At 47.9% G+C, this 72,089-nt stretch overlaps 1 protein-coding gene across 1 annotated transcript; it reads right to left on the bottom strand.

The window, feature by feature from the left end:
- Positions 1–33,960: 33,960 nt before the first annotated feature.
- Positions 33,961–38,132, bottom strand: LOC103642486 (pentatricopeptide repeat-containing protein DOT4, chloroplastic). The gene has a single exon (XM_008665751.3). It carries the CDS (start codon positions 37,490–37,492, stop codon positions 34,217–34,219), a length of 3,276 nt encoding a protein of 1,091 aa, XP_008663973.1. The 5' UTR covers positions 37,493–38,132; the 3' UTR covers positions 33,961–34,216.
- Positions 38,133–72,089: the final 33,957 nt, after the last annotated feature.

The following is a 72,089-nucleotide window of genomic DNA, read 5'->3' as shown; positions in this document are numbered from 1 at the left end:
TCGGCTCGGCTCGTTCGAGCTCGAGCTGGCTCATTAAGCTAATGAGCTGGCTCGGCTCGGCTCGTTAAGGTAGCGAGCCACAGAGTCAGCTCGGTTCGGCTCGTTTACGAGCTCGAGCTGGCTCGTTTAGCTCGCGAGCCAGAGCAGAAAAAATAATATGTGTATAATAATCAATTTCTAGTTAATTTTAAACTAATTTAACAACAGAAAATAATAATTAGACTCATAGTTTCACAGACCGCATCAATATAACACCAAATTAACACCACTCATCACTCATCAATTCACTATTCACACACATGTTCAGCAGTTTAACCCACACTTATATTCGCATAGACCAATTTCATACATAGACATAATTCATCAATCATTAGTTTAACTTATAGGTTATAGACACCACACATACATATAACATATTCATCAATTGTTACGTGCATGATATGTATATAGTTTTGTTTTGCTGAAATGTGATAGCTCGTTTAGCTCGCGAGTTGGCTCGTTAACAAACCGAGCTGGCTCATTAAGGAACCGAGCTAGGATTCCAGCTCAGCTCATGAAAAAATTCAAACGAGCCGATCCGAGCCGAGCTGGCCACGAACCGAGCGAGCCGACGAGCCACGAGCATTTTGTCCAGCCCTACCCAGGAGGAAGCCTCGACTGGGACCTAGACCTGTACATAGCTTCAGTCAGGAAGCGTTAGTAGCACACCCATAAGACCCATCATTTGATATTAGCCATCCTTTGATACATGCACAGGACCTACAGGACTTAGCCTGGGAAGCCAAGTTATGTGTCCGAACCCCCTGGACCATGGAGCCAGATACTAGGACACCCGTAGCAGAGTGGTGGAGCGTGCAGGCTTACGGTACGGGACCAGGCTAAGCGGCTACACGGCTCTGGACCACCCCAGGAGACAAGTGTCCTTTCTCTAGAACCGGACGCCAGATTATCGGACCCACAGGACCATAGTTCCAAATACTAGGGTACTCGTCACAGAGTGGTGGAGTGTGCAGGCTTAGGGTATGGAACCGGGCTAAGCGGCTACACAACCCTGGGCCACCCCATGGAACGAGCTCCCGTTCTTTAGAACCGGCCCCCAGACTGCCAGACCCCCTTGCCTTCGTAGAGGGGTCCTAAACTACAAGCCTGGCTACTCAATTCGGATGTCGTCATATCAGTAGGGATGGGAACTGTATGGGTGGGTTAGATAAAAAATAATATCCGAAAACTGCATGATAAAACCATGGAGCAGGAGGATAAGACTATCCTAAAAGCACATCTAAGGGGGTAATTCTTTCCTTTATAAACTTACATGCATGGGTGCAGACCAACAGGCCGGGTTTACGAGGGCGGACCTCACTGGGCTGGCGTACACATATGCATAACCTAATTACAAAAGAAGAAAAACTTAACCCCTCAGACTTGCTCCTATTGGGCAGAACTTACGGAGATGCTCCATGTTCCAGGGGCCGGGATGAGGTTCTCCTTCTGTTGCGGCAAGATGGATACACCCGGGTCGGCATACTTTCCTCACCTTAAAGGGTCCTTGAGACCACCTAGAGGGGGGTGAATAGGTGATCCTGTAAAAACTTAAAAACTCAAAGCCACAAACTTGATTAAGTGTTAGGACAATAAAGCCAAGTGGCTAGAGAAGAGTTCTTGCTAAACACGATAACCACAAGGAAATCAACACAGAGAGGCACAGTGGTTTATCCCGTGGTTCGGCCAAGTCCAACACTTGCCTACTCCACGTTGTGGCGTCCCAACGGATGAGGGTTGCACTCAACCCCTTTCAAGCGGTCCAAAGACCCACTTGAATACCACGGTGTTTTTCTTCCTTTCACTATATCCCGTTTGCGAGGAATCTCCACAACTTGGAGCCTCTCGCCCTTACAATTTGATTATCACAAATAAGCACGGAAGTAAGGATGGGATGAGCAACACACACAAGACACAAAATCAGAGCAACAACACGCACACAAGTCACAACTTGAGCTTGCAACACAACTCAAAGAGTTCTCTACTCAAATGGAGCTCTAGTTGCTATCACAAAGAATCAAAAGCGCGGAAATGGAGTCTTGGTGCTTAGGAATGCTCAAAGAATGCTTGGTGTACTCCTCCATGCGCCTAGGGGTCCCTTTTATAGCCCCAAGGCAGCTAGGAGCCGTTGGAAGCAATCCAAGAAGGCAAATCTTGCCTTCTGTCGGGTGGCGCACCGGACAGTCCGGTGCACCACCGGACACTGTCCGGTGCAGATTGCTTTCCTTATTTGGCGCAGCCGACCGTTGAAGATTTGGAGCTGTTGGCGCACCGGACACTGTCCGGTGCCCCCATCCGACCGTTGGCTCTGCCACGCGTCACGCGCAGATTGCGCGGCCAACCGTTGGCGCGCCCGACCGTTGGCTCACCGGACAGTCCGGTGCCTCACCGGACAGTCCGGTGAATTATAGCCGTACGCCGCCGTCGAGACCCGAGAGCAGCAACTTCACCACAGACGACTCACCGGACAGTCCGGTGCACCACCGGAAAGTCGGTGATTTATAGTCGTACGCCACCGTCGAGACCCGAGAGCAGACAGTTCACCAGGACTGGTCCTGGCACACCGAACACTGTCCGGTGCACCACCGGACACTGTCTGGTGCACTCAGACCGAACAACCCTTTGGCTGAACATAGCCAACTAATCTCCAAAGTGATTTCTCCTGTTTCTAGCACTTAGACACAACACATTAGTCTTCAAAACAATGGACTAAGACTAGAAACATACCTTTAATCTTGATTTGCACTTCTTGAATCTTTGGCACAAATATAACTCAAAGCATTTTTGTGTGAAGCCCTAAATCACCAAAATCTTATAGAAATGGCCCAAGGGCACATTTCCCTTTCAATCTCCCCCTTTTTGGTGATTTATGCCAACACAACAAAAAACAACTAAAGAAGCGCAACACCAATGCAAATGAGAACAAAAATTTGTATTTGATTCAAATTTGACATATTTTGATCATTATTTGCCACCACTTGGTTTGTTTTTGCAAATCAAACTCAATTTCCTATCTCTAAGTCAAAGTCACTTGTTGAGACATAGAGAGAGGTATTCCAAGAGAAATTGATCAAAGATTCAAAAACTCCCCCTTTTTCCCATAATCAAACATTCTCCCCACAAGAGACAAACTTTTGACAATAAGAGACAATAAGAGTATTTTGACAAAACAAAAGCTCTACTCTACTATTTTCAAAATTCTCAAGTGGTAGCTGATCCATTTCTTGCTTTAGCCTTAATTTCTCCCCCTTTGGCATCAAGCACCAAAATGGGATCATTTTTGGCCCTTAAACCTCATTGCCTCACCAAAATCTTCAATTAAGAGTAAAGATGCAATAAGAACACGAAGATGAACTTGGAGTAAGTTACCCTCTCATCGGAGTGCAGTGGAAGTCTTCATGGTCCAAGTTCACCTTTTCCCTTTCAATCCTCCTTTGAGACTAATTTAAGAAAACTCAAGCACACGGTTAGTCTCAAAGGGTCAAGTTGTAGCATTTCTCCCCCTAAATATGTGCTTCATTCACACATGGACTTGTGAGGTCCGGGGGATCCCTTGCACAACTTGATCACCGTAAATAACCAATAAAATGCATAAAGGAACATGATCAAAGGCATAAAACACATGTATGCTCTATATCAATCCAAGTTACGCGAATCTAAGACATTTAGCTCACTACACAGTCTGCAAAAGGTCTTCTCATCTAAAGGCTTAGTAAAGATATCGCTAGCTGGTTTTCGATGCTAACATAAAACACTTCGATATCTCCCTTTTGCTGGTGGTCTCTCAAAAAGTGATGTCAGATGTCTATGTGCTTTGTGCGGCTGTGTTCAACAGGATTGTCCGCCATGCGGATTGCACTCTCATTGTCACATAGGAGTGGGACTTTGCTCAGATTGTAGCCAAAGTCCCTGAGGGTTTGCCTCATCCAAAGTAGTTGCGCGCAACACTGTCCTGCGACAACATACTCAGCCTCAGCGGTGGATAGGGCAACAGAAGTTTGTTTCTTAGAACTCCACGACACCAGGGACCTTCCTAGAAATTGGCACATCCCTGATGTACTCTTCCTATCGACCTTACATCCAGCATAGTCGGAGTCTAAATAACCAATCAAGTCAAAGGTAGACCCCTTTGGATACCAGATCCCGAAGCAAGGCGTAGCAACTAAATATCTAAGAATTCGCTTAACGGCCACAAGGTGACACTCCCTTGGGTCGGATTGAAAACTAGCACAGATGCATACGCTAAGCATAATATCTGGTCTACTAGCACATAAATAAAATAAAGACCCTATCATAGACCGGTATGCCTTTTGATCAACGGACTTACCTCCTTTGTTGAGGTCGACATGCCCGTCGGTTCCCATTGGAGTCTTTGCGGGCTTGGCGTCCTTCATCCCAAACCACTTGAGCAAGTCTTGCGTGTACTTCGTTTGAGAGATGAAGGTGTCGTCCTTGAGTTGCTTCACTTGGAACGCAAGGAAGTAGTTCAACTCGCCCATCATCGACATCTCGAATTTTTGAGTCATCACCCTGCTAAACTCTTCACAAGACTTTTTGTTAGTAGAACCAAATATTATGTCATCGACATAAATTTGGCACACAAATAGATCACCGTCACAAGTCTTAGTGAAAAGAGTTGGATCGGCTTTCCCAACCTTGAAAGCATTAGCAATTAAAAAGTCTCTAAGGCATTCATACCATGCTCTTGGGGCTTGCTTAAGTCCATAGAGCGCCTTAGAGAGCTTACACACATGGTCGGGGTATCGTTCATCCTCAAAGCCAGGGGGTTGCTCCACGTACACCTCCTCCTTGATTGGCCCGTTGAGGAAAGCGCTCTTCACATCCATTTGGAACAACCTGAAAGAATGGTGAGCGGCATAGGCTAACAAAATACGAATCGACTCTAGCCTAGCTACAAGAGCGAAAGTCTTCTCAAAGTCCAAACCTGCGACTTGGGCATAACCTTTTGCCACAAGTCGAGCCTTGTTCCTTGTTACCACCCCGTGCTCATCCTGTTTGTTGCGGAACACCCACTTGGTTCCCACAACATTTTGCTTGGGACGCGGCACCAGTGTCCAAACTTCATTTCGCTTGAAGTTGTTGAGCTCTTCCTGCATGGCCAACATCCAGTCCGGATCTAGCAAGGCCTCTTCTACCCTGAAAGGCTCAATAGAAGAGACAAAAGAGTAATGCTCACAAAAATTAGCTAATCTAGAGCGAGTAGTTACTCCCTTGCTAATATCACCCAAAATCCGGTCGACGGGATGATTCCTTTGAATCATCGCTCGAACTTGAGTTGGAGGGGCCTGTGGTGCTTCTTCCTCTTCAACTTGGACATCTTGTGCTCCCCCTTGATCACACGCCTCTTCTTGAGGGACCTGTTCGTCATCTTGAGTTGGGGGATGCACCGTTGTTGAGGAAGAAGGTTGATCTTGCTCCTTGTGTTCCTATGGTCGCACGTCTCCAATCGCCATGGTACGAATCGCGTCCGTTGGAACATCATCCTCATCTACATCATCAAGCTCAACTTGCTCTCTTGGAGAGCCATTAGTCTCATCAAATACAACGTCGCTAGAGACTTCAACCAAACCCGATGATTTGTTGAAGACTCTATACGCCTTTGTATTTGACTCATAACCTAACAAAAACCCTTCTACAGCTTTGGGAGCAAATTTTGAATTTCTACCTTTCTTCACCAGAATGTAGCATTTACTCCCAAAAACTCGAAAATACGAAATGTTGGGTTTGTTACCGGTTAGTAGCTCGTATGACGTCTTCTTGAGGAGGCGATGAAGGTAGACCCGGTTTATGGCGTGGCAAGCCGTGTTCACAGCTTCCGACCAAAACCGCTCGGGCGTCTTGAATTCTCCAAGCATCACCCTCACCATGTCTATAAGTGTCATGTTCTTCCTCTCTACCACACCGTTTTGCTGTGGTGTGTAGGGAGCGGAGAACTCGTTCTTGATTCCTTCCTCCTCAAGAAACTCCTCCACTTGCAGGTTCTTGAACTCGGACCCGTTGTCGCTCCTTATCTTCTTCACCTTGAGCTCAAATTCATTTTGAGCTCTCCTTAGGAAGCGCTTGAGGGTCCCTTGGGTTTCAGTTTTATCCTGCAAAAAGAATACCCAAGTGAAGCGGGAAAAATCATCAACAATAACAAGACCATACTTACTTCCCCCGATGCTGAGGTAGGCGACGGGTCCGAAGAGGTCCATATGCAATAGCTCCGGAGGTCTTGATGTAGTCATCACGTTCTTGATGTGATGAGCACTTCCCACTTGTTTACCTGCTTGACAAGCTGCACAAGGTCTATCTTTTTTGAAAGTTACATTTGTTAGACCTAACACATGTTCTCTCTTTAGAAGCTTGTGAAGGTTCTTCATCCCCACATGTGCTAGACGGCGATGCCACAGCCAGCCCATGCTAGTCTTAGCAATTAAGCATGCATCTAGACCGGCCTCCTCCTTCGAAAAATCAACTAAATAGAGTTTGTCGTCTAGTACACCCTTAAAGGCTAATGAACCATCACTCCTTCTAAAGACAGACACATCTACGTTTGTAAATAAGCAATTGTAACCCATGTTACATAATTGACTAACGGACAACAAGTTATATCCGAGCGATTCTACTAAAAACACATTAGAAATGGAATGCTCGGAAGAAATAGCTATTTTTCCTAGTCCTTTAACCTTGCCTTGATTCCCGTCACCGAATATGATTGAGTCTTGGGAATCTTTGTTCTTGACGTAGGAGGTGAACATCTTCTTCTCCCCCGTCATGTGGTTTGTGCATCCGCTGTCGATAATCCAGCTTGAGCCCCCGGATGCATAAACCTGCAAGGCAAATTAGGCTTGGGTTTTAGGTACCCAACTCTTGTTGGGTCCTACAAGGTTAGTAACAATAGCCTTAGGGACCCAAATGCAAGTCCTGTCTCCTTTGCATTTGGCTCCCACCTTTTTAGCAATCACCATTTTATTTTTACATGAAAGAATGAATTTAGCATTGCAAGCATGAAAGATAGTGGTAGATCCATTAAACACTTTCCTAGGAGCATGAGACACAAAATTCCTCCTAGGTCTACCATTAATGCTAGAACTTGAAGCAATCATGGCATGAGAGTCAAATGCATTATAACTCCTATCATAATGATCATTTCTAGAATATTTCCTATCATGATACAAGAAAGCATGATTTTTATGAACACTATTTGCCATAAGGGCCTTCCCTTTCTCCATGGCGGAGATGGGAGCCTTATGACTTGTTAAGTTCTTAACTTTCCTTCGAAAGTCAAGCCCATCCTTAATAGAGGGGTGTCTACCACTAGTGTAGGCATCCCTTGCAAATTTTAGTTTATCAAAATCATTTTTGCTAGTCTTAAGTTGGGCAATAAGACTAGCTACTTCATCATTTAATTTAGAAATGGAAATCAAATGTTCATTGCAAGCATCAACATTAAAATCCTTACACCTATTACAAATTACTACATGTTCAATACAAGAACTAGATTTATTTGCAATTTCTAGCTTAGCATTTAAATCATCATTCAAAATCTTCAAGCTAGAAATAGATTCATTGCAAATAGACAATTCAGAAGATAGTAATTCATTTCTTTTAATCTCTAAGGCAAGAGACTTTTGAACATTAATAAATTTATCATATTCCTCATACAAGATGTCCTCTTGCCTCTCTAGAAGTCTATCTTTTTCATTTAATGCATCAATCAGCTCATTAATCTTTTCTATCTTAGCTCTATCTAATCCCTTGAACAAGCTAGTGTAATCAACTTCATCATCATCACTAGATTCCTCATCACTAGAAGTAGAGTACTTAGGAGTTTCTCTAGTGATTACCTTCTTTTCCTTTGCCATTAGGCAAGTGTGGTGCTCGTTGGGGAAGAGCGACGATTTGTCGAAGGCGGTGGCGGCGAGCCCCTCGTCGTCGGAATCGGACGAAGAACAATCCGAGTCCCACTCTTTGCCAAGGTGTGCCTCGGCCTTAGCCTTCTTGTACGCCTTCTTCTTTTCCTTCTTCCCGCTTTTCTCTTGTCCCTGGTCACTATCATTATCGGGACAGTTAGCAATAAAGTGACCAGTCTTACCACACTTGAAGCAGGAGCGCTTTCCCTTTGTCTTGTTCTTTTTGGGATGCTCCTTGCGACCCTTTAGCGCCGTCTTGAAGCGCTTGATGATGAGGGCCATTTCTTCCTCGTTGAGCCCCGCCGCCTCAACTTGCGCCACCTTGCTAGGTAGCGCCTCCCTGCTACTTGTTGTTTTGAGAGCAACGGTTTGAGGCTCGTGGATTGGGCCATTTAACGCCTCATCAACGTATCTCACTTCCTTGATCATCATTCGCCCGCTTACAAACTTCCTAAGTATTTCCTCGAGCGTCATCTTGGTATACCTAGGATTTTCACGAATAGAGTTAACAAGATGAGGATCAAGGACAGTGAAGGACCTTAGCATTAGGCGGACGACGTCGTGGTCCGTCCATCTCGTGCTTCCATAGCTCCTTATTTTGTTGACCAGGGTCTTGAGCCTGTTGTATGTTTGGGTTGGCTCCTCCCCCCTGATCATTGCGAACCTTCCCAGTTCGCCCTCCACCAACTCCATCTTGGTGAGCATGGTGACATCATTTCCCTCATGCGAGATCCTGAGGGTGTCCCAAATCTGCTTGGCGTTATCCAAGCCGCTCGCCTTATGGTACTCTTCCCTGCACAAGGATGCTAAAAGAACAGTGGTAGCTTGTGCATTTTTGTGAATTTGTTCATTAATAAACATGGGATTATCAGAACTATCAAAATGCATTTCATTCTCTACTATCTCCCATATACTTGGATGAAGAGAGAACAAGTGACTACGCATTTTGTGACTCCAAGATCCGTAGTCCTCTCCATCAAAGTGTGGAGGTTTACCAAGAGGAATGGAAAGCAAATGTGCATTTGAATTATGTGGTGGAATACGAGAGTAATCAAAAGAAAAGTTCAAGTTAACCGTCTTCTTTTTCTCGTAGTCGTCGTCGTCGTTGTCCTTTTGGGAAGAAGACTCGTCGCTGTCGTCGTAGTAGACGATCTTCTTGATACGCCTCTTCTTCTTCCCGTCCTTCTTCTTATGACTTGAGCCCGAGTCAGTGGGCTTGTCGTCTTTCGGCTCATTGATGAAGGACTCATTCTCTTTGTCGTTGAGCATTATCCCCTTTCCCTTAGGATCCATTCCTTCGGGCGATTAGTCCCTTTCTTGAAGAGAACGGCTCTGATACCAATTGAGAGCACCTAGAGGGGGGGGTGAATAGGTGATCCTGTAAAAACTTAAAAACTCAAAGCCACAAACTTGATTAAGTGTTAGGACAATAAAGCCAAGTGGCTAGAGAAGAGTTCTTGCTAAACACGATAACCACAAGGAAATCAACACAGAGAGGCACATTGGTTTATCCCGTGGTTCGGCCAAGTCCAACACTTGCCTACTCCACGTTGTGGCGTCCCAACGGACGAGGGTTGCACTCAACCCCTTTCAAGCGGTCCAAAGAGCCACTTGAATACCACGGTGTTTTTCTTCCTTTCACTATATCCCGTTTGCGAGGAATCTCCACAACTTGGAGCCTCTCGCCCTTACAATTTGATTATCACAAATAAGCACAGAAGTAAGGATGGGATGAGCAACACACACAAGACACAAAATCAGAGCAACAACACGCACACTAGTCACAACTTGAGCTCGCAACACAACTCAAAGAGTTCTCTACTCAAATGGAGCTCTAGTTGCTATCACAAAGAATCAAAAGCGCGGAAATGGAGTCTTGGTGCTTAGGAATGCTCAAAGAATGCTTGGTGTACTCCTCCATGCGCCTAGGGGTCCCTTTTATAGCCCCAAGGCAGCTAGGAGCCGTTGGAAGCAATCCAGGAAGGCAAATCTTGCCTTCTGTCGGGTGGCGCACCGGACAGTCCGGTGCACCACCGGACACTGTCCGGTGCAGATTACTTTCCTTATTTGGTGTAGCCGACCGTTGAAGATTTGGAGCCGTTGGCACACCGGACACTGTCCGGTGCCCCCATCCGACCGTTGCCTCTGCCACGCGTCACGCGCGGATTGCGCGCCCGACCATTGGCTCACCGGACAGTCCGGTGCCTCACCGGACAGTCCGGTGAATTATAGCCGTACGCTGTTGACTTGGTTCCCGAGAGCAGCGACTTCGCCGCAGACGACTCACCGGACAGTCCGGTGCACCACCGGACAGTCCGGTGATTTATAGTCGTACGCCGCCGTCGAGAACCGAGAGCAGGCAGTTCACCGGGACTGGTCCTGGCACACCAGACACTGTGAAAGGGAAATGTGCCCTTGGGCCATTTCTAAGTATTTTGGTGATTTAGTGCCAACACAAGTGCTTAAATGTGAATTTATGCTCATGGATGGACAAAGTGCAAATCAAGAGTAAAGGTATGTTTCTAAGCCTTAGTACATTGGTTTTGTGTACTAATATACTTGTCTAAGTGTTAGAAACAGAAAGAAGAAGAAAAGAAAAGAGGTGAAAAAGGCTTGGCTGTGTACAGCCAAGACTCAGCTCAGTCTGGCACACCGGACTGTCCGGTGGTGCACCGGACAGTGTCCGGTGCGCTAGGCTGACTCGGCGTGAAGTGGCCGCTCTCGGGAATTCGCCGATGGCGTACGGCTAAAATTCACCGGACTGTCCGGTGTGCACCGGACTGTCCGGTCAGCCAACGGTCGGCTGGGCCAACGGTCGGCCGCGGAATCTGCGCGCGACACGTGGCCGGGCCAACGGTCGGAAGGGGGCACCGGACTGTCCGGTGTGCACCGGACATGTCCGGTGTGCACCGGACATGTCCGGTGCGCCAACGGCTCTCTGGCCGCCAACGGTCGGCTTCGCCATTTAAGGAAGGAAATCGGGCACCGGACACTGTCCGGTGTGCACCGGTCTGTCCGGTGCGCCCGATGACAGAAGGCAAAGAATGGCCTTCCAGATTTGCCCTCAACGGCTCCTAGCTGCCTTGGGGCTATAAAAGGGACCCCTAGGCGCATGGAGGAGACAACCAAGCAACCTTAGAGCATTCTTGATCATCCACACTCAGTCTTTGCGCATTTGTTTGTCATTCTCAGTGATTCGAGCTCCGTTCTAGTGAGAACTTTGAGATAGTCTTTTGAGCTCGATTCTTGGCCGTGTGTGTGCGCATTTTGCTGTGGATTTGTGTGTGTTGCTTCTCTCCCTTACTCTGTGCTTCTTTGTGAACTTCAAGTGTAAGGGCGAGAGACTCCATGTTGTGGAGATTCCTCGCGAACGCGATAAGAAAAGAAAAGCATAACACTGTGGTATTCAAGTTGATCATTGGATCACTTGAGAGGAGTTGAGTGCAACTCTCGTCCGTTGGGACGCCACAACGTGGAGTAGGCAAGTTTTGTACTTGGCCGAACCACGAGATAAACCACTGTGTCTTCTCTGTGTTGAACTTCTTGTGGTTATCGTATTGTGCAAGATCTTCTCTCTAGCCACTTGGCATTAACTGTGCTAACGCTTAATCAAAGTTTTGTGGCTTAAGTTTTTAAGTTTTACAGGATCACCTATTCACCCCCCCTCTAGGTGCTCTCAATTGGTATCGGAGCCGTTCTCTTCAAGAAGAGGGACTAACCGCCCGAAGAGATGGATCCTAAGGGCAAGGGGATAGTGATCAACGATAAGGAGAAGGAGTCCTTCGTCAACGAGCCCAAAGATGACAAGCCTACCGACTCCGGCTCTGGTCATAGACGAAAGGAAGGGAAGAAGAAGAAGACAAGGCGCATCAAGGAGATCGTCTACTACGACGACAACGATGAGTCTACTTCTTCCCAAAAGGACGACGACCACAACGACTACGAGAGAAGGAAACTGGTTAATTCGAACTTTTCCTTTGACTACTCTCGTATTCCGCAAAGTTCAAATTCACATTTGCTCTCCATTCCACTCGGCAAGCCCCCACACTTTGATGGGGAGGACTACAGATTTTGGAGCCACAAAATGCGTAGTCACCTATTCTCTCTCCATCCTAGTATATGGGAGATGGTAGATAGTGGAATGCACTTTGATAGTTCGGATAGTCCTATATTCATTAATGAGCAAATCCATAAGAATGCACAAGCTACTACTGTTCTTCTAGCTTCATTGTGCAGGGATGAATATAACAAAGTGAGCGGCTTGGAAAACGCCAAGCAGATCTGGGACACCCTCAAGATTTCTCATGAGGGAAATGACGTTACCTTGCTCACCAAAATGGAGTTGGTGGAGGGCGAGCTTGGACGGTTCGCGATGATAAGGGGCGAGGAGCCAACTCAAACATACAACCGGCTCAAGACCCTTATCAACAAAATAAGGAGCTACGGAAGCACGCGATGGACGGACCACGACGTCGTCCGACTAATGCTAAGGTCCTTTACCGTTCTTGATCCTCATTTGGTGAATAATATTCGAGTGAATCCCAGGTACACCAAAATGTCGCCCGAAGAAGTCCTAGGAAAATTCGTCAGCGGGCGAATGATGATCAAGGAGGCGAGGTACGTGGACGACGCCTTGAATGGTCCGATCAACGAGCCGCAACCCCTTGCTCTCAAGGCAACAAGAAGCAAGGAGGCGCTACCTAGTAAGGTGGCACAAATTGAGGCGGCCGGACTTAATGATGAAGAGATGGCCCTCATCATCAAAAGATTCAAGACGGCGCTTAAAGGTCGCAAGGGACAGCCAAGCAAGACCAAAGCCAAGGGAAAACACTCATGCTTCAAATGCGGTAAGCTTGGTCATTTTATTGCTAACTGTCCCGACAATGATAGTGATCAGGACCAAGGGAATAAGAGGGAGAAGAAGAAGAATTATAAGAAGGCAAAGGGCGAGGCTCATCTTGGCAAGGAGTGGGATTCGGACTGCTCCTCATCCGACTCCGACAATGAAGGACTCGCTGCCACCGCCTTCAACAAGTCATCCCTCTTCCCCAACGAGCGTCACACATGCCTTATGGCTAAGGAGAAGAAGGTATGTACTCAAGACTCTACTTATGCTTCTTCAAGTGAAGACGAATCTAGTGATGAGGAAATAGATTACTCTAGCTTGTTCAAGGGATTGGACAGAAATAAAATTGATAAAATCAATGAATTGATTGATGCCTTGAATGAAAAGGATAGGCTTTTAGAAAAGCAAGAGGATTTGTTGTATGATGAACATGACAAATTTGTAGAGGCACAAAAATCCTATGCTTTAGAAGTTAAAAGAAATGAAATGCTTTCTTGTGAACTATCTACGTGTCATGAAACCATTTCTACTTTACAAAGTGTTAACAATGATTTAAATGCTAAATTAGAAGTAGCAAATAAATCTAATTCTTGTGTAGAACATGTTATGATTTGCACTAGGTGTAAGGATTTTGATATTGATGCCTGTAATGGACACCTAGTTTCAATTTCGAGATTAAATGATGAAGTAGCTAGTCTTAATGCCCAAGTTAAGACTAGCAAAAGTGATTTCGATAAGCTAAAATTTGCAAGGGATGCCTACACAATTGGTAGACACCCCTCAATTAAGGATGGTCTTGGCTTCAAGAGGGAAGTCAAGAACTTAACAAGCCATAAGGCTTCCATCTCCACAAAGGAGAAAAGGAAGGCCCCTATGGCAAGTAATGCTAAAAAGAACCATGCCTTCATGTACCATGATAGAAAATTTTCTAGAAATGTTCATGATGATAGGAGTTGTAATGCTTATAATGCTTTTGACTCTCATGCCATGTTTGCTTCTAGTTCTTCCTATATGCATGGTAGAAATGTGTTTAGAAGAAATGTTGTTCATCATATGCCTAGGAGAAATGTTGTTAATGTTCCTAGGAAAGTTAATGAACCTTCTACAATATATTTAAATGCTTCGTTTGCTATTTGTAGAAAGGATAGGAAGATAGTTGCTAGAAAATTAGGGGCAAGATGCAAGGGAGACAAAACTTGCATTTGGGTCCCTAAGGATATTTGTGCTAACCTTGCAGGACCCAACATGAGTTGGGTACCTAAGACCCAAGCCTAAATTTGCCTTGCAGGTTTATGCATCCGGGGGTTCAAGCTGGATTATCGACAGCGGATGCACAAACCATATGACGGGGGAGAAGAAGATGTTCACCTCCTACGTCAAGAATAAAGATTCCCAAGATTCAATAATATTCGGTGATGGGAATCAGGGCAAGGTAAAAGGGTTAGGTAAAATTGCAATCTCAAATGAGCACTCTATCTCTAATGTGTTTTTAGTAGAGTCTCTTGGATATAATTTGCTATCTGTTAGTCAATTATGCAATATGGGATATAACTGTCTATTTACAAATGTAGATGTGTCTGTCTTTAGAAGATGTGATGGTTCACTAGCTTTTAAGGGTGTACTAGACGGCAAACTTTACTTAGTTGATTTTGCAAAAGAAGAGGCCGGTCTAGATGCATGCTTAATGGCTAAGACTTGCATGGGCTGGTTGTGGCATCGCCGCCTAGCACATGTGGGGATGAAGAACCTCCACAAACTTCTAAAGGGAGAACACGTGATAGGTCTAACCAATGTTCATTTCGAAAAAGATAGACCTTGTGCAGCTTGTCAAGCAGGTAAACAAGTGGGAGGAGCACATCACAGCAAGAATGTGATGACCACGTCAAGACCTCTGGAGCTGATGCATATGGACCTCTTCGGACCCGTCGCCTATCTGAGCATAGGAGGAAGTAAGTATGGTTTAGTTATTGTTGATGACTTTTCCCGCTTCACTTGGGTGTTCTTTTTGCAGGATAAGTCTGAAACCCAAGGGACCCTCAAGCGCTTCCTCAGGAGAGCTCAAAATGAGTTTGAGCTCAAGGTGAAGAAGATAAGGAGCGACAACGGGTCCGAGTTCAAGAACCTTCAAGTGGAGGAGTTCCTTGAGGAGGAAGGAATCAAGCACGAGTTCTCCGCTCCCTACACACCACAGCAAAATGGTGTGGTAGAGAGGAAGAACAGGACGCTAATCGATATGGCGAGGACGATGCTTGGAGAATTCAAGACCCCCGAGTGCTTTTGGTCGGAAGCCGTGAACACGGCTTGCCATGCCATCAACAGGGTCTACCTTCACCGCCTCCTCAAGAAGACACCGTATGAGCTGCTAACCGGTAACAAACCTAATGTATCGTATTTTCGTGTGTTTGGTAGTAAATGCTACATTCTTGTGAAGAAGGGTAGAAATTCTAAGTTTGCTCCCAAAGCCGTAGAAGGTTTTTTATTAGGTTATGATTCAAATACAAAGGCGTATAGGGTCTTCAACAAATCATCGGGTTTGGTTGAAGTCTCGAGCGACGTTGTATTTGATGAGACTAATGGCTCTCCAAAAGAGCAAGTTGTTGATCTTGATGATGTAGATGAAGAAGACGTTCCAACGGCCGCGATACGCACCATGGCGATTGGAGATGTACGGCCTCAGGAACATTTGGAGCAAGATCAATTGTCTCCCTCAACTATGGTGCATCCCCCAACCCATGATGACGAACAGGTACCTCAAGTGGAGGAGCATGATCAAGGGGGAGCACAGGATGTTCAAATTGAAGAGGAAGAAGCACCTCAGGCACCTCCAACCCAAGTTCGAGCGACGATTCAAAGGGATCATCCCGTCGACCAGATATTGGGTGATATTAGCAAGGGAGTAACTACTCGTTCAAGATTAGTTAATTTTTGTGAGCATTACTCTTTTGTCTCTTCTATTGAGCCTTTCAGGGTAGAAGAGGCCTTGCTAGATCCGGACTGGGTGTTGGCCATGCAGGAGGAACTCAACAACATCAAGCGCAATGAAGTTTGGACGCTGGTGCCTCGTCCCAAGCAAAATGTTGTGGGAAATAAGTGGGTGTTCCGCAACAAACAGGACGAGCACGGGGTGGTGACGAGGAACAAGGCTCGACTTGTGGCAAAAGGTTATGCCCAAGTCGCAGGTTTGGACTTTGAGGAGACTTTTGCTCCTGTGGCTAGGCTAGAATCAATTCGTATCTTGCTAGCATATGCCGCTCACCATTCTTTCAGGTTGTACCAAATGGATGTGAAGAGCGTGTTCCTCAACGGGCCGATCAAGGAGGAGGTGTACGTAGAGCAACCCCCTGGCTTCGAGGATGAACGGTACCCCGACCATGTGTGTAAGCTATCTAAGGCGCTCTATGGACTTAAGCAAGCCCCAAGAGCATGGTATGAATGCCTTAGAGACTTTTTAATTGCTAATGCTTTCAAGGTTGGGAAAGCCGATCCAACTCTTTTTACTAAGACTTGCAATGGTGATCTTTTTGTGTGCCAAATTTATGTCGATGACATAATATTTGGTTCTACTAATCAAAAGTCTTGTGAAGAGTTTAGCAGGGTGATGACGCAGAAATTCGAGATGTCGATGATGGGCGAGTTGAACTACTTCCTTGGGTTCCAAGTGAAGCAACTCAAGGACGGCACCTTCATCTCCCAAACAAAGTACACGCAAGACTTGCTGAAGCGGTTTGGGATGAAGGACGCCAAGCCCGCAAAGACTCCGATGGGAACCGACGGACACACCGACCTCAACAAAGGAGGTAAGTCCGTTGATCAAAAAGCATACCGGTCAATGATAGGGTCTTTACTTTATTTATGTGCTAGTAGACCGGATATTATGCTTAGCGTATGCATGTGTGCTAGATTTCAATCCGATCCTAAGGAGTGTCACTTAGTGGCGGTGAAGCGAATTCTTAGATATTTGGTTGCTACGCCTTGCTTCGGGCTCTGGTATCCAAAGGGGTCTACCTTTGACTTGGTTGGATACTCAGATTCCGACTATGCTGGATGTAAGGTCGATAGGAAGAGTACATCAGGGACGTGCCAATTCTTAGGAAGGTCCCTGGTGTCGTGGAACTCTAAGAAACAAACCTCCGTTGCCCTATCCACCGCTGAGGCCGAGTATGTTGCTGCAGGGCAGTGTTGCGCACAACTACTTTGGATGAGGCAAACCCTTCGGGACTTTGGCTACAATCTGAGCAAAGTCCCACTCCTATGTGACAATGAGAGTGCTATCCGCATGGCGGAAAATCCTGTTGAGCACAGCCGCACAAAGCACATAGACATCCGGCATCACTTTTTGAGAGACCACCAGCAAAAGGGGGATATCGAAGTGTTTCATGTTAGCATCGAGAACCAGCTAGCCGATATCTTTACCAAGCCTCTAGATGAGAAGACCTTTTGCAGGTTGCGTAGTGAGCTAAATGTCTTAGATTCGCGGAACTTGGATTGATTTATAGCATACACGTGTTTATGCCTTTGATCATGTTCCTTATGCATTTTGCTGCTTAGTTATGGTGCTCAAGTTGTACAAACACTCCCTGGACCTCACAAGTCCGTTGCAAAGTGATGCACATTTTTAGGGGGAGTTGTGTTACAACTTGACCCTTTGAGACTAACCATGTGCTTGAGTTTGCTTATTTTAGTCTCGAAGGAGAATTGAAAGGGAAAAGGTGGACTTGGACCATGAAAGACTTCCACTGCACTCCGATGAGAGGGTAACTTATTCCAAGTTCATCTCATGAACTCTGATTGCCATTTGCTCTTAATTGAAGATTTTGGTGAGGCAATGGGGTTATAGGGCCAAGATTGATCCCGTTTTGGTGCTTGATGCCAAAGGGGGAGAAAATAAAGGCCAAAGCAATAAATGGATCAGCTACCACTTGAGAAATTTTGAAAATAGTAAAATAGAGCTTTTTGTTTTGTCAAAACTCTTGCATTGTCTCTTTTGTCAAAAGTTGGCCTCTTGTGGGGAGAAGTATTGATTATGAAAAAAAGGGGGAGTTTTTGAAATCTTTGATCAATCTCTTGTGGAATGACTCTCTTTATGCTTCAACATGTGTGTTTGACTTAGAGATAGAGATTTGAGTTTGATTTGCAAAAACAAACCAAGTGGTGGCAAAGGATGATCCATATATGCCAAAATTGAATCAAAATAAATTTGAGTTTTATTTGAAGTGATATTGCACTTGTTCTAGTTGCTTTATGTTGTGTTGGCATAAATCACCAAAAAGGGGGAGATTGAAAGGGAAATGTGCCCTTGGGCCATTTCTAAGTATTTTGGTGATTTAGTGCCAACACAAGTGCTTAAATGTGAATTTATGCTCATGGATGGACACAGTGCAAATCAAGAGTAAAGGTATGTTTCTAAGCCTTAGTACATTGGTTTTGTGTACTAATATACTTGTCTAAGTGTTAGAAACAGAAAGAAGAAGAAAAGAAAAGAGGTGAAAAAGGCTTGGCTGTGTACAGCCAAGACTCAGCTCAGTCTGGCACACCGGACTGTCCGGTGGTGCACCGGACAGTGTCCGGTGCGCCAGGCTGACTCGGCGTGAAGTGGCCGCTCTCGGGAATTCGCCGACGGCGTACGGCTAAAATTCACCGGACTGTCCGGTGTGCACCGGACTGTCCGGTGAGCCAACGGTCGGCTGGGCCAACGGTCGGCCGCGGAATCTGCGCGCGACACGTGGCCGGGCCAACGGTCGGAAGGGGGCACCGGACTGTCCGGTGTGCACCGGACATGTCCGGTGCGCCAACGGCTCTCTGGCCGCCAACGGTCGGCTTCGCCATTTAAGGAAGGAAATCGGGCACCGGACACTGTCCGGTGTGCACCGGACTGTCCGGTGCGCCCGATGACAGAAGGCAAAGAATGGCCTTCCAGATTTGCTCTCAACGGCTCCTAGCTGCCTTGGGGCTATAAAAGGGACCCCTAGGCGCATGGAGGAGACAACCAAGCAACCTTAGAGCATTCTTGATCATCCACACTCAGTCTTTGCGCATTTGTTTGTCATTCTCAGTGATTCGAGCTCCGTTCTAGTGAGAACTTTGAGATAGTCTTTTGAGCTCGATTCTTGGCCATGTGTGTGCGCATTTTGCTGTGGATTTGTGTGTGTTGCTTCTCTCCCTTACTCTGTGCTTCTTTGTGAACTTCAAGTGTAAGGGCGAGAGACTCCAAGTTGTGGAGATTCCTCGCGAACGCGATAAAAAAAGAAAAGCATAACACTGTGGTATTCAAGTTGATCATTGGATCACTTGAGAGGAGTTGAGTGCAACTCTCGTCCGTTGGGACGCCACAACGTGGAGTAGGCAAGTTTTGTACTTGGCCGAACCACGGGATAAACCACTGTGTCTTCTCTGTGTTGAACTTCTTGTGGTTATCGTATTGTGCAAGATCTTCTCTCTAGCCACTTGGCATTAACTATGCTAACGCTTAATCAAAGTTTTGTGGCTTAAGTTTTTAAGTTTTACAGGATCACCTATTCACCCCCCCTCTAGGTGCTCTCACACTGTCCGGTGCACCACCGGACAGTCCGGTGCACTCAGACCGAACAACCCTTTGGCTGAACATAGCCAACTAATCTCCAAAGTGATTTCTCCTGTTTCTAGCACTTAGACACAACACATTAGTCTTCAAAACAATGGACTAAGACTAGAAACATACCTTTAATCTTGATTTGCACTTCTTGAATCTTTGGCACAAATATAACTCAAAGCATTTTTGTGTGAAGCCCTAAATCACCAAAATCTTATAGAAATGGCCCAAGGGCACATTTCCCTTTCTGAAAGGGAAATGTGCCTTTGGGCCATTTCTAAGTATTTTGGTGATTGAGTGCAAACACAAGTGCTTAAATGTGAAAATATGCCCATGGATGAACAAAGTGCAAATCACGAGTAAAGGTATGTTTCTAAGTCTTAGTACATTGGTTTTGTGTACTAATATATTTGTCTAAGTGTTAGAAACAGATAGAAGAAGATAAGAGAAGACTTGGCTGTGTACAGCCAAGGGACTGCTTCGGTCTGGGGCACCGGACTGTCCGGTGGTGCACCGGACAGTGTCCGGTGCACCAGGCTGCCTCGGCCGAACAGGCCGCTCTCGGGTTTTTCTCCGGCGACTTCGGCTAAAATTCACCGGACTATCCGGTGTGCACCGGACTGTCCGGTGAGCCAACGGTCGGCCGGGCCAACGGTCGGCCGCGCGATCGGCGCGCGACACGTGGCGAGCTAACGGTCGGAATGGGGCACCGGACTGTCCGGTGTGCACCGGACATGTCCGGTGCGCCAACTGTGCGCAGATCTGACTTAGACAGCAACGGTCGGATGCGCTGTTTAAGGAAACAAATCGGGCACCGGACAGTGTCCGGTGTGCACCGGACTGTCCGGTGCGCCCGACGACAGAAGGCAAGGATAGCCTTCCAGATGTGCTCTCAACGGCTCCTAGCTGCCTTGGGGCTATAAAAGGGACCCCTAGGCGCATGGAGGAGGTATCCCAAGCATTCCTTGAGCACTCTTGATCACTCACACATCAATCTCGCGCACTTGTTCGACATTCTAGTGATTTGAGCTCCGTTCTAGTGTGCTAGTCTTTTGAGCTCAAGTCTGGGTCTTGTGTGTGCGTATTCGCTGTGATCTTTGTGTGTGAGTTGCTAATCCCTCCCTTGCTCTGTGATTCTCTGTGAACATCTTTTGTAAGGGCGAGAGGCTCCAAGTTGTGGAGATTCCTCGCAAACGGGATTGAGAAAAGAAAAGCAAGAACACCGTGGTATTCAAGTTGATCATTGGATCACTTGAGAGGAGTTGAGTGCAACTCTCGTCCGTTGGGACGCCACAACGTGGAGTAGGCAAGTTTTGTACTTGGCCGAACCACGGGATAACCACTGTGTCATCTCTATGATTGGATTCTTGTGGTTATTGTGTTTTGACTCCTCTCTAGCCACTTGGCATAAACTGTGCTAACGCCTAATCAAGTTTTGTGGCTATAAGTTTAAGTTTTTACAGGATCACCTATTCACCCCCCCCCCCTCTAGGTGCTCTCAATTGGTATCAGAGCCGTTCTCTTCAAAAAGGGGACTAACCGCCCGAAGAGATGGATCCTAAGGGGAAGGGAATTGTGATCAACGACAAGGAGAAGGAGTCCTTCGTCAATGAGCCCAAAGATGACAAGCCTATCGACTCCGGCTCGGGTCATAGACGAAAGGAAGGGAAGAAGAAGAAGACGAGGCGCATCAAGGAGATCATCTACTACGACGACAGTGATGAGTCTACATCTTCCCAAAAGGACAACGACCACAACGACTACGAGCAAAGGAAACTGGTTAATTCTAACTTTTCTTTTGACTACTCTCGTATTCCGCAAAGCTCAAATTCACATTTGCTTTCCATTCCACTCGGCAAGCCCCCACACTTTGATGGGGAGGACTACGGATTTTGGAGCCACAAAATGCGTAGTCACCTATTTTCTCTCCATCCTAGTATATGGGAGATTGTAGATAGTGGAATGCACTTTAATAGTTCAGATAGTCCTATATTCATTAATGAGCAAATCCATAAGAATGCACAAGCTACCACTGTTCTTCTAGCTTCATTGTGCAGGGATGAATATAACAAAGTGAGCGGCTTGGATAACGCCAAGCAGATCTGGGACACCCTCAAGATTTCTCATGAGGGGAATGACGTTACCTTGCTCACCAAAATGGAGTTGGTGGAAGGCGAGCTTGGACGATTTGCGATGATAAGGGGCGAGGAGCCAACTCAGACATACAACCGGCTCAAGACCCTTATCAACAAAATAAGGAGCTACAGAAGCACGCGATGGACGGACCACGACGTCGTCCGACTAATGCTCAGGTCCTTTACCGTTCTTGATCCTCATTTGGTGAATAATATTCGTGAGAATCCCAGGTACACCAAAATGTCGCCCGAAGAAGTCCTAGGAAAATTCGTCAGCGGGCGAATGATGATCAAGGAGGCAAGGTATGTGGACGACGCCTTGAATGGACCGATCAACGAGCCGCAACCTTTTGCTCTCAAAGCCACAAGGAGCAAGGAGGCGCTACCCAGCAAGGTGGCGCAAATTGAGGCAGCCGGTCTTAATGATGAAGAAATGGCCCTCATCATCAAGAGATTCAAGACGGTGCTAAAGGGTCGCAATGGACAGCCGAGCAAGACTAAGACCAAGGGGAAGCGATCATGCTTCAAATGCGGTAAGCTTGGTCATTTTATTGCTAACTGTCCTGATAATGAAAGTGACCAGGAAAAGGGGAACAAAAGGGAGAAGAAGCATTACAAGAAGGCAAAGGGTGAGGCGCATCTAGGCAAGGAGTGGGACTCGGATTGCTCCTCTTCCGACTCCGACAATGAAGGACTCGCCGCCACCGCCTTCAACAAATCAACCCTCTTCCCCAACGAGCGTCACACATGCCTTATGGCAAAGGAGAAGAAGGTATGTACTCGCAACTCTACCTATGCTTCTTCAAGTGAAGACGAATCTAGTGAAGAGGATGAAGTAGATTATTCATGTTTGTTCAAGGGCTTAGATAGATCTAAGATAGACAAAATTAATGAATTAATTGATGCCTTGAATGAAAAGAATATACTTTTAGAAAAGCAAGAGGATTTGTTGTATGAAGAACATGATAAGTTTGTAGAGGCTCAAAAATCCCTTGCATTAGAAATTAAGAGGAATGAAATGCTTGCTTGTGAAGTGTCAACATGCCATGATTCTATTTCTAACTTAAAGAGCATAAACGATGATTTAAATGCTAAACTAGTAGAAGCAAATAAATCCAACTCTTGTGTTAAATATGTTGAAATTTGCACTAGGTGTAAGGATATTGATATTAATGCTTGTAGCGAAAACTTAATTTCTATTTCAAAATTGAATGATGAATTAGCTAGTCTTAATGCTCAACTTAAGACTAGCAAGAGTAATTTTGATAAACTAAAATTTGCTAGGGATGCCTACACGGTTGGTAGACACCCCTCAATTAAGGATGGGCTTGGCTTCAAGAGGGAAGCCAAGAACTTAACAAGCCATAAGGCTCCCATTCCCGCCAAGGAGAAAGGGAAGGCCCCTATGGCTACTAGTGCTAAAAGGAACCATGCCTTTTTGTATCATGATAGAAGACATACTAGAAATGCAAATAGGAGTTATGATGCTTTTGATTCGTATGTTTATGACTCTCATGCCATGTTTGCTCCTAGTTCTTCTTATGTGAATAATAGAAATGTTACTAGGAAAAATGTTGTTCCTAAAAAGAATGTTATTCATGCTCCTAGGAAAGTAGCAAATGAACCTTCTATCATTTATTATGCTTGCAATGCACCCTTTGCAATTTGTAGAAAGGATAGAAAAGTAATTGCTAGGAAGTTAGGGGCAAAATGCAAAGGTGGTAAAACTTGCATTTGGGTCCCTAAGGATATATGTGCTAACCTTGTAGGACCCAACATGAGTTGGGTACCTAAGACCCAAGCCTAAATTTGCCTTGCAGGTTTATGCATCCGGGGGTTCAAGCTGGATTATCGACAGCGGATGCACAAACCATATGACGGGGGAGAAGAAAATGTTCACCTCCTACATCAAGAATAAAGATTCCCAAGATTCAATCATATTCGGTGATGGGAATCAAGGCAAGGTAAAAGGGTTAGGTAAAATTGCAATTTCCAATGAGCATTCTATTTCCAATGTGTTTTTAGTAGAGTCTCTTGGTTACAATTTACTATCTGTTAGTCAACTGTGCAACATGGGGTATAACTGTCTATTTACTAATGTAGATGTGTCTGTCTTTAGAAGAAGTGATGATTCACTAGCTTTTAAGGGTGTAGTAGACGGCAAGCTTTACTTAGTTGATTTTGCAAAAGAAGAGGCCGGTCTAGATGCATGCTTAATAGCTAAGACTTGCATGGGCTGGCTGTGGCATCGCCGCTTGGCACATGTGGGGATGAAGAACCTTCACAAACTTCTAAAGGGAGAACACGTGATAGGATTGACTAATGTAAAATTCGAAAAAGATAGACCTTGTGCAGCTTGTCAGGCAGGTAAACAAGTGGGAGGAGCACATCACAGCAAGAATGTGATGACCACTTCAAGACCCCTGGAGCTGCTGCATATGGACCTCTTCGGACCCATCGCCTATCTGAGTATAGGAGGAAGTAAGTATGGTTTAGTTATTGTTGATGACTTTTCCCGCTTCACTTGGGTGTTCTTTTTGCAGGAAAAGTCCGAAACCCAAGGGACTCTCAAACGCTTCCTCAGGAGAGCTCAAAATGAGTTTGAGCTCAAAGTGAAGAAGATAAGGAGCGACAATGGATCCGAGTTCAAGAACCTTCAAGTGGAGGAGTTCCTTGAAGAGGAAGGGATCAAGCACGAGTTCTCCGCTCCCTACACACCACAGCAAAATGGTGTGGTAGAGAGGAAGAACAGGACGCTCATCGATATGGCGAGGACGATGCTAGGAGAGTTCAAGACCCCCGAGTGCTTTTGGACGGAAGCCGTTAACACTGCTTGCCACGCCATCAACAGGGTCTACCTTCATCGCCTCCTCAAGAAGACGTCGTATGAGCTACTAACCGGTAACAAACCCAATGTATCGTACTTTCGTGTTTTTGGGAGTAAATGCTACATTCTAGTGAAGAAGGGTAGAAATTCTAAGTTTGCTCCCAAAGCTGTAGAAGGGTTTTTATTAGGTTATGACTCAAATACAAAGGCGTATAGAGTCTTCAACAAATCATCGGGTTTGGTTGAAGTCTCTAGCGACGTTGTATTTGATGAGACTAATGGCTCTCCAAGAGAGCAAGTTGTTGATTGCGATAATGTAGATGAAGAAGATGTTCCGACGGCCGCTATACGGACCATGGCGATTGGAGAAGTACGGCCACAGGAACAAGATGAACGAGATCAACCTTCTTCCTCGACCATGGTGCTACCCCCAACTCAAGACGATGAACAGGTTCATCAACAGGAGGCATGTGATCAAGGGGGAGCACAAGATGATCAAGTGATGGAGGAAGAAGTGCAACCGGCACCTCCAACCCAAGTTCGAGCGATGATTCAAAGGGATCATCCCGTCGACCAAATTCTGGGTGACATTAGCAAGGGAGTAACTACTCGATCTCGATTAGTTAATTTTTGTGAGCATTACTCTTTTGTCTCCTCTATTGAGCCTTTCAGGGTAGAGGAGGCCTTGCTAGATCCGGACTGGGTGTTGGCCATGCAGGAGGAGCTCAACAACTTCAAGCACAATGAAGTTTGGACACTGGTGCCTCGTCCGAAGCAAAATGTTGTGGGAACCAAGTGGGTGTTCCGCAACAAACAGGACGAGCACGGGGTGGTGACGAGGAACAAGGCTCGACTTGTGGCAAAAGGTTACGCCCAAGTCGCAGGTTTGGACTTTGAGGAGACTTTTGCTCCTGTGGCTAGGCTAGAGTCAATTCGTATCTTGCTAGCATATGCCGCTCACCATTCTTTCAGGTTGTACCAAATGGATGTGAAGAGCGCTTTCCTCAACGGGCCGATCAAGGAGGAGGTGTACGTAGAGCAACCCCCTGGCTTCGAGGATGAACGGTACCCCGACCACGTGTGTAAGCTCTCTAAGGCGCTCTATGGACTTAAGCAAGCCCCAAGAGCATGGTATGAATGCCTTAGAGACTTTTTAATTGCTAATGCTTTCAAGGTTGGGAAAGCCGATCCAACTCTTTTCACAAAGACATGTGATGGTGATTTGTTTGTGTGCCAAATTTATGTCGATGACATAATATTTGGTTCTACTAACCAAAAGTCTTGTGAAGAGTTTAGCAGGGTGATGACGCAGAAATTCGAGATGTCGATGATGGGCGAGTTGAACTACTTCCTTGGGTTCCAAGTGAAGCAACTCAAGGACGGCACTTTCATCTCCCAAACGAAGTACACGCAGGATCTGCTAAAGCGGTTTGGGATGAAGGACGCCAAGCCCGCAAAGACTCCGATGGGGACCGACGGACACACCGACCTCAACAAAGGAGGTAAGTCCGTTGATCAAAAAGCATACCGGTCAATGATAGGTTCTTTGCTTTATTTATGTGCTAGTAGACCGGATATTATGCTTAGCGTATGCATGTGTGCTAGATTTCAATCCGATCCTAAGGAGTGTCACTTAGTGGCGGTGAAGCGAATTCTTAGATATTTGGTTGCTACGCCTTGCTTCGGGCTCTGGTATCCAAAGGGGTCTACCTTTGACTTAGTTGGATACTCAGACTCCGACTATGCTGGATGTAAGGTCGATAGGAAGAGTACATCGGGGACGTGCCAATTCTTAGGAAGGTCCCTGGTGTCATGGAACTCTAAGAAACAAACATCCGTTGCCCTATCCACCGCTGAGGCCGAGTACGTTGCCGCAGGTCAGTGTTGCGCGCAACTACTTTGGATGAGGCAAACCCTCCGGGACTTTGGCTACAATCTGAGCAAAGTCCCACTCCTATGTGATAATGAGAGTGCTATCCGCATGGCGGAAAATCCTGTTGAACACAGCCGCACAAAGCACATAGACATCCGGCATCACTTTTTGAGAGACCACCAGCAAAAGGGGGATATCGAAGTGTTTCATGTTAGCACCGAGAACCAGCTAGCCGATATCTTTACCAAGCCTCTAGATGAGAAGACCTTTTGCAGGCTGCGTAGTGAGCTAAATGTCTTAGATTCGCGGAACTTGGATTGAATTGTAGCATACATGTGTTTATGCCTTTGATCATGTTCATTCTGCATTTTGTTGTTTATTGTGGTGCTCAAGTTGTACAAACACTCCCTGGACCTCACAAGTCCGTTGCAAAGTGATGCACAGTTTTAGGGGGAGATGTGTTACAACTTGACCCTTTGAGACTAACCATATGCTTGAGTTTGTTTGACTTAGACTCGAAGGAGAATTGAAAGGGAAAAAGGTGGACTTGGACCATGAAAGACTTCCACTGCACTCCGATGAGAGGGTAACTAATTCCAAGTTCATCTCATGAACTCTTATTGCCATTTGATCTTAATTGAAGATTTTTGTGAGGCAATGGGGTTAAAGGGCCAAGATTGATCCCGTTTTGGTGCTTGATGCCAAAGGGGGAGAAAATAAAGGCCAAAGCGATAAATGAATCAGCTACCACTTGAGAAATTTTGAAAAAGTATAATAGAGCTTTTGGTTTGTCAAAACTCTTGTGTTGTCTCTTTTGTCAAAAGTTGACTTCTTGTGGGGAGAAATGTTGATTATGGGAAATAGGGGGAGTTTTTGAACTCGTTGATCAATCTCTTTTGGAATGACTCTCTTTATGCCTCAACATGTGTGTTTGACATAGAAATAGAGATTTGAGTTTGATTTGCAAAAACAAACCAAGTGGTGGCAAAGGATGATCCATATATGCCAAAATTGAATCAAAACCAATTTGAGTTTTTATTTGAAGTGATTTTGCACTTGTTCTAGTTGCTTTATGTTGTGTTGGCATAAATCACCAAAAAGGGGGAGATTGAAAGGGAAATGTGCCTTTGGGCCATTTCTAAGTATTTTGGTGATTGAGTGCAAACACAAGTGCTTAAATGTGAAAATATGCCCATGGATGAACAAAGTGCAAATCACGAGTAAAGGTATGTTTCTAAGTCTTAGTACATTGGTTTTGTGTACTAATATATTTGTCTAAGTGTTAGAAACAGATAGAAGAAGATAAGAGAAGACTTGGCTGTGTACAGCCAAGGGACTGCTTCGGTCTGGGGCACCGGACTGTCCGGTGGTGCACCGGACAGTGTCCGGTGGTGCACCGGACAGTGTCCGGTGCACCAGGCTGCCTCGGCCGAACAGGCCGCTCTCGGGTTTTTCTCCGGCGACTTCGGCTAAAATTCACCGGACTGTCCGGTGTGCACCGGACTGTCCGGTGAGCCAACGGTCGGCCGGGCCAACGGTCGGCCGCGCGATCGGCGCGCGACACGTGGCGAGCTAACGGTCGGAATGGGGCACCGGACTGTCCGGTGTGCACCGGACATGTCCGGTGCGCCAACTGTGCGCAGATCTGACTCAGACAGCAACGGTCGGATGCGCTGTTTAAGGAAACAAATCGGGCACCGGACAGTGTCCGGTGTGCACCGAACTGTCCGGTGCGCCCGACGACAGAAGGCAAGGATAGCCTTCCAGATGTGCTCTCAACGGCTCCTAGCTGCCTTGGGGCTATAAAAGGGACCCCTAGGCGCATGGAGGAGGTATCCCAAGCATTCCTTGAGCACTCTTGATCACTCACACATCAATCTCGCGCACTTGTTCGACATTCTAGTGATTTGAGCTCCGTTCTAGTGTGCTAGTCTTTTGAGCTCAAGTCTGGGTCTTGTGTGTGCGTATTCGCTGTGATCTTTGTGTGTGAGTTGCTAATCCCTCCCTTGCTCTGTGATTCTCTGTGAACATCTTTTGTAAGGGCGAGAGGCTCCAAGTTGTGGAGATTCCTCGCAAACGGGATTGAGAAAAGAAAAGCAAGAACACCGTGGTATTCAAGTTGATCATTGGATCACTTGAGAGGAGTTGAGTGCAACTCTCGTCCGTTGGGACGCCACAACGTGGAGTAGGCAAGTTTTGTACTTGGCCGAACCACGGGATAACCACTGTGTCATCTCTGTGATTGGATTCTTGTGGTTATTGTGTTTTGACTCCTCTCTAGCCACTTGGCATAAACTGTGCTAACGCCTAATCAAGTTTTGTGGCTATAAGTTTAAGTTTTTACAGGATCACCTATTCACCCCCCCTCTAGGTGCTCTCACTTTCAGTCCTTCCCGGCTGGGGGAGAGTTTGCGGACCCCTTCTTGGTTCTGTACTCGCCGTGGGACTAGGTCCCGACCCCGAGCTCCTTACTTGTGCACGAACCGTTGGCGGTAGTGCCTGGGTGCCTGGTTGCAACGGGCACTTCGGATCACCGCCTGCTATCTGCGTTCGTTGATGGAGTCCAGGTCCTCGCGCTGCAGCCGCCCTTGCACAGACTTATCAAAATACTGGACCCACAGGGGGTCCAGGAGGGTTTCCGGGGGAAGGCAGGCTTCGACCCCGTAGACCAGGGAGTACGGGGTCTCCCCGGTGGCCCGTCTAGTTGTCTTCACCGGAGTCGGAGTCTCTGGTGAAAACATCGTTCAGGACCCCTTCGGGTGACTGATACCCGAGGTCCGGTTCTCCTGCGGCCACCTCGCCGCTGTCGACCCTTTCCTTGCCAGGTCGGCGACGAGGGGGGAGCCATCCCTGGAGGTCTGCTCGCACCGCTCGCTGACGTGCTTCGCGAGCTCGATGATCTCGCGACACTCCGCGGCGCTGTGGCGACCATTGGGGTGTACAGGGCATGAGCCGCTGCTACCCTTTTGCGGCCGTGGGCGCTTGTTGCGCTCGTTCCAGCCCCCGGTCGAAGCCGCCACGACCAGAGCGGCAGACAACGACTTCTCGTGGCCGCGGTTCTTTTTCTTCTTCTTTTTACCGTCCTGAGCGACGGCACCCGAGCCAGCCGTCTGGGCAGCCCCGGTCTGTGGCGTCGAGTGCCATGCACGGCCCTCGGCGGCTCTGGCGCACTTGTCGGCCAGAGCGAAGAGTGTGGTGACAGTCTCCACGTCGTGCGTGGCTAACTTCTCAAACATCTTTTCATTACGTACTCCCTAGCGGAAAACAGTGATGATGGAAGCATCTGAAATACGAGGTATGGTGCCTCATACCTTGGTGAAGCGGGAGATAAACGTCCGGAGAGTTTCCCCGAGCTCCTGCCTCACCACGTGGAGGTGGGCCTCCACGCCATGCTATTGGTAAGCGCTGGCGAAGTTCGCTGTGAACCGCGCACAGAGCTCTTCCTAGGAGTAGATCGATCCTGGGGCAAGGTTCATGAGCCAAGTCCGGGCCGGCCCAGACAAGGCAACATGGAAGTATGTTGCCATCACGGTGGTGTCTCCACCTGCTGTCATGATGGCGGTGACATAAACCTGCAAGAATTCCAACAGGTTGGACGTACCGTCGTACTTCTCTGACAGGTGTGGCCAGAACTTGGATGGCCAGGTCGCCGCACGGAGATGGTCCGCGAGTGCGGCGCAGCCCACGCCGGCTAACGAGACACCCGCTTGGATCCGGGCGCCCCTTGGGGTCTGCGGTGCGACCGCAGCGAAGTTCTGTCGGCGCTCTCGCGCCCTCTCTAGAGAGACTCGAGCGTCCTCGCGACCCTCGAAGTTTTGCCGACGCTCCCGTGCCCTCTCCAGAGAGATCTGGGCATCCTCTCCCGCACGCCTGCGGTTGAGCTCTGCCCCGTCGGTCTGTGCACCCCTCACCGAGGGTGAGCGCACAGACGCCGTCGCCTCATGATGGCGGCGGGATGTCCGAAGCCGGTCGACGTCGTCACGCCACTGCTTCATGGCCCCCGGCGAGGCCGTGGAGCTAGGAGGGTAGCGCAGCAACTCTCTGTCCGCTGACAACGCCCCAGGCATTGCCCTTGTTGGAGTCCGAGACGCCTATGCAGGCGTGTGTTGCCACGCTGCATGCACAACAGCAGCCCTAGATGCAGGGCAGTTGGACACTCGTGACGTGGAAGATGCAGCTTCTTCCTCCACCAGGAAGTCCTCCGAAGTCTCGGCGCGGTGCTCAACGATTTGCACCATCACGCTGAGCAAGAAAACAAGCAAAAAATCTAATGCCAAGCCCCCTACCTGGCGCGCCAAATGTCGAAGAGGAAGTTCTCCGGCCGGGTGGCGGAATGCATCCGCCCTAAATCCTAAGATGAGGAAGGGGCCTAAGCATTTTGCCTGTTGCTAGATGGACGATGAACACAAGAACACACACAGGTTTAGAGTGGTTCGGGCCGCTGGAGCGTAATACCCTACTCCACTGTGTGCTGTATTGAGCTTGAGAGCTTGTATGAACTTGTGTGTCTGAGAGTCTAAGTGAGCGTGTGTGAGCCTGTGTCCCCCTTATAACGTAGTGTGCCCTCCCTTTTATAGTCCAAGGGGGCACGTACAAGGGTGCTGAGCCCCGACATATGGGCTCAGGAACATACGGATGTAATACTTGGAGCAACTAATGCTAGTCGCCAGTGCAATCTTTCTGCGTCCTGGTTTCCACGGTCTGCGTAGCATTGGCGTGCAGCGGAAGCTTCCCTGGCAACGTATGAGTGATGATGAACACAGTGCACGCGACAACATGGGCGTACCGCCTGCCAGAGGAATAGACAGGCATGCTGCCTGCCATCGGAATGGACATGTCTCATTAAATGCTGAGGCGACACACTGCTTGCCAGCAGAGTGGATAGGTCGCTGCCTGACAGCAGAGTGGGCAGGCCTCATTAAATGCCGAGGCGGCACATCGCTTGTTAGGCGGCGCGCCTTATCCGCAATAAATGCAGGGGCCGCGCAATCCGGAGGTCTTACGTCAGGCTCCGCCCGCCGGCTTACGTCACGCGCGGTAGGCTACGTGGCAGCATTGGGTCTCCGCCTAGGCAGGGAGCAGTAGCGTTATGTGGACAGGTCCGCACCAGGCTGGGTCTGGACACGTGTCGACACCGGACCCCTACCTGAGCAAGGCCTGGGTATTCTCTGCCCCAGAGTCCCGGAATCCGGTTGTGGGTAGTCCAGACCCCACTCGGGGGGGGGGGGGTCTGGGACCTGTCCTGGGGTCTGGGACGCGCTCGTGGGGGTCCTGGACCTTGCTCGGAGGTCTGGTCTACATGTACAGGGGTCCGGCACTTTTCCCATGGGGGGTTCGGACCTACTGTTGACATCTTGGAGTATATCATCTTCTCTGGCCACGTGGTGACCCCGGAGCCACCCATGTGGTGGAGTAGAGTGCTGTTCACCACGCGACTAGAGGTAGCCGCGCGGGTATAGCGTCTTCACACTGTAGTAAGGGGTACCCCTGTTTCAGGGTACTGACAGTTATCCATTTGAATATAAACACAAAAAATTAAAGCTACAACGAACAATATATCAAGACAGGGGGTGGAGGGAATGTGAATCTAGCTCCTTCAATCTCCTCCAAATTTCTCGCTCCCAAACTAGTCTTTAGTGAACAGTCTACATTTTTTCCCCTATACTACTCTGAAAGTGTTGGATGCCTGAATGGTACCCTCCGGAAGACGCTGAAGGGCTATGTGAAACGATTACAAACTGCTTTTTCTCACGGGAGAAAAACAATCGATAAAATATCAGACTGGTTTCACTTGTTTTTATGATATACTCTCCGTCCCAAAATAGTGTTTTAGAGTGTTAATGGATCCATACAATATTTGATGTATGTGTTTTATATATGTGTCTACATGTATTGTTATCCATTTGAATATGAACACAAAAATTTAAAGCTACAACGAACAATATATCGAGACGGAGGGGGTGGAGGGAATGGGAATCTAGCCCCTCCAATCTCCTCCAAATTTCTCGCTCCCAAACTAGCCTTTAGTGAATAGTCTACATTTTTCCCCTATACTACTCTGAAAGTGTTGGATGCCTGAATGGTACCCTTCGGAAGACGCTGAAGGGCTATGTGAAACGATTACAAACTGCTTTTTCTCACGGGAGAAAAACAATCGATACAATATCAGACTGGTTTCACTTGTTTTTATGATATACTCTCCGTCCCAAAATAGTGTTTGTTTTAGAGTGTTAATAGATCTATACAATATTTGATGTATGTGTTTTATATATGTGTCTACATGTATTGTTATCCATTTGAATATGAACACAAATTTAAAGCTACAACGAACAGTATATCGAGACGGAGGTAGTGTATTTACATTAAAACAACAAAATTTGGATATAAGAATGGGTGAAAGTCGTATGTTTCTCTGTACGATAATTGAATGCTCTGTGGATTGCTCACTTAAAGCCTTTTCAGATGGCTCACCTGAGTAGTACGCCCCAGTCATTCTTGTAAAATTTAGAAACTGCCTGTGTCATTTTTTGGTGCCTCAAGAACTTACGACACGGCTGTTTGAAGTATCGGTGTCTCCTCTCCTTACACAGACTGAAGGAGAAGTTATTACTATCTCCGTTTTCGAATATTTGTCGCTCGCTAATTTATTTTTAAACTAAATCACGACAAATAAAAAAAATGAGTGAGTGAGTACATTTCATTTTAGACCGAAAGCTGAAATGCTAGTCAGATTCAATCCTGAAGTCCTGCATACTGTAAGTCATTATAAGCGTTACATAAAAAAACAGTAAACATGGAGCATTTGGCACACAGCTCCATTTGACTGGCAACAACAGTCAAAAGTCTAAACTGATTTCATGCTATCCTTGGCGAACTTGTTAGTGTTTATGGCTTGTAAATGGAGTGTTCGTTCTATAAAGCTGTTTATTACTGCTCCATCTTGGTCTCATTCAAGTATTTGTCCTGTCAAGTATTTGCATTCACATCCTCCAGTTGTAACCCTCAGATGAACTAATATGAATGTGATCCTTTTTGTGCAAGCTGTTCATTTCACGTATTGTATGCAAGCCCATTTCAGCTACAACTGACCAAAATTTTGTACAAGTTAACCGTGATTTCAACAGTAGGTTTCTCTGTTAACTACTTAACCGGAAACTTGGTGAAGGTGCTTACAACTTGACGGACTAGCAGGCATAAGCTGGCTTTGTTCTTATGAATAGAACTATCAACTATAATTGATGGCTTGATGCCAGTGCGGTTGGTTATCCACTACATACTGTCAACCTTTGGTCATTTGCATCGTATACCATGGCAGCAATCTGCCCATAGAGGAGTGAATATTGAAACAAGGGATATTATTAGGAATATCAGCACAGTAAAAATAGAACTTGCTCCAGTTTTGACACTATTAGTATCATCTATAATAATACTGACTTTTTTTCAGAAAAAAAACAAATACTACAATCTGCACTAAACTTATTTAAAACTTTTGCTTAAACCATTAGTCTGTGGAGAAAATTTAACTCCACAAATTCCATCGCCACGGCCGCCAGTTTATACGTACGATCAGGAATACGAGTCGGTAGCGATTTCAATTTATTTACGGTTTATATCACATTTTGACTTATATTCATGTAAATTAATACCTTTCATTTGTAGTATTTATATAGATCAATATACATTTTGTGGCTCTCCAATTTTGGGGACTTGTGCGGTCGAACATGTGGCACGGCCGCCCCTAATTGCAACTAAAATGTTTGTAACAATATTTTTAGTAAAAGATGCCAAAATGCCTTCATACATATATAAAATCTTCACATTTCTATGGACAGTAGCTTCTGTTTCCTGAACACACACACCTGTTACCTTCTAAAGGTCTCTTCCCTCCTAATGTTATAAAGAAAAATCACTACAGATGCAGGCTATATGGTGGTGCTAGAACTGCTAGTAGCAATAAATGTGCTCTCTGCTAATGAACAAACAAAACCACAGGCACATGACTGGTGTTTCTTTCAGAGGTACCCTCTGCAAGAACACCTGCCTCCTTCAAAACGATGGAATCTGCTTGAATCTCTCAGAATGATCTCTCTGTTGCACATCTTCGATATGAACTTGGCAGCCTCATGGCAGTGGCTGCAGACTTTTGAGTTTTTTGTCACACGAATTGGCCGTCCCTCCGGTAAATTCAGCACACCGAATGCGACGGCGAGCTTTGAGCTGTGCCCACATAGTGCCTCGTCATGCACTGCATCATCGGCACCCATCAGAGCATACTTTTTCTTAGGATCATGGCCTTCTTGCCGCATCCTTCTGGCAACATCATCCAGAAACTCTGCAATCCTGTTCCAGTCTGGGTGATTCCGGTTATCTGCAATAAAGACATGAACCTTGCTTCTGACCTCGATCCAACTGTAGCCAGTGTTCTCACGGAGCCCTCGACCACCAATCTTGTTCTTGAGCTTCTTGACAGCCTCCCATCTCTCAGCCTCAGCATAGATGTTGGCAAGAAGAACATAGTACCCTGTGTTCTCAGGTTCCAGCTTAAAGACCTTGTCTGCTACCTTCTCCGCAAGCTTGACGTTCTTGTGAATTCTACATCCGTGAAGCAATGATACCCAAATGCTTGAATCAGGTTCAATCGGCATTGACTCGATGAACTCAAGAGCCTCCTTCAGGTCGCCGGTACGGCTAAGCAGGTCAACAATGCAGGTGTAGTGCTTCAACTTGGGCTCTATTTTGTATTCCTTTTGCATAGCCTTGAAGAATCTCCGTCCCTCAGCAGCAAGACCAGAATGGCAGCAAGCATACAATATGGCACTGAAAGAGGCCGCATCTGGCTCAATACCACTGCCTCTCATTTGCTCAAAGAGGGCGATGGCATGTTTCCCAAAACCATGCATGCCATATCCAGCAATCATAATGGTCCATGATATGAGGTTCTTCTTAGTCAACCGGTCAAACAAAACTCGAGCTACCAGTAACGCACCACATTTAACATACATGTCCACAAGCGCATTGGATGCATAACTATCTTCCAGAAATCCTCTTCGAAGTGCATAAGCATGTATCTCCCTTCCTCGCTCCAAGGATGAAATGCTTGCAGCAGCAGGAAGGATGCAAGTCATGGTCACTGCATTGGGTCTGAATTGGAGCAACATGTCACTGAACAAACTGAAGGATTCATTGGGAAAATTATTTCTGGAGTAACCTCCTATCAGTGTATTCCATGAGATTACATCCTTATTCGTCACACGGTCAAAAATCAACCGTGCTTCTTCCACATTCCTGCATTTCACATACATTTCCATAAGTGCATTGGCAACAGGAAGAAGCTTCTCCATTCCATTTCTGATGGTGTAACCATGGACAGATTTGCCTTGTTTCAGAGATTCGTCACCAGCAAAAGCGTGAAGGGCACTTGTGACTGCAAAGACATCAGGTCTGATACCATCTAGTACCATCTCTTGAAGTAACCCAGCCACTTTGTCAAACAGTCCTGCCCTCATATAACTCGTGATCATTGCTGTCCAGGACACCACATTTTTTTGACCCATGCTTCTGAATATCTGATTAGTGCTCTGCCAATCTGAGCAATTTGAGTACATATCAAGAAGAGCATTTGCAAGAGATGTTTCCCCAATCAATCCAGTTTTAACCGAGTAACCATGAACCACCCTTCCTGCAAACCAATAGCGTGACTGTGCACAAGCTGGCAAAACACTTAGCAACGTAACTGAGTCCAGCTCCTGTCCTTGTGTCCACATTCTTATGAACAACTCAATAGCTTCACTGTTTAGTCCATTGGAAGAGCATCCACTAATCACAGAATTCCAAGAAATGGTATCTTGACGAGGCATTCTATTGAACACCAAGACTGCATCGCCAATCATGTTGGACTTTGCATAGAATGATATCAGTGCATTGCAAACTGCACACTGTGCCCCGAAACCCAATTTTACTATATATCCATGAGCCACCAAGCCATCCCTGGCACAAGACAAACAAGTGATGCACTTCAGAAGGCAAGAAATGGCATGTTCATCCGGGGCAATTCCAAGCTCATGCATTTGCACAAAAAGCGAGAGACTTTCTTCAAATTCACCAACCTTTGCGTACCCACCCATTATCAGATTCCATACGTGCACATTACCTTTCGATGACATCGCATCAAACACCCTTCTTGCAGAGGCCATGTCCCCACATTTCACATACATGAATACCAGTTTGGATCCAAGAGCAGCATCATCTATCCCACTTTGTACAGAATCAAGGCCCCAAAGCAATCCGGATTTCACGGAGTATCCATGCACCGCTTTTCCAATAAGGCCATAACCTAATCCCGCACAAGCAGGCAGAACACTGAGCACTGTCACTGAACTGATCTCCGTACCTTGAGACCACATTTTGCTGAAAAGATCAACAGCTGTACCATGCCATCCGTTTGAAAAGCATCCACCAATCATAGAATTCCAAGAGATGGCATCCCGGGGATGCATACTGTCAAATACCCGTGCCGCATCCTCCATCCGTCCACACCTCGAGTACACGGCAATCAGAGCATTTGCAACCGCGCATGCTTGACCGAGACCCAACTTCTCAAGTAATCCATGAATCACCTCGCCTTCCGTAAGGCTGCCCAAACTGGAAACGCACTTGAGGACACAGGAAACAGCATGTGCATCCGGACTGACCCCGCAGCACTGCATCTGCCTAAACAGGGAGACAGCTTCCTGGAAATCACCCGCCTTGGCGTACGCGCTCATCAGCGAAGTCCAGACACGGACATCAGCAGCTTGAGGAGGCATTCCATCGAACACCGTCCTTGCCTCGCCCAGGTCGCCGCATTTCAGGTACGCCAGCACTAACCTCTTCCCAAGGACGCTCCCTTTTCCACCCGTTGCAGCGGCACTGGACGCGCGAATTAAGGCATGCGCTCTCTTGGCAGCCTCCAACGACCGCTCCTCCCCGCAGAGCTGAACGACCATGCAGTAGCTCCGCACGTCGACGCCGCCGTCAGAGCCCAGCAGCCTCAGAGCGCCCGCGAGGTCACCCGCCTGACAGAGGCGCTGGATTCGCAGGTTCACGTCGGAACTCAGGGCCCGACTTGGCGGATTCTTGGTGCTCCATGAGCTTGGAGCAGCGGTGGGCGCCTCCAGGACTCGGCCAGCCGGTGCCGCCAGCACGCTACACCGAAAGGTTATTCGCGGACTAGTGGCAGCCTTGGGAGGCGGCCATGGTGGTGGGGCGCGGTGGTGAGTGGAAACGGAGTAGAGCGGAGGCGTCGCCATGGTTACGGTGGCTGGAAGGAGCAGAGTTCGAACTCTCCTGCAGGCGAGACGACCGGCGCGCTGACAGGCGGAGGGGCAGGCGGGCGAGAAGCCGAGAGCGCGGGAATGGGACGGTTCGGAAGAGAGAAAGGGGGAAAGCAGAGATAACAGGAGGGGATAAGATCATAAGATAGACCCTGGCAAGTGGGGCCTGGGGAACCTAGACTCTAGAAGGTGTCTGTGTGGAGGAGTGCGGCGGTGACAGCCGTGGACTGGTGGTGGAGGCAACCGCGATGGGCTCCGCCGCCGGAGTTAGAGAAGGAGCAGTATGAGATTGCGGCGGCGTTGATGGCAAGAACTGGGCCACCGGCCCACCACGCCAGCCTAGGCCATCTCCATCGCTGCACACTAGCACATAGGGATGCCATTATGGCAAAATTCTCCATGGGACGGGCCGCACGGGAATCAGACCCGTTCTGGGCAGGTACCCTATGGTCCGCAAGGTCTTGTTAAAAACCAGATAAAAAATCTAGTGATTATTTATTTACGTATTTTGTGATTCGTTTGAAATTATTACTAAGTTAAAATAATTGTGACTTATCAGCTATGCTTTGTGTTGTTATTTATATCTACTTTTGTATTGTTGTCTGTAATAATAGATATGTTGTAATTATTATCAAGTAGTGAATATTTGTTTTTTTGGTAAAAATATTCCCCTCGGTGTCCCAAATAAGGACCGGGCACGAGGGCGAGGATATGGATCAATTTTTCTGAACGATTACAAGGAGAGGATATGGTGATCCATGGTAACGTAGTTCTCAACGCGTTATCAGCACGCTCTATCTTGACGTTGCTATAGATTCAATCTATACCGAATCTCCATCAAGTCGGCAGGTATCCCGGCCTTGCCAAACTATCCTACGCGATAGCCTTCGATTTCCTTTCTATGCGGTCACACGGTATGTCTTTCTAAGTAGATTGGATGTACCTTTTATGGGCGATCATCCGGTCGAACAAGTACACGGCGCCTGGACACGTCTTCAACCAGGCGCAGCAGGGGAGTTGGTCCGGCTGTTCCCGCGAAAGGACTCGGTGTTCTATCCCTGTCGCTGTACCTCTATGGCTCCACCCTGCATCCGACCACGGACGTGTGGCCTGTGGGGCATGGTCACCCGGTACGGTACTACAACGCGTACCTGTGGGGCTCGGATGAGAGGCTGCCGTTGGCGTTGTGCTATTCGGCGGCGCGCTCCAGCAGAGCAAGCACAGAGAAGAGGGCCCTACTAGTGGCGGCCTTGGCTTGCCCGACTGGCAGGCGCCGGCGCTTTCTGAGAGCACCTAGAGGGGAGTGAATAGGTGATCCTGTAAAATTCAACACTAATAGCCACAAAACTTAGTTATGAAAATTAGAACGGCTAAGTAGCTTGAAGCGAGTTCTTGTGAACACAGATAATCAAAGAGAAAGCACACAAGAGACACGCGATTTTTATCCTGTGGTTCAGCCAAGTAATACTTGACTACTTCGACGTGGCGTCCCAATGGACGAGGGTTGCAGTCAAGCCCTTTCAAGTGATCTGATGATCAACTTGAATACCACAATTTTTCCTTTCTTAGTCTTTCTCCCATTTCGAGGAATCTCCACAATTTGGAGCCTCTCGCCCTTACAATGATGATCACAAAATAAGCACAAAAGTAAGGGAGGGGAGAGCAACACACACAAGACTCAAATCCACAGCACAATCACGCACACAAGTCACAACTCGAGCTCAAAACATAACGCACGGAGTTCACAACTCAAATGGAGCTCAAGTCACTATCACAAAGAATCGAATGCGTGAAGTTGGAGTCTTGGAGTCTTAGAATGTTTCTTATAAGCTTGGGTAACTCCTCTGTGCGTCTAGGGGTCCCTTTTATAGCCCCAAGGCAGCTAGGAGCCGTTGAAGATCAACAAGGAAGGCTATCCTTGTCTTCTGTCGAGTGGCGCACTGGACAGTCCGGTGCGCCACCGGACAGTCACTGTAGACGGTCCGGTGCCGATCTCCTTCCTTTTCTGGCGCAGACGACCGTTGCACCTCCGGGCTAGTTGGCGCACCGGACACTGTCCGGTGCCCCCTGCCGATCGTTGGTGCGGGCCACGCGTCGCCCGCGGATTGCGCGGCCGACCGTTGCCCTGGCGATCGTTGGCTCACCGGACAGTCCGGTGAATTATAGCCGTAAGCCGCCAAACTTTTCCCGAGAGCGACCTGTTCACCGGAAACCAGCCTGGCGCACCGGACACTGTCCGGTGCACCACCGGACAGTCCGGTGTGCCAGGCAGAGCTGGACTTCGGCTGCACCCAGCCAAGTCTTTTGCAATTCTTTTTTTTTTCTTATTTCTAGCACTTAGACAAAATATGCTAATACTCAAAACAATGTACTAAGTCTAGAAACATACCTCATGTCTTGATTTGCACTTTTCTCTTCACATAAGAACTTAATTAAATGTGTTGGGCACTTAATCACCAAAACATAATAGAAATTGCCCAAGGGCACATTTCCCTTTCAATCTCCCCCTTTTTGGTGATTTATGCCAACACATCCAAAAGCAACCAAAAGAAGTGCAACATCAATGCAATTGAGAACAAAATTGTCTTTGCACAAGTTTTGACATATTTGGATCATTCTTTGCCACCACTTAGTTTGTTTTTTGCAAATCAAATTCATTTTCCTATCTCTAAGTCAAACACACTTGATTAGGCACAAAGGGAGATATTCCAATGGAAAAATTGATCAAGTACCAAAACTTCCCCTTTTTGCCAATCAAAAATTCTCCCCCACAAGAGGCCAAATTTTGCAATAAGAGTATTTTGGACAAATCAAAAATTCTAACTCTACTATTTTCAATAATTCTCACTATTTTCAAAATTCTCAAGTGGTAGCTGATCCATTTGCTTTGGCCTTAATTTCTCCCCCTTTGGCATTAAGCACCAAAACGGGATCATTATTGGCCCTTTAACCCCATTGCCTCACCAAAATTATCAATTAAGAGCAAAAAGACAATAAGAGCATAAGTACGAACTTGGAGGTGAGTACACTAATACCAGAGTACAGTGAAAGTCTTTGCATGGTCCAAGTTCACCTTTCCCTTTCAATTCACCTTTGAGGCTAGATCAAGTATACTCAAACACACGGGTTAGTCTCAAAGGGTCAAGTTGTAGCACATCTCCCCCTAAATATGTGCATCATACACACATGGACTTGTGAGGTCCGGGGATCTCTTGCACAACTTGAGCACCATAAATAAGCAGCAAATTTCATAAATGCGCAAAGTAACATGATCAAAGGCATAAAACACATGTATGCTATAAATCAATCCAAGTTACGCGAATCTAAGACATTTAGCTCACTCCGCAGCCTGCAAAAGGTTTTCTCATCTAATGGCTTGGTAAAGATATCGGCTAGCTGGTTCTCGGTATTAATATGGTACACCTCGATATCTCCCTTTTGCTGGTGGTCTCTCAGAAAGTGATGCCGGATGTCTATGTGTTTAGTGCGGCTGTGTTCAACAGGATTATCCGCCATGCAGATTGCACTCTCATTGTCACATAGGAGTGGGACTTTGCTCAGATTGTAGTCAAAGTCCCGGAGGGTTTGCCTCATCCAAAGTAGTTGCGCGCAACACTGTCCTGCGGCAACATACTCGGCCTCAGCGGTGGATAGGGCAACAGAGGTTTGTTTCTTTGAACTCCAAGACACCAGGGACCTTCCTAGGAATTGGCACGTCCCTGATGTACTCTTCCTATCAACCTTGCATCCAACATAGTCGGAGTTTGAGTATCCAATCAAGTCAAAGGTGTACCAGATCCCGAAGCAAGGCGTAGCAACTAAACATCTAAAAATCCGCTTAACGACCACAAGGTGACATTCCCTTGGGTCGGATTGATATCTAGCACACATTCATACGCTAAGCATAATATCCGGTCTACTAGCACATAAATAAAGCAATGACCCTATCATAGACCGGTATGCCTTTTGATCAACGGACTTACCTCCTTTGTTGAGGTCGACATGCCCGTCGGTTCCCATTGGTGTCTTCGCGGGCTTGGCGTCCTTCATCCCAAACCTCTTGAGTAGGTCTTGAGTGTACTTCGTTTGGGAGATGAAGGTGCTGTCTTTGAGTTGCTTCACTTGGAACCCAAGGAAGTAGTTCAACTCACCCATCATCAACATCTCAAACTTTTGAGTCATCACCCTGCTAAACTCCTCACACGACTTTTGGTTAGTAGAACCAAATATTATGTCATCGACATAAATTTGGCATACAAAAAGGTCACAATCACAAGTCTTAGTGAAAAGAGTGGGATCGGCTTTCCCAACCTTGAAAGAATTTGCAATTAAGAAATCTCTAAGGCATTCATACCATGCTCTTGGGGCTTGTTTGAGTCCATAGAGTGCCTTAGAGAGCTTAAACACATGGTCGGGGTACCTGTCATCCTCAAAGCCAGGGGGTTGTTCCACATACACCTCCTCCTTGATTAGCCCGTTGAGAAAAGTGCTCTTCACATCCATTTGAAACAACCTGAAAGAGTGGTGAGCGGCATAGGCTAATAATATTCGAATAGACTCTAGCCTAGCCACAGGAGCAAAAGTCTCCTTGAAATCCAAACCTGCGACATGGGCATAACCTTTTGCCACAAGTCGAGCCTTGTTTCTTGTCACCACTCCTTGCTCGTCTTGCTTGTTGCGGAACACCCACTTGGTTCCCACAACATTTTGCTTTGGACGTGGCACTAGGCTCCAAACTTTGTTCCTTTTGAAGTTGTTGAGCTCTGAGAGCACCTAGAGGGGGGGGTGAATAGGTGATCCTGTAAAATTCAACACTAAATAGCCACAAGTTTGGTTATAAAGATGTGAGTGCAATAGAACCAAGTGGCTATAGAGCGAGCTCTTGCGAATCACAATAATCACAGAGAAAGACAACACAAGAGACACAGTGGTTTATCCCGTGGTTCGGCCAAGTATAACACTTACCTACCTCCACGTTGTGGCGTCCTAATGGACGAGGGTTGCACTCAACCCCTTTCAAGTGATCCTATGATCAACTTGAATACCACGGTATTCTTCCTTATAGTTTTCTTCCCGTTTGCGAGGAATCTCCACAAGTTGGAGCCTCTCGCCCTTACAAGATTGATCACAAAGAAAGCACGGAGTAAGGTTGGGAAGAGCAACACACACTAGAATTAAATCCACACCGCAAACACACACACAAGTGAGAAGATGAGCACACAAAACACGCGCGGGGAGTTTACAACTCGAAAAGTGCTCCAATCTCAAGAACGATGAACGATTGCGTGAAAGTGAGGACTAGAAGTCTTGGAATGCTTAGAGTGTGCTTGGGTGACTCCTCCATGCGCCTAGGGGTCCCTTTTATAGCCCCAAGGAAGCTAGGAGCTGTTGGAGGCCAACAAGGAAGGCCAAAGTTTCCTTCTGTCGGGTGGTGCACCGGACAGTCCGGTGCACCACCGGACAGCCACTGTTCATGTCCGTTGTGCGATCTCCTTCCTATTCTGGCGCAGACGACCGTTGCATATTCGTGGCAGTTGGCGCACCGGACACTGTCCGGTGCCCCCTGCCGACCGTTGGCGCGGGCCACATGTCGCCCGCAAATTGCGGGCCGACCGTCGCGCTGGCGGCCGTTGGCTCACCGGACAGTCCGGTGCACCACCGGATAGTCCGGTGAATTATAGCTGTACGCCGCTAAATTCTCCCGAGAGCGGCCTGTTCACCGGAGTCCAGCCTGGCGCACCGGACACTGTCCGGTGCACCACCGGACAGTCCGGTGTGCCAGACTGAGCAGAGATTTGGCCGCACCGAGCCAAGTCTTTTGGTTATTTTCTTTTCTCTGTTTCTAGCACTTAGACAACATATATTAGTACTCAAAACAATGTACTAAGTCTAGAAACGTACCTTGTTACATGATTTGCACTTCTCTCTTCATTTGGCACATATTAACTCACTCACTATGTGTTGGTCACTTAATCACCAAAATATAATAGAAATGGCCCAAGGGCACATTTCCCTTTCAATCTTCCCCTTTTTGGTGATTTATGCCAACACATCAAAAAGCAATGCAAAACATGCAACATCGATTCAAATTGAAGACCAAATTGTTTTGATTCTAATTTGGCATATTTGGATCCTTCTTTGCCACCACTTGGTTTGTTTTTGCAAATCAAATTCATTTTCCTATCTCTAAGTCAACACACTTGTTTTAGGCACAGGAGAGATATTCTAATGGAAAAATTGATCAAGTGCCAAAAACTCCCCCCTTTTTCCCATAATCATAAAATCTCCCCACAAGAGACCAAATTTTGTAATAGGAGTATTTTGACAAATCAAAAGTTCTAACTCTATTGTTTTCAAAAAATTCTCAAGTGGTAGCTGATCCATTTGCTTTGGCCTTAATTTCTCCCCCTTTGGCATTAAGCACCAAAACGGGATCATTAGTGGCCCTTTAACCCCATTGCCTCACCAAAAAATGTCAATTAAGAGCAAAAAGGCAATAAGAGCATAAGAATGAACTTGGAGGTGAGTACACTAATACCGGAGTGTAGTGGAAGTCTTTGCATGGTCCAAGTTCACCTTTCCCTTTCAATCCACCTTTGAGACTATATCAAATACACTTAAACACAAAGGTTAGTCTTCAAAGGGTCAAGTTGTAGCACTTCTCCCCCTAGATATGTGCATCATTTACACATGGACTTGTGAGGTCCAGGGATCCCTTGCACAACTTGAGCACCAAGAGTAAGCAACAAATTGCATAAATGTAACATGATCAAAGGCATAAAACACATGTATGCTATAAATCAATCCAAGTTACACGAATCTAAGACATTTAGCTCACTATGCAACCTGCAAAAGGTTTTCTCATCTAAAGGCTTGGTAAAGATATCGGCTAGCTGGTTCTCGGTGCTAATATAGAACACTTCGATATCTCCCTTTTGCTGGTGGTCTCTCAAAAAGTGATGCCAGATGTCTATGTGCTTAGTGCGGCTGTGTTCTACAGGATTATCCGCCATGCGGATTGCACTCTCATTGTCACATAGGAGTGGGACTTTGCTTAGATTGTAGCCAAAGTCCCGGAGGGTTTGCCTCATCCAAAGTAGTTACGCGCAACACTGTCATGCAACAACATACTCGGCCTCAGCGGTGGATAGGGCAACGGAGGTTTGTTTCTTAGAACTCCAAGACACCAGGGACCTTCCTAGGAATTGGCACGTCCCTGATGTACTCTTCCTATCAACCTTGCATCCAGCATAATCGGAGTCTGAATATCCAATCAAGTCAAAAGTAGACCCCTTTGGATACCAGATCCCGAAGCAAGGCTTAGCAACTAAATATCTAAGAATCCGCTTAACGGCCACAAGGTGACATTCCCTTGGATCGGATTGAAATCAAGCACACATGCATACGCTAAGCATAATATTTGGTCTACTAGCACATAAATAAAGTAATGACCCTATCATAGACCGGTATGCCTTTTGATCAATGGATTTACCTTCTTTGTTGAGGTCGACATGTCCGTCGGTTCCCATCGGTGTCTTTGCGGGCTTGGCGTCATCTCAAACCGCTTGAGAAGATCTTGAGTGTACTTCGTTTGTGAGATGAAGGTGCTGTCCTTGAGTTGCTTCACTTGGAACCCAAGGAAGTAGTTCAACTCACCCATCATTGACATCTCAAACTTTTGAGTCATCACTCTGCTAAACTCCTCACAAGACTTTTGGTTAGTAGAACCAAATATTATGTCATCGACATAAATTTGGCACACAAAAAGGTCACCATCACAAGTCTTAGTGAAAAGAGTGGGATCGGCTTTTCCAACCTTGAAAGAATTAGCAATCAAGAAATCTCTAAGGCATTCATACCATGCTCTTGGGGCTTGCTTAAGTCCATAGAGCGCCTTAGAGAGCTTACACACATGGTCGGGATACCTGTCATCCTCAAAGCCAAGGGGTTGTTCCACGTACACCTCCTCCTTTATTGGCTCGTTGAGGAAAGCACTCTTCACATCCATTTGAAACAACCTGAAAGAATGGTGAGCCGCATAGGCTAATAATATTCTAATAGACTCTAGCCTAGCCACAAGAGCAAAAGCCTCCTCGAAATCCAAACCTGTGACTTGGGCATAACCTTTTGCCACAAGTCGAGCCTTGTTTCTTGTCACCACCCCGTGCTCGTCTTTGCTTATTGTGGAACACCCATTTGGTTCCCACAACATTTTGCTTTGGACGTGGCACCAGGCTCCAAACTTCGTTTCTCTTGAAGTTGTTGAGCTCTTCCTGCATGGCCAACTGAAAGTCGCCTAGAGGGGGGGTGAATAGGCAAATCTGAAATTTATAAAGTTTAAGCACAACTACTAGTCGGGGTTAGCGTTAGAAATAAAGTCGAGTCCGAATGAGAGGGCGAAAAACAAATCACAAGCAAATAAGGCTGATGACACAGTGATTTGTTTTACCGAGGTTCGGTTCTTGCAAACCTACTCTCCGTTGAGGTGGTCACAAAGACCGGGTCTCTTTCAACGCTTTCCCTTTCTCGAACGGTCACTTAGACCGATTGAGCCTTTCTCTTCAATCAAATGGGACACTAAGTCCACTACAAGGACCACCACAACTTGGTGTCTCTTGTTTTGACTACAAGTGAGTTGAACACAAGAAAGAAGGAAGAAGAAAAGCAATCCATGCGCAAGAGCTCAAATGAACACAAATGTCTCTCTCTCTAGTCACTAATTTCTTTGGAGTGATTCTGGACTTGGAGAGGATTTGATCTCTTTGATTGTGTCTTTGGATGAAGTCTATAACTCTTGTATGAGGTTTGAAGGCTGAAAACTTGGATGCATTGAAGTGTGGTGGTTGGGGGGTATTTATAGCCCCAACCACCAAAAGAACCGTTGGTGAGGGCTTCTGTCGCATGGCGCACCGGACAGTCCGGTGCGCCACCGGACACTGTCCGATGCGCCAACCACGTCACCCGACCGTTGGGTTCTGACCGTTGGAGCTTCTGACATGTGGGCCACCGGACAGTCACTGTTCACTGTCTGGTGCGCCTTCTGGCGCTGCCCTAACTTCTGCGCGCGCAGGCACGCACTGTTCACTTTTACTGTTCCGTTGCAGACGACCGTTGGCGTTGTGTGGCCGTTACTCCGCTGGCACTGGACAGTCTGGTGCTACACCGGATAGTCCAGTGAATTATAGCGGAGTGACTCCCAAAATTTTCGAAGGTGGCAAGTTCGGAGTTGGGTTCCTTGGTGCACCGGACACTGTCCGGTGCGCCAGACCAGGACACACTTCGGTAGTCTTTTGCTCTTTTTATTTGAACCCTTTCTTGGTCTTTTTATTGGTTTGTTGTGATCCTTTGGCACCTGTAGAACTCATAATATAGAGCAAACTTGTTAGTCCAATTAATTTGTGTTGGGCAATTCAACCACCAAAATTCATATAGGAAAAGGTGTAAGCCTATTTCCCTTTCAATCTCCACCTTTTTGGTGATTGATGCCAATACAAACCAAAGCAAATATAAAAGTGCAAGTTTGAACTAGTTTGCATAAGGTAAGTGCAAAGGTTGCTTGGAATGAAACCAATAATTATTTCTACTAGATATGTATGGATGACTTTCTTCTTTTTTAGAATTTTGGACCATGCTTGCACCACTTGCTTTGTTTTGCAATGTTTTGGAAATTCTTTTTCAAAATTCTTTTGCAAATAGTCAAAGGTATGTGAATAAGATTTTGAGAAGCATTTTCAAGATTTGAAATTTTCTCCCCCTGTTTCAAATGCTTTTCCTTTGACTAAACAAAACTCCCCTTTAATGAAATCCTCCTCTTAGTGTTCAAGAGGGTTTTAGATATTAATTTTGAAGAGGGTATACCAATTTGAAATTATATCAAAATAAGATACCAATTGAAAAATCTTTTCTTAACCTAAATTTGAAAACTACATTTTTTAAATTGGTGTGGTGGTGCGGTCCTTTTGCTTTGGGCTAATACTTTCTCCCCCTTTGGCATGAATCGCCAAAAACGGATACTTGTGAGTGAAATATAAGCCCTTACTTTCTCTCCCTTTGGCAAATAATATATGAGTGAAGATTATACCGAATTGGAGATTGTTGTGGAGCGACGGCGAAGGATGAATAATTTGATGGAGTGGAGTGGAAGCCTTATCTTCGCCGATGACTCCATTTCACCTTTCAATCTATGACTTAGCATAAAATGCACTTGAAGAACACATTAGTCATAGCACATGAAAGAGAGATGATCAAAGGTATATAAATAAGCTATGTGTGCAAAATATCAATCAAAGTTCCTAGAATCAAGAAAATTTAGCTCATGCCTAAGTTTGGTAAATGTTTTCTCATCTAGTGGCTTGGTAAAGATATCAGCTAATTGTTCTTTGGTGTTAATATATGCAATCTCGATATCCCCCCGTTGTTGGTGATCCCTCAAAAAGTGATACCGAATGGCTATGTGTTTAGTGTGACTATGCTCAACGGGATTATCAGCCATGCAGATTGCACTCTCATTATCACATAGGAGAGGAACTTTGGTTAATTTGTAACCATAATCCCTAAGGGTTTGCCTCATCCAAAGCAATTGCGCGCAACAATGGCCTGCGGCAATATACTCGGCTTCGGCAGTAGAAAGAGTGATAGAATTTTGCTTCTTTGAAGCCCAAGACACCAGAGATCTTCCCAAGAACTGACAAGATCCTGATGTGCTCTTTCTATCAATCTTACACCCTGCCCAATCAGCATCGGAATATCCAATTAAATCAAAAGTGGATCCCCTAGGGTACCAAAGGCCAAACTTAGGAGTATAAACTAGATATCTCAAGATTCGTTTTACGGCCCTAAGGTGAACTTCCTTCGGATCGGCTTGGAATCTTGGACACATACATACGGAAAGCATAATATCCGGTCGAGATGCACATAAATAGAGTAAAGATCCTATCATCGACCGATATACCTTTTGATCTACGGATTTACCTCCCGTGTCGAGGTCGAGATGCCCATTAGTTCCCATGGGCGTCTTGATGGGCTTGGCATCCTTCATTCCAAACTTGGTGAGTATGTCTTGAATGTGCTTCGTTTGGCTAATGAAGGTGCCCTCTTGGAGTTGCTTGACTTGAAATCCTAGAAAATACTCCAATTCCCCCATCATAGACATCTCGAATTTTTGAATCATGATCCTACTAAACTCTTCACAAGTAGATTTGTTAGTAGACCCAAATATGATATCATCAACATAAATTTGGCATACAAACAAATCATTTGCAATTGTTTTAGTAAAGAGCGTAGGATCGGCTTTGCCGACTTTGAAACCATTAGCGATAAGAAAATCTCTTAGGCATTCATACCATGCTCTTGGGGCTTGCTTGAGCCTATAAAGCGCCTTAGAGAGTTTATACACATGGTTAGGGTACTCACTATCTTCAAAGCTGGGAGGTTGCTCAACATAGACCTCCTCCTTGATTGATCCATTGAGGAAGGCACTTTTCACGTCCATTTGATAAAGCTTAAATCCATGGTAAGTAGCATAGGCAAGTAATATACGAATTGACTCAAGCCTAGCTACAGGTGCATAGGTTTCACCGAAATCCAAACCTTCGACTTGTGAATATCCCTTGGCCACAAGTCGGGCTTTGTTCCTTGTCACCACACCATGCTCATCTTGTTTGTTGCAGAAGACCCACTTGGTTCCTACAACATTTTGGTTAGGACGTGGAACTAAATGCCATACCTCATTCCTCGTGAAGTTGTTGAGTTCCTCTTGCATTGTTAACACCCAATCCAAATCCCTTAATGCATCTTCTACCCTGTATGGCTCAATAGAAGACACAAAGGAGTAATGTTCAAAAAAATGAGCAACACGAGATCGAGTGGTTACCCCCTTATGAATATCGCTAAGGATGGAGTTAACGAGGTGATCTCGTTGTATTGCTTGGTGGACTCTTGGGTGTGGCGGTCTTGGACCATCATCATCTTCCTTGTCTTGATCATTGGCATCTCCCCCTTGATCATTGCCCTCCTCTTGAGGTGGCTCATCTTCTTGATCTTCATTTTCATCCTCTTGAGCTTGATCCTCATCTTGAGTTGGTGGAGATGTTTGCATGGAGGAAGATAGTTGATCTTGTGCTTGTGGAGGCTCTTCGGATTCCTTAGGACACACATCCCCAATGGACATGTTCCTTAGCGCGACGCACAGAGCCTCTTCATCATCTAGCTCATCAAGATCAATTTGCTCTACTTGAGAGCCGTTAGTCTCATCAAACACAATGTCACAAGAAACTTCAACTAGTCCAGTGGACTTGTTAAAGACTCTGTATGCCCTTGTGTTTGAGTCATAACCAAGTAAAAAGCCTTCTACAGCCTTAGGAGCAAATTTAGATTTTCTACCTCTTTTAACAAGAATAAAGTATTTGCTACCAAAGACTCTAAAATATGAAACATTGGGCTTTTTACCGGTGAGGAGTTCATAAGATGTCTTTTTGAGGATTCGGTGAAGATATAACCGGTTGATGGCGTAGCAAGCGGTGTTGACCGCCTCGGCCCAAAACCGATCCGAAGTCTTGTATTCATCAAGCATGGTCCTCGCCATGTCAAGTAGAGTTCTATTCTTCCTCTCCACTACACCATTTTGTTGTGGCGTGTAGGGAGAAGAGAACTCATGCTTGATGCCCTCATCCTCAAGAAAACCTTCTATTTGTGAGTTCTTGAACTTCGTCCCGTTGTCGCTTCTAATCTTTTTGATCCTTAAGCCGAACTCATTTTGAGCCCGTCTCAAGAATCCCTTTAAGGTCTCTTGGGTTTGAGATTTATCCTGCAAAAAGAACACCCAAGTGAAGCGAGAATAATCATCCACAATAACTAGACAGTACTTACTCCCACCGATGCTTATGTAAGCGATCGGGCCAAATAGGTCCATGTGGAGTAGCTCGAGTGACCTGTCTGTCGTCATGATGTTCTTGTGTGGATGATGAACACCAACTTGCTTCCCTGCTTGACATGCGCTACAAACCATGTCTTTCTCAAAATGAACATTGGTTAGTCCCAAAATGTGTTCTCCCTTTAGAAGCTTATGAAGATTCTTCATCCCAACGTGGGCTAGTCGGCGATGTCATAGCCAACCCATGTTAGTCTTAGCAATTAAGCAAGTGTCGAGTTCAGCTCTATTAAAATCAACTAAGTATAGCTGACCCTCTAACACTCCCATAAATGCTACTGAATCATCATTTCTTCTAAAGATAGTAACACCTATATCCGTAAAAAAAATAGTTGTAACCCATTTTACATAATTGAGAAACAGAAAGCAAGTTGTAATCTAAAGAATCTACAAGAAAAACATTGGAAATAGAATGGTCAGGAGATATAGCAATTTTACCCAATCCTTTGACCAAACCTTGATTTCCATCCCTGAATGTTATAGCTCTTTAGGGATCATGGTTTTTCTCGTAGGAGGAGAACATCCTTTTCTCCCCTGTCATGTGGTTTGTGCATCCGCTATCAATGATCCAACTTGAGCCCCCGGGTGCATAAACCTACAAAACAATTTTAGGCCTTGTTCTTAGGTACCCAAACGGTCTTGGGTCCTTTCACATTAGAAACAAGCACCTTGGGTACCCAAACACAAGTCTTTGAGCCCTTGTATTTGGCCCCAACATATTTGGCAACTACCTTGCCTGATTTGTTAGTTAAAACATAAGATGCATCAAAAAGTCTTAAATGAAATATTAGGTTCATTTGACGAAATAGGAGTTTTCTTCCTAGGCAATTTAGCATGGGTTGATTGCCTAGAACTAGATGCCTCATTCTTATACATGAAAGCATGATGAGATCCAGAGTGAGACTTCCTAGAGTGAATTCTCCTAATTTTGTGCTCGGGATAACCGGTAGGATATAAAATGTAACCCTCGTTATCCTGAGGCATGGGAGCCTTGCCCTTATCAAAGTTAGATAATTTTTTAGGAGGGGCATTAAGCTTGACATTGTCTCCCTGTTGGAAGCCAATGCCATCCTTAATGTCAGGGCGTCTCCCATTATAGAGCATGCTTCTAGCAAATTTAAAATTTTCATTTTCTAAGTCATGCTCATTGATTTTGGCACTAAGTTGAACTATGTGATCATTTTGTTGTTTAATTAAAGCTAGGTGATCATGAATAGCATCAACATTTATATCTCTACATCTAGTACAAATAGTAACATGCTCAACAGTAGATGTAGAGGGTTTGCAAGTATTTAATTCAACAATCTTAGCATGTAAAATAGCATTCTCATCTCTAAGATTGGAAATGGAAACATTGCAAACATTTAAGTCTTTAGCCTTAGCAATTAATTTTTCATTCTCAATTTTAAGGCTAGAGAGCGATGCATTCAAATTGTCAATCTTAGTAATCAAACTAGCATTATCATTTCTAAGACTAACAATTGAATCATCACAAATATCTAACTTCTCAACCTTAGCTATTAATTTAGCATTTTCATCTCTAAGGTTGGAAATAACATCATGGCAAGTGCTTAGCTCATTAGTCAATTTTTCACATTTTTCTACTTCTAGAGCATAAGCATTTTTAACCTTAACATGCTTCTTGTTTTATTTAATTAGGAAGTCCTCTTGGCTATCTAAGAGTTCATCCTTATCATGGATAGCACTAATTAATTCATTTAATTTCTCCTTTTGTTGCATGTTTAGGTTGGCAAAAAGTGTAAATAAATCATCCTCATCATCACTAGAGCTAGCCTCATCACTAGATGTTGCATACTTAGTGGAGGATCTAGATTTTACCTTCTTCTTCTTGCCGTCCTTTGCCATGAGGCACTTGTGGCCGACGTTGGGGAAAAGAAGGCCTTTGGTGATGGCGATGTTTGCGGCGTCCTCGTCAGAGGAGGAGTCGGTGGAGCTCTCGTCGGAGTCCCACTCCCGGCAAACATGGGCATCACTGCCCTTCTTGTAGTACCTCTTCTTTTCTCTTCTCTTTCCCTTCTTGTCGTCGCCCCTGTCACTATCACTAGACAAAGGACATTTAGCGATAAAATGACCGGGCTTACCACATTTGTAGCAAACCTTCTTGGAGCGAGGTTTGTAATCCTTCCCCCTCCTTTGCTTGAGGATTTGGCGGAAGCTCTTGATGACGAGCGCCATTTCCTCGTTGTCGAGCTTGGAGGCGTCGATGGGAATCCTACTTGGTGTAGAATCCTTCTTTTCTTCTTCCGTCGCCTTGAATGCGACGGGTTGCACCTCAGGTGTTGAGGTGGCGCCTTGCTCGATGATTTTCTTGGAGCCTTTGATCATCAATTCAAAGCTCACAAATTTTCCTATCACTTCCTTGGGAGACATTAGTTTATACCTTGGATCACCACGAATTAATTGAACTTGTGTAGGGTTAAGAAAAATGAGTGATCTAAGAATAACCTTGACCATCTCATGGTCATCCCATTTGGTGCTCCCGAGGTTGCGCACTTGGTTCACCAAGGTCTTGAGCTGGTTGTACATCGCTTGTGGCTCCTCCCCTTGGTGAAGCATGAATCGACCGAGCTCCCCTCGATCGTTTCCCGCTTGGTGATCTTGGTCACCTCATCTCCTTCGTGCGTGGTCTTGAGCACGTCCCAAATCTCTTTGGCACTCTTCAACCCTTGCACCTTATTATACTCCTCTCGACTTAGAGAGGTGAGTAGTATAGTAGTGGGTTGAGAGTTGAAGTGTTGGATTTGTTCGACATCCTCTGAATCATAATCCTTGTCCCCTTCCTTTGGTACCTGCGCTCCATACTCAACAATATCCCATATGCTTTTGTGGAGTGAGGTTAGGTGATGCCTCATTTTATCACTGCACATAGAATAATCTTCACCATCAAACATAGGTGGTTTGCCTAATGGGACGGAAAGTAATGGAGTGCATTTTGAAATACGAGGATAGCGAAGAGGCATCTTACTATACTTCTTGCGCTCATGGCGCTTAGAAGTGGCGGATGCCGATTCCGAGCCGGAGGTGGAGGGTGATGAAGAGTCGGTCTCGTAGTAGATCACTTTCTTCATCTTCTTCTTCTTGTCACCCTTCCATTGGGACTTGATGGAGGAAGAGAATTCCTCCTTGTGCTTGTGGGCGGACTCCCTTAAGTGCGTTCTCCCCGAGCTTGCGGACTTGTTGCCGGTCCCGATCTCCCTCATGGTGGATGCTCCCGACATCACTTCGAGCGGTTAGGCTCTAATGAAGCACCGGGCTCTGATACCAATTGAAAGTCGCCTAGAGGGGGGGTGAATAGGCAAATCTGAAATTTATAATGTTTAAGCACAACTACAAGTCGGGGTTACTGTTAGAAATAAAGTCGAGTCCGAAAGAGAGGGCGAAAAACCAATCACAAGCAAATAAGGCGGATGACACGGTGATTTGTTTTACCGAGGTTCGGTTCTTGCAAACCTACTCCCCGTTGAGGTGGTCACAAAGACCGGGTCTCTTTCAACCCTTTCCCTCTCTCAAACGGTCACTTAGACCGAGTGAGCCTTTCTCTTCAATCAAATGGGACACTAAGTCCACTACAAGGACCACCACAACTTGGTGTCTCTTGTTTTGATTACAAGTGAGTTGAACACAAGAAAGAAGGAAGAAGAAAAGCAATCCAAGGGAAAGAGCTCAAATGAACACAAATGTCTCTCTCTCTAGTCACTAATTTCTTTGGAGTGATTCTGGACTTGGGAGAGGATTTGATCTCTTTGATTGTGTCTTTGGATGAAGTCTATAGCTCTTGTATGAGGTTTGAAGGCTGAAAACTTGGATGCATTGAAGTGTGGTGGTTGGGGGTATTTATAGCCCCAACCACCAAAAGAACCGTTGGTGAGGGCTTCTGTCACATGGCGCACCAGACAGTCCGGTGCGCCACCGAACACTGTCCAGTGCGCCAGCCACGTCACCCAGCCGTTGGGTTCTGACCGTTGGAGCTTCTGACATGTGGACCACCGGACAGTCTGGTGGTGCACCAGACAGTCACTGTTCGGTGCACCTTCTGGTGCTGCTCTGACTTCTGCGCGCAGGCGCGCACTGTTCACTTTTATTGTTCCGTTGCAGACGACAGTTGACGCTGTGTAGCCGTTACTCCGCAGGCACACCGGACAGTCTGGTGCTACACCGGACAGTCCGGTGAATTATAGCGGAGCGACTCCCAAAATTCTCGAAGGTGGCAAGTTCGGAGTTGGGTTCCCTAGTGCACCGGACACTGTCCGGTGGCACACCGGACAGTCCGGTGCGCCAGACCAGGGCACACTTCGGTAGTCTTTTGCTCTTTTTATTTGAACCATTTCTTGGTATTTTTATTGGTTTGTTGTGATCCTTTGGCACCTGTAGAACTCATAATCTAGAGCAAACTAGCTAGTCCAATTAATTTGTGTTGGGCAATTCAACCACCAAAATTCATATAGGAAAAGGTGTAAGCCTATTTCCCTTTCACCAACACCCAGCCCGGATCTTGCAAGGCCTCTTCTACCTTGAAAGGCTCAATAGAAGAGACAAACAAGTAATGCTCACAAAAGTTAGCTAATCTTGAGAGAGTAGTTACTCCCTTGCTTATGTCACCCAGAATCTGGTCAACGGGGTGATTCCTTTGAATCGTCGCTCGGACTTGAGTTGGAGGGGCCCGTGGTGCTTCTTCCTCCATAACTTGTTCTTCTTGTGCCCCCCTTGATCATGCGCCTCTTCTTGAGGAACCTGTTCATCATCTTGAGTTGGGGGATGCACTATCGTTGAGGAAGAAAGTTGATCTTGCTCTTGTTGTTCCTGTGGTCGCACATCTCCATTCGCCATGGTACGTATTGCGACCGTTGGAACATCATCTTCATCTACATCATCAAGATCAACTTGCTCTCTTGGAGAGCCATTAGTCTCATCAAATACAACGTCGCTACAGACTTTAACCAAACCCGATGATTTGTTGAAAACTCTATACACCCTTGTATTTGAGTCATACCCTAGTAAAAACCCTTCTACTGCCTTGGGAGCAAATTTAGAATTTCTACCTTTCTTCACTAGAATGTAACATTTGCTCCCAAATACACGAAAGTATGAGATGTTGGGTTTGTTACCGGTAAGAAGTTCATACGAGGTCTTCTTGAGGAGGCAATGAAGGTAGACCCAGTTTATGGCGTGGCAAGCTGTGTTCACAGCTTCCGACCAGAACCGTTCGGGCGTCTTGAATTCTCCAAGCATCGTCCTCGCCATGTCGATAAGTGTCCTGTTCTTCCTCTCTACCACACCATATTGTTGTGGTGTGTAGGGAGCGGAGAACTCATGCTTGATGCCTTCTTCCTCAAGGTACTCCTCCACTTGCAGATTCTTGAACTCGGACCCGTTGTCGTTTCTTATATTTTTCACCTTGAGCTCAAACTCGTTTTGAGCCCTCCTTAGAAAGCACTTTAGGGTCCCTTGGGTTTCTGATTTATCCTGCAAAAAGAATACCCAAGTGAAGCGGGAAAAATCATCAACAATTACTAAACCATACTTACTTCCCCCGATGCTAAGGTAGGCGACGGGTCCGAAGAGGTCCATGTGGAGAAGCTCCAGTGGTCTTGATGTAGTCATCACATTCTTGTTGTGATGAGTGCTTCCCACCTGTTTCCCTGCTTGACAAGCTGCACAAGGTCTATCTTTTTCGAAGCAGACATTGGTTAGTCCTAACACATGTTCTCCCTTTAGAAGTTTATGATGGTTCTTCATCCCAACATGTGCTAGACGGCGATGCCATAGCCAGCCCATGCTAGTCTTAGCTATTAAGCATGCATCTAGATCGGCCTCCTCTTTCGAAAAATCAACTAAGTAGAGTTTGTCGTCTAATACACCCTTAAACGCTAATGAACCATCACTCCTTCTAAAGACAGAAACATCAACATTTGTAAACAAACAATTGTAGCCCATGTGGCACAATTGACTTACAGACAGGTGATTGTACCGTAATGACTCTACTAGGGATACATTAGAAATAGAGTGCTCGTTTGTGATGGCTATCTTTCCCAAACCTTTAACCTTGCCTTGGTTCCCATCTCCAAAAATGATCGTATCCTAGGAATCTTTGTTCTTGACGTAGGAGGTGAACATCTTCTTCTCCCCCGTCATGTGGTTTGTGCATCCGCTGTCGATAATCCAGCTTGAGCCCCCGGATGCATAAACCTGCAAGGCAATTTACACTTGGGTTTTAGGTACCCAACTCTTGTTGGGTCCTACAAGGTTAGTCACAATGGTCTTTGGAACCCAAATACAAGTCTTGTCTCCCTTGCATTTGGATCCCAATTTTCTAGCAACTACTTTTTCATTTTTACATACAAGTGCAAATGAAGTGTTGCAAGCATGGTAAATTGTAGAAGGTTTATTACATACCCTCCTAGGCACATGATGCACAACATTAATTTTCCTAGGCCTACCATGCAAAAAAGTAGAGCTAGAGGCAAACATAGCATGTGAATCATTATAATCAACATAACTCCTATTATAATGCACATTCCTAGAACACTTTCTATCATAAATAAAAGCATGATTCCTTTGAATGCTACTAGCCATAGGGGCCTTTCCTTTCTCCTTGTTGGGAATGGGGGCCCTTTGGCTTGTTAAGTTCTTGGCTTCCTTTCGAAAACCAAGTCCATCCTTAATTGAGGGGTGTCTACCAACGGTGTAGGCATCCCTAGCAAATTTTAACTTATCGAAATCAATCTTGCAAGTTTTAAGTTGAGCATTAAGACTTGCCACCTCATCATTCAATTTGGTAATAGACGCAAGATGTTTATCACAAGCATCAATATCAAAATCCTTGCATCTATTGCAAATAACTACATGTTCTACAAAAGATCTAGTAGTATTAGCTTTCTCTAGTTTAGCATTTAAATCATCATTTAAAATCTTTAAACTAGAGATTGATTCATGGCACATAGACAATTCAGAGGATAACATTTCATTTCTTTTAGTTTCTAAAACAAGAGACTTTTGTACACTAACAAATTTGTCATGTTATTCATATAAAATGTCCTCTTGCTTTTCTAGCAATCTATCTTTTTCATTTAGAGCATCAATCAACTCATTAATTTTATCTACTTTTGCTCTATCTAAACCCTTAAATAAATCGGTATAATCTACTTCATCATCACTAGAATCATCATCGCTTGAAGTAGTATACTTAGGGGTTTCTCGAACGCTTACCTTTTTCTCCTTTGCCATGAGGCAAGTGTGGCGTTCGTTGGGGAAGAGAGAGGACTTGTTGAAGGCTGAGGAAGGAAGTCCTTCGTCGTCGGAGTCGGAAGAAGAGCAGTTCGAATCCCATTCTTTGCCAATGTGCGCCTCGCCCTTCGCCTTCTTGTAGGCCTTCTTCTTCTCCCTCTTCCCATGCTTTTCTTGTTCCTAGTCATTGTTATTATCGGGGCATTGTGCTATAAAATGACCAGTCTTACCGCATTTAAAATAGGAGCGCTTTCCCTTTGCTTTGATCTTGTTGGGATACTCCTTGTGTCCTTTTAGCGCGGTCTTGAAACGCTTGATGATTAGAGCCATCTCATCTTCGTTTAGCCCGGCCGCCTCAACTTGTGCCACCTTGCTTGGTAGCGCCTCCCTGCTGCTTGTTGCTTTGAGAGCAACGGGTTGAGGCTCGTAGACGGGTAATGGACCATTAAGCGGGTCGTCTACATATCGGGCTTCTTTCACCATCATGCGCCCGCTCACAAACTTTCCGAGTATCTCCTCGGGTGTCATCTTTGTGTACCTGGGATTTTCACGGATGAGGTTCACAAGATGAGGGTCAATAACAGTAAAAGACCTGAGCATAAGTCGGACGACGTCGTGGTCCATCCATCTTGTGCTTCCATAGCTCCTAATCTTGTTGACCAGGGTCTTGAGCCTGTTGTACGTTTGTGTTGGATCCTCTCCCCTGATCATCACGAATCTTCCCAGCTCGCCCTCTACCAACTCCATTTTGGTGATCATGGTGGCGTTGTTTCCCTCATGTGATATTTTGAGGGTGTCCCAGATTTGCTTAGCATTGTCCAAGCCGCTCACCTTGTTGTACTCATCCCTGCACAAAGATGCTAGCAAAACAGTGGTAGCTTGTGCATTTTTATGAATTTGCTCGTTAATAAATACAGGGTTATCCATACTATCAAATTGCATTCCATTTTCAACTATCTCCCAAATACTAGGATGGAGAGAAAATAAGTGACTACGTATTTTGTGACTCCAAAAACACACACAAGTGAGAAGATGAGCACACAAAACACGCACGGGGAGTTTACAAGTCGAAAAGTGCTCCAATCTCAAGAACGATGAACGATTGCGTGAAAGTGAGGACTAGAAGTCTAGGAATGCTTAGAGTGTGCTTGGGTGACTCCTCCATGCGCCTAGGGGTCCCTTTTATAGCCCCAAGGCAGCTAGGAGCCGTTGGAGGCCAACAAGGAAGGTGTCGGGGACCATAATTAGGAATACCCCCAAGACTCCTAATCTCAGCTGGTAACCCCCATCAACACAAAGCTGCAAAGGCCTGATGGGCGCAATTCAGGTCAAGGCTCCGTCCACTCAAGGGACACGATCTCTCCTCGCCCGAGCCCAGCCTCGGGCAAAGACAGCCGACCCAGGAGGATTCACGTCTCGCCCGAGGGTCTCCTCAAGCAACGGGTGTACCTTCGACTCGCTCGAGGCCCAGCTCGGGCAGGCTTCGCGGAGAAGCAACCTTGGCCAGATCGCCACGCCAACCGACCATATCGCAGGAGCATTTAATGCAAGGATCGTCCGACACCTTATCCTGACGCACGCTCCTCAGTCGACAGGGCCAAAGTGACCACAGTCACTTCGCCCCTCCACTGGCTAACCTGACAGGAAAATAGCACCGCCTGCGCTGCTCCGACTGCTGTGCCACCCGTCAGGGTGAGGCTGACAGCCGCCAAGACCGGCCTCAGGCGCCATAGAAAGCTCCGCCTTGCCCGACCCTAGGGCTCGGACCCAACCTCGACCTCGGACGACGGACTCCGCCTCGCCCGACCCTAGGGCTCGGACTCAACCTCGACCCCAGACGACGGTCTCTGTCTCGCCCGACCCCCGGGCCCGGGCTCAGCTTCGACTTCGGAGGAGCCTCTGCCTCGCCCGACCTCGGGCTCGGACCGACCACGTCATAGGGGGGGCCATCATTATCCTGCCCCTAGCTAGCTCAGGCTACGGGGAACAAGATCGGCGTCCCATCTGGCTCGCCCCGGTAAATCATGTAATGATGGCACCCCGCGTGCTCCATGACGACGACGGTTCTCAGCCCCTTACGGAAGAAAGGAGACGTCAGCAAGGATCCGATAGCCCCGATAGCTGTACTTCCACGGGGCTCAAGCGCTCCTCCGACGGCCACGACATCACATGAACAGGGCGCCAAAACCTCTCGGACAGCCACGACGGCATGTACATAGGGCTCTAGCTTCCCTCTGCTAGACACGTTAGCACATTGCTACACCCCCATTGTACACCTGGGCCTTCTCCTTACGACTATAAAAGGAAGGTCCAGGGCCCTCGTACGGGAGGGTGGCCGCGCGGAAGAACGGGCCGACGCGCAAGGCTCGCGCCCTCTCTCTCTCTCCCTCGCGAATGCTTGTAACCCCCTACTGCAAGCGCATCCGCCCTGGGCGCAGGACAACACGAAGGTCGCGGTTTCCCCTTACTGTTTTCCCCCCTTTGTGTCCCGTCTCGCGCCGACCCATCTAGGCTGGGACACGCTGTGACAATTTACTCGTCGGTCCAGGGACCCCCCGGGGTCGAAACGCCGACAGTTGGCGCGCCAGGTAGGGGCCTGCTGCGTGTTGACGAATAGCTTCCCGTCAAGCTCCAGATGGGTAGTCTCCAGCAACCTCTCCAACCCGGGACGATGCTCTGTTTCGGGAGTCTTGAGTTCATGTCCCTCGATGGTAGCTACGACATGATACTCCTTCCTCCGCCACGCGACGACGACAATGGTGGCCGCCAGCCCGCCCGCCGGCGGCGGAATCGACGATGTCTTCCCCGCGTGGCGGAAGAGCAACATCCAGGTCTGTCCCGTCACCTTCCCCGCCGACGGAGGAGGAGGCGGGGCAGGCATGGCCAAGCAGGAGGCGGCACCTCGTCGGCTATCGAGCGAGTCGACGGTGCCGGCGCCCCAACGGGGGACACGTCGGGCGCTGACCTCACGTCTGAGACGAAGACGAGCGTTGTCGGGGACCATAATTAGGGGTACCCCCAAGACTCCTAATCTCAACTGGTAACCCCCATCAGCACAAAGCTGCAAAGGCCTGACGGGCGCGATTAAGGTTAAGGCTCAGTCCACTCAAGGGACACGATCTCGCCTCGCCCGAGCCCAGCCTCGGGCAAAGGCAGCCGACCCCGGAGGATTCACGTCTCGCCCGAGGGCCCCCTCAAGCAACGGACACGCCTTCGGCTCGCCCGAGGCCCAGTCTTCGCAAAGAAGCAACCTTGGCCAGATCGCCACACCAACCGACCGTATCGCAGGAGCATTTAATGCAAGGATCGCCTGACACCTTATCCTGACGCGCGCTCTTCAGTCGACAGAGACGAAGTGACCGTAGTCACTTCGCCGCTCCACTGACCGACCTGACAAGAATACAGCGCCGCCTGCCCTGCTCCGACTGCCACGCCACTCGCCAGAGTGAGGTCGACGGCGGCTAAGTCCAGCCTCGGGCGACATAGGAAGCTTCGCCTCACCCGACCCCAGGGTTCGGACTCAACCACGACTTAGAAGACGACGAACTCCGCCTCGCCCGACCCCAGGGCTCGGACTCAGCCTCGGCTCCGGAAGACGATGAACTCCGCCTTGCCCGACCCCAGGGCTCGGACTCAGCCTCGGCTCCGGAAGACGATGGTCTCTGCCTCGCCCGACCCCAGGGCTCGGACACAGCCTCGGCCTCGGAAGACGGTCTCCGCCTCGCCCGACCCCAGGGCTCGGACTCAGCCTCGACCTCGGAAGACGGACTCGACCTCGACCTCGACCTCGGAGGAGCCTCCGCCTCGCTCGACCTAGGGCTCGGACCGACCACGTCACAGGGGGGCCATCATTACCCTACCCCTAGCTAGCTCAGGCTACGGGGAACAAGACCGGCGTCCCATCTGGCTCGCCCCGGTAAACAAATAATGATGGCGCCCCGCGTGCTCCATGACGACGGCGACTCTCAAGCCCCTTACGGAAGCAAGGAGACATCAGCAAGGATTTGACAGCCCCGACAGCTATCCTTCCGCAAGGCTCAAGCTCTCCTCCGACGGCCACGACATCACATGAACAGGGTTCCAAAACCTCTCCGACTGCCACGACGACATGTACTTAGGGCTCTAGCTCCTCTCTGCTAGACACGTTAGCACACTGCTACACCCCCCATTGTACACCTGGACCCTCTTCTTACGCCTATAAAAGGAAGGTCTAGGGCTCTCGTACGAGAAGGTTGGTCGCGCGGGAGAACGGGCCCTCTCGCTCTCTCTCTCCCACGCGAACGCTTGTAACCCCCTACTGCAAGCGCATCCATCCGCCCTGGGCGCAGGACAACACGAAGGTCGCGGGTTCCCCTTTACTGTTCTCCCCCCTTTGTGTCCCGTCTCGCGCCGACCCATCTGGGCTGGGACACGCAGCGACAATTTACTCGTCGATCCAGGGACCCCCCGGGGTCGAAACGCCGACAGTTGGCGCGCCAGGTAGGGGCCTGCTGCGTGTTGACGAACAGCTTCCCGTCAAGCTCCAGATGGGTAGTCTCCAGCAACCTTTCCAACCCGGGACGATGCTCCGTTTCGGGAGTCTTGAGTTCATGTCCCTCGACGACAGCTACGACATGATACTCCTTCCTCCACCGCGCGGCAGCGACAATGGCGGCCGTCAGCCCGCCCGCCGGCGGCGGAATCAACGACGTCTTCCCCACATGGCGGAAAAACGACATCCGGGTTTGTCCCGTCACCTCCCACACCGACGGAGGAGGAGGCGGGGCAAACATGGCCAAGCAGGAGGCAGCGCCTCGTCGGCTGTCGATCAAGTCGACGACGCCGGCGCCCCAGCGGGGGACACGTTGGGCTTCGACCTTGCGTCTGAGACGAAGACGAGCACCGTTTCCCTGCAACACGCCAACCCCAAGCAGACGAACGACGCCAGCACGCTCGCGAAGGACTTGCTGGGTGTCGCCCTCGTACCTGAGACAACGGTGCAGTCCGCCCCTGACGCGACTTCGTCACCGCCCGTCGACCAAGAGGTACCGACCGATTCCCATCTCGTGCCTTTTGGATTCAGCTTCGACCCACCAAGCGACCTCGCTTCAGTGGGAGCCTTCATAGAGGCATGTACCAACCCTCCGGGGTACCGTATGCGGTCGCCCTGGGACAGACTGACGACCGTCTCGACCTACGGACCCTCGGGTTCCGAGGAAGATGACGAGCCCGACTTTTGTTGGGATTTCTCCGGGCTCGGTAACCCCAGTGCCATGCGGGACTTCAAGACCGCATGCGACTACTGCCTCTCCGATTGTTCCGATGGTAGCCGCAGCTTCGGCGACGAGGACTGCGGCCCAAGTCGTGAATGTTTCCACGTCGATCTAGGGGGTCCCGGCGAAGGCAACCATCTTGGTGTGCCGAAAAACGGCGACCCCCCTAGGCCTGCGCCTCGCGTTGACATCCTTCGGGAGCTAGCTGTGGTCCCAGTCCCTGCGGGGGGTCAGGACGCACAGCTCGAGCAAATCCGCGAGATGCAGGCCAGGCTCGACGAGGGAGCAGGAACACTTGAGTAGTTCCGGCGGAACATCGGGCAGGAATGAGCAGACCAAGCTCCGGCCGGAGAAGCGCGTCATCTACCCTAGGGCATCTAGCACCGCATTGCCGACGACATCAGGGCAAGGCCGCCACCGGCTTCCAGTGGGGTCGGCCAGAACCTGGCTGCAGCGGCAATACTACTCCGCGTGATGCCGGAACCATCAACCACCGAAGGGCGGCGTATCCAGGGAGAGCTCAAGAATCTCCTGGAGGATGCCGCGCTCCGACGGGCCGAAAGCTCTGCCTCCCGAAGGCAGGGGTACCCCTCGGAGCATCGCGCCGCGACTTCCCGATTCATGCGGGAAGCCTTGGTCCACACCGGGCGTACGCGCAACACGGCGCCTGCGGCCCTGGGTCGCCTCGGCAACGAGCACCACCACCGCAACCGTCGAGCCCACCTCGACGAGAGGGTGCACTGAGGCTACCACCCCAGGCGTGGGGGACGCTACGACAGCGGGGAGGATCGGAGCCCCTCGCCCGAACCTCCCGATCCGCAGGCTTTCAGCCGGGCCATACGACGGGCGCCGTTCCCGACCCGGTTTCGAACCCCGGCTACCATCACAAAGTACTCGGGGGAGATGAGGCCGGAACTGTGGCTTGCGGACTACCGACTGGCCTGCCATCTGGGTGGAACGGACGATGACAACCTCATCATCCGCAACCTCCCCCTGTTCCTCTCCGACACCGCTTGAGCCTGGCTGGAGCATCTGCCTCCGGGGCAGATCTCCAACTGGGACGACCTGGTCCAAGCCTTCGCCGGCAACTTCCAGGGCACGTACGTGCGCCCTGGGAACTCCTGGGATCTCCGAAGCTGCCGCCAGCAGCCGGGAGAGTCTCTCTGGGACTACATCCGGCGATTCTCGAAGCAGCGTACCGAGCTTCCCAACGTCACCGACTCGGACGTCATCAGCGCGTTCCTCGCCGGCACCACCTGCCGTGACCTGGTGAGCAAGCTGGGTTGCAAGATCCCCACCAGGGCGAGCGAGCTGATGGACATCGCCACCAAGTTCGCCTCTGGCCAGGAGGCAGTTGAGGCCATCTTCCGGAAGGACAAGCAGCCCCATGGCCGCCAGCTAACTTCCGAAGGGAAACCCTCACATTCGAGGTGGTCGAGTTCCGAGGAACCTACCACGCGGTACTGGGGAGGCCATGCTACGCCAAGTTCATGGCCGTCCCCAACTACACCTACCTCAAGCTCAAAATGCCGGGCCCCAACGGGGTCATCACCGTCGGCCCCATGTACCGACACGCGTACGAATGCGACGTGGAGTGCGTGGAGTACGCCGAGGCCCTCGCCGAATTCGAGGCCCTCATCGCCCACCTGAAGAGCCTCTCCAAGGAGGCGCCAGACGTGAAGCGCCACGCCGGCAACTTTGAGCCGGCTGAGACGGTCAAATCCGTCCCTCTCGACCCCAGCAACGACGCCTCCAAGCAGATCCGGATCGGCTCCGAGCTCGACCCCAAATAGGAACCAGTGCTCGTCGACTTTCTCCGCGCGAACGCCGAAGTCTTTGCGTGGAGTCCCTCAGACATGCCTGGCATACCGAGGGATGTCGCCGAGCACTCGCTGGATATCCGAGCTGGAGCCCGACCCGTGAAGCAGCCTTTGCGCCGATTTGACAAAGAAAAGCGCAGAGCCATAGGCGAGGAGATCCACAAGCTGATGGCCGCAGGGTTCATCAAAGAGGTATTCCATCCCGAATGGCTTGCCAACCCTGTGCTTGTGAGAAAGAAAGGAGGGAAATGGCGGATGTGTGTAGACTACACTGGTCTAAACAAAGCATGTCCGAAGGTTCCCTATCCTCTGCCTCGCATCGATCAAATCGTGGATTCCACTGCGGGGTGCGAAACCCTGTCTTTCCTCGATGCCTACTCAGGGTATCAGCAAATCAGGATGAAAGAGTCCGACCAGCTCGCGACTTCTTTCATCACACCTTTTGGCATGTACTGCTACGTTACTATGCCATTTGGTTTGAGGAATGCGGGTGCGACGTACCAAAGGTGCATGAACCACGTGTTCGGAGAGCACATTGGTCGAACGGTCGAGGCTTACGTCGATGACATCGTAGTCAAGACGAGGAAAGCCTCCGACCTCCTCTCCGACCTTGAAACAACATTCCGGTGTCTCAAGGCAAAGGGCGTGAAACTCAATCCCGAGAAGTGTGTCTTCGGAGTCCCCCGAGGCATGCTCCTGGGGTTCATCGTCTCCGAGCGGGGCATCGAGACCAACCCGGAGAAAATCGCGGCCATCACCAGCATGGGCCCCATCAAGGACTTGAAAGGAGTACAGAGGGTTATGGGATGTCTTGCGGCTCTGAGCCGTTTCATCTCGCGCCTCGGCGAAAGAGGCCTACCTCTATACCGCCTCTTAAGAAAGACCGGGTGCTTCACTTGGACCCCCGAGGCCGAGGAAGCCCTCGGGAACCTGAAGGCGCTCCTTACGAACGCACCCATCTTGGTGCCCCCCGCTGCCGGAGAAGCCCTCTTGATCTACGTCGCCACTATCACTCAGGTGGTCAGCGCCGCGATCGTGGTTGAGAGACGAGAAGAGGGGCATGCATTGCCCGTCCAGAGGCCGATCTACTTCATCAGAGAGGTACTGTCCGAGACCCAGATCCGCTACCCACAAATTCAGAAGCTACTGTACGCAGTGATTCTGACGCGGCGGAAGTTGCGACACTACTTCGAGTCTCATCCGGTGACTGTGGTGTCATCCTTCCCCTGGGGGAGATCATCCAGTGCCGAGAGGCCTCGGGTAGGATTGCAAAGTGGGCGGTGGAGATCATGGGCGAGACAATCTCGTTCGCCCTCGGAAGGCCATCAAAACCAAGGATCAAAACCAAGTTTAGCGCAAACAGCAACGGGAAAGCGGCCCTTTTGGTCCGGTTGCCCGACGTGTAAAGGACTTTCTACGAGGATAGGAAAGAGTGGGGAGTGAAAGGTTAGTTTCGCTTTCCTGTTGAGTGCCAATTCCATCAAGCCCGTTCCGGTCTTACCTACCCTCGAGTCCGATCTCGGGTAGGCGCTTAGGCAAGGTTAGAATAAGAAGGGCCATTCCAATAATAAGATTTATGCGGATTATCCATTGGATAGTAGCATATTATGATGATCGAGAACACCTATCTTGGATTTACGATCCGCTATGAAGGGGAACCTCTACTCTAGCCTCATCATCTACAAACACCGAGCGATGTCGAGGTTAGAGCAACCTGTTCCCGGGGCTAGCATCCCCCATCAGACAGTTAGATTCAAAAAATTGGATTGATTGATACGAGTTGATTTCCTGTTACGATGGATGGAAGAAAGAATGGATAGTCCAATAGCTGCTTCAGCAGCCGACACCCAGCTTCCAGCGGCTCCGATCCAGCCGGAACTCTGGACCATGTTTTTCGACGGGTCGCTGATGAAAACAGGAGCAGGCGCGGGCCTGCTCTTCATCTCGCCCCTTGGGAAGCACCTCCACTACGTGCTGCGCCTCCATTTCCCGGCGTCAAACAACTTGGCCAAGTACGAGGCTCTGGTCAACGGGTTGCGTATCGCCGTCGAGCTAGGGGTCCGATGCCTCGACGCTTGTGGTGACTCGCAGCTTGTCATCAACCAAGTCATGAAGAACTCCCACTGCCGTGACCCGAAGATGGAGGCCTACTGCGACGAGGTTCGGCGCCTGGAGGACAAGTTCTATAGGCTCGAGCTCAACCACATCGCCCGATGATACAACGAGACTGCGGACGAGCTGGCTAAGATAGCCTCGGGGCGGACAATGGTTCCTCCGGACGTCTTCTCTCGAGACCTACATCAACCCTCAGTCAAGACCGACGACACGCCCGAGCCCGAGAAGGTCTCGGCCTTGCCCGAGGCGCCCTCGGCTCAGCCTGAGGCACCCTCGGCCCCCAAGGGTGAGGCACTACGTGTCGAGGAAGAGCGGAATGGGGTCACGCCTAATCGAAACTGGCAAACCCCGTACCTGCAATATCTCCACCAAGGAGAGCTACCCCTCGACAGAGCCGAAGCTCGGCGACTGGCGCGGCGTGCCAAGTCGTTCGTCTTGCTGGGTGACGGGAAGGAGCTCTACCACCACAGCCGCTCAGGCATCCTCCAGCGATGCATATCCATCGCCGAAGGTCAGGAACTATTGCAAGAAATACACTTGGGGGCTTGCGGTCATCACGCAGCGCCTCGTGCCCTTGTTGGAAACACCTTCCGACAAGGTTTCTACTGGCCAACTGCGGTGGCCGACGCCACTAGGATTGTATGCACCTGCCAAGGGTGTCAATTCTACGCAAAGCAGACCCACCTGCCCGCTCAGGCTCTGCAGACAATACCCATCACCTGGTCGTTCGATGTGTGGGGTCTAGACCTCGTTGGTCCCTTGCAGAAGGCGCCCGGGGGCTACACGCACCTGCTGGTCGCCATCGACAAATTCTCCAAGTGGATCGAGGTCCGACCCCTAAACAGCATCAGGTCCGAACAGGCGGTGGCGTTCTTCACCAACATCATCCATCGCTTTGCGGTCCTGAACTCCATCATCACCGACAACGGCACCCAGTTCACCGGCAGAAAGTTCCTGGACTTCTGCGAGGATCACCACATCCGGGTGGACTGGGCGGCCGTAGCTCACCCCATGACGAATGGGCAGGTAGAGCGTGCCAACTGCATGATTCTGCAAGGACTCAAGCCACGGATCTACAACGACCTCAACAAGTTCGGCAGGCGATGGATGAAGGAACTATGCTTGGTGGTCTGAAGTCTAAGAACGACGCCAAGCCGAGCCACGGGCTTCACGCCGTTTTTTCTAGTCTATGGGGCCGAGGCTATCCTGCCCACAGACTTAGAATACGGTTCCCCGAGGACAAAGGCGTACGACGACCGAAGCAACTGGACCAACCGAGAAGACTCACTGGACCAGCTGGAAGAGGCTCGGGACATGGCCTTACTACACTCGGCGCGGTATCAGCAGTCCCTGCGACGCTACCACGCCTGAGGGGTTCGGTCCCGAGACCTCCAGGTGGGCGACTTGGTGCTTCGGCTACGACAAGATGCCCGAGGGCGCCACAAGCTCACGCCTCCCTGGGAAGGGCCATTCATCATCGCCAAGATTTTGAAACCCGGAACATACAAGCTGGCCAACAGTCAAGGCGAGGTCTACAACAACGCTTGGAACATCCGACAGCTATGTCGCTTCTACCCTTAAGATGTTTTCAAGTTGTTCATACACCTCGTTTACATACACAAATACAGTCTAACCATCAAGGAAGGGTCAGCCTTGCCTCGGCAAAGCCCAACCCTCCCTCGGGGGCTAGAAGGGGGGCACCCCCTATGCGTCAAAATTTTCCTCGGAAAAAGTCTTTCTGCCAGAACATCTTTCGTGCTTTTCGACTACTTTGAAAGTGGGATCCTGAAAACGATGGAGTACACGTAAGCAACAAGGCCGACCGAGCCGAGGGACTCCTATGCCTCCGGGATACGGATACCTCACTCATCACCTTCTGCGATAAGTAACTCATGCTCGGATAAGCGATTCCGCTGACCGAACAAGTCTTAACGCTCGAAAACTTTTCTGCCGAAACGATTTTTCGTGCCTTCTCGACTATATCGATAACAGAATCCAACGGACGAGTAAGAGTACACGTAAGCGGCAAGGCCGACCGAGCCGAGGGACTCCTACGCCTCTGGGATACGGATACCTCACTCATCACCTTTGAAAGTCGCCTAAAGGGGGGGTGAATAGGGCGAAACTGAAATTCTCAAAAATAATCACAACTACAAACCGGGTTAGCGTTAGAAATATAATGGAGTCCGCGAGAGAGGGTGCAAAACAAATCGCAAGCGAATAATTGAGTGAGACACGCGGATTTGTTTTACCGAGGTTCGGTTCTCTCAAACCTACTCCCCGTTGAGGAGGCCACAAAGGCCGGGTCTCTTTCAACCCTTACCCTCTCTCAAACGGTCCCTCGGACCGAGTGAGCTTCTCTTTCTCAAATCACTTGGGAAACAAGCTTCCCGCAAGGACCACCACACGATTGGTGTCTCTTGCCTCAATTACAAGTGAGTGTTTGATCACAAGAAAGAATCAAGAAAGAAGAAAGCAATCCAAGCGCAAGAGCTCGAAAGAACACAAGCAAATCTCTCTCTCTAATCACTAGGGCGTTGTGTGGAATTTGGAGAGAATTTGATCTCTTTGGTGTGTCTAGAATTGAATGCTAGAGCTCTTGTAAGTAGTTGAGAAGTGGAAAAACTTGGATGCTATGAATGGTGGGTGGTTGGGGTATTTATAGCCCCAACCACCAAACTAGTCGTTTGGTGAGGCTGTCTGTTCGATGGCGCACCGGACAGTCCAGTGCACACCGGACATGTCCGGTGCGACAGCCACGTCACCAAAGCCGTTGGGTTCCGACCGTTGGAGTTCTGACTTCTGGGCCCACCTTGATGTCCGGTGGCGCACCGGACATGTACTGTAGATTGTCGGGTGCGCCAGCATGGGCGTGTCTGACCTCTGCGCGCGCTGGCGCGCATTAATTGCGCCTGCAGGTAGCCGTTGGCGCCGTAGTAGCCGTTGCCCCGCTGTTACACCGGACAGTCCGGTGTACACCGGACAGTCCGGTGAATTATAGCGGAGTGGCCGAAGTGAATTCCCGAGGCTGGCGAGTTCCGGAGGCCGCTTTTCCTTGGAGCACAGGACATGTCCGGTGTACACCGGACAGTCCGGTGAATTATAGCGGAGTCGCCTCCGGAAATTCCCGAAGGTGACGAGTTCGAAGTTTGAGTCCTCTGGTGCACCAGACATGTCCGGTGGCGCACCGGACAGTCCGGTGCGCCAGACCAGAGGTGCCTTCGGTTGACCCTTGCTCCTTTATTTGAACCCAATACTTGGTCTTTGTATTGGCTAAGTGTGAACCTTTGGCACCTGTATAACTTATACACTAGAGCAAACTAGTTAGTCCAATTATTTGTGTTGGGCAATTCAACCACCAAAATTATTTAGGAACTAGGTGTAAGCCTAATTCCCTTTCAATCTCCCCCTTTTTGGTGATTGATGCCAACACAAACCAAAGCAAATATAAAAGTGTATAATTTGAACTAGTTTGCATAAGGTAAGTGCAAAGGTTACTTGGAATTGAGCCAATAAATGTTACTTACTAGATGTGCATGGATTGTTTCTTTATTTTTAACATTTTGGACCACGCTTGCACCACATGTTTTGTTTTTGCAAATTCTTTTTGTAAATCCTTTTCAAAGTCCTTTTGCAACATAGTCAAAGGTAGATGAATAAGATTTTTGCAAAGCATTTTCAAGTTTAAAAGTTTTCTCCCCTTGTTTCAAATGCTTTTCCTTTGACTAAACAAAACTCCCCCTAAATGAGATCCTCCTCGTAGTGTTCAAGAGGGTTTTAATTTATCATTTTTGAAATACTACTTCCTCCCCCTTTAGAATATAATAAGATACCAATTTAAAATTGACCAATTGAAAATCTCCAAATTTTAAAAATTAGGTGGTGGTGCGGTCCTTTTGCTTTGGGCTCATATTTTCTCCCCCTTTGGCATGAATCGCCAAAAATGGAATCATTAGAGCCCAACGAAGTACTTTCTCCTCCTTTGATCATAAAATAAATGAGTGAAGATTATACCAAAGTTGGAGAGATGCTCGGAGTGACGGCGAAGGATGAGTAGTAGAGTGGAGTGGAAGCCTTTGTCTTCGCCGAAGACTCCAATTCCCTTTCAATATACCTATGACTTGGTTTGAAATACACTTGAAAACATATTAGTCATAGCATATATAAAAAAGACATGATCAAAGGTATACTTGTGTGCTATGTGTGTAAATTAGCAAAAGAAATTCCTGGAATCAAGAATATTGAGCTCATGCCTAAGTTTGGTAAAAGTTTGTTCATCAAGAGGCTTGGTAAAGATATCGGCTAATTGATCTTTAGTGTTAATGTATGAAATCTCGATATCCCCCTTTTGTTGGTGATCCCTAAGAAAATGATACCGAATGGCAATGTGTTTAGTGCAGCTATGCTCAACGGGATTATCCGCCATGCGGATTGCACTCTCATTATCACATAGAAGAGGAACTTTGGTCAATTTGTAACCATAGTCCCGCAGGGTTTGCCTCATCCAAAGCAATTGCGCGCAACAATGGCCTGCGGCAATATACTCGGCTTCGGCGGTGGAAAGAGCGACCGAATTTTGCTTCTTTGAAGCCCAAGACACCAAGGATCTTCCCAAGAACTGGCAAGTCCCCGATGTGCTCTTTCTATTAATCTTACACCCCGCCCAATCGGCATCCGAATAACCAATCAAATCAAATGTGGATCCCCGAGGGTACCAAAGCCCAAACTTAGGTGTGTAAGCCAAATATCTCAAGATTCGTTTTACGGCCGTAAGGTGTGATTCCTTAGGGTCGGCTTGGAATCTTGCACACATGCAAACGGAAAGCATAATGTCCGGTCGAGATGCACATAAATAGAGCAATGAACCAATCATCGACCGGTATACCTTTTGATCCACGGACTTACCTCCCGTGTCGAGGTCGAGATGCCCATTTGTTCCCATGGGTGTCTTGATGGGCTTGGCATCCTTCATTCCAAACTTGGTTAGAATGTCTTGAGTGTACTTTGTTTGACAAATGAAGGTGCCTTCTTGGAGTTGCTTGACTTGAAATCCTAGGAAATACTTCAACTCCCCCATCATCGACATCTCGAATTTTTGTGTCATGATCCTACTAAATTCTTCACATGTAGATTCGTTAGTAGACCCAAATATGATATCATCAACATAAATTTGGCATACAAACAAACCATTGTCAAGAGTCTTAGTGAATAAA

Source organism: Zea mays, chromosome 1, assembly GCF_902167145.1.
Source record: "Zea mays cultivar B73 chromosome 1, Zm-B73-REFERENCE-NAM-5.0, whole genome shotgun sequence".
Taxonomy (NCBI): Eukaryota; Viridiplantae; Streptophyta; class Magnoliopsida; order Poales; family Poaceae; genus Zea; species Zea mays.
This window is presented reverse-complemented; position numbering and strand designations above follow the sequence as displayed.

Excerpts from the sequence above, each read along its gene's own strand:
- LOC103642486 (XM_008665751.3), bottom strand. The coding sequence starts at position 37,492 with ATGGCGACGCCTCCGCTCTACTCCGTTTCCACTCACCACCGCGCCCCA.